Genomic DNA, 70,832 nt, shown 5'->3' on the forward strand with positions numbered 1-70,832 from the left:
GAAAGAAAGAAAAGGAAGGAAGGAAAAGGAAACAACATAATCCAATAATTAATAGCCATTATGGTTACCATTCATCATTGTTATTCTTAATAATAGTTTAATAATTAGAATTGTTTAAAATAAAATAAGAGGATTTGGCCACCAGCTTTGGGAGTTGACACTCGTCAGCCCTGGCCTTACCTCCTCCAGGAAGCCCTCCCTGACTGCTCCTCCCAGATGTTCCTGTAGCTTCTACAGCTTTCCCTTGTGCCCTTTACCTGATGACCGTTATAAATGCATTTGGTGATCTCGTGGCAGGGCTGCCTCCTCGCTGGACTCAAAGCCAAGGTCTTGGCCACTGCGTGTTCTCCAAGGACAGCCGCAGTGACTGAGAGTTAGTCATGATGTAAAAAGGCTCGTTGAGTGACTGCGCGGGGCCACGGGGCCGAGATGCCTCGGCTCCTCCCGCGGGGAGGGAGGGCAGGTTGGGGGTTCCTCCACGCAGGGCGCCGCTGGGGCGGGAGGTGCGGGTGGGGCGTCTGCGGAGAGCGGCGGGACCCGCGCCCTGGAAACTGCCCCTCGAATGCTGGGTTCCCCCGCCCCGGGTGTGCGTGGGGGCGGGCGCAGCCGCCGAGCGCAAGCCCGTGGCGCGCGCAGGTTCCCGCACCTGCCACTCGAGGGCTGCGCGCGGGAAAAGGGCAGCACCAGCGCCAGGCGCCCTGCACCTGCCGCTCCCAGCCGGCCGCGCTGCGGGACCCGCGGCCCGCGCTCAGCCCGCTCAGCCGCCCTCGCCTCCTGTTAAAATGCGTCAGATCAAGGAGCCCCTCCCGGGTGCCCAACTGGGGTCTGCGCTCTGACGAGGCCAGCCTTTTTTTTTGTCTTTATTTTTATTTTTTTAAATGTTACACTCAAAAAATATGAGATCCCCGTATACCCCCCACCCCCTCACCCCTCTGCTCCCATAACAACCTCCTCCATCATCATGGGACAGTCCTTGCACTTGGTGAACACATCTCTGAGCACCGCTGCACCACATGGATTATGGTTTACATTGTAGTTTACACTCTCCCGCAGTCCACCCAGTGGGCCACGGTAGGACATACAGTGTCCAGCAACTGTCCCTGCAGCACCACCCAGGACAACTCCAAGTCCTGAAAATGCCCCCACATCACATCTCTTCTTCCCTCTCCCTGCCCTCAGCAGCTACCATGGACACTTTCTCCACATCAGTGCTACAATTTCTTCCATTACTAATCAAAATTGTTCCACAGCAAAACACCAGTAAGTCCACTCTAATCCATACTCTATTCTGCCCTCCTGTGGACCTTGGAATGGTGATGTTCACTCCACCTCTATTTCAAGAGGGGGCTTAGATTCCACACGGATGCTGGATGCAATCCTCCTGCTTGCAGTTGTAGGCACTCTTGGCTCCCTGGTGTGGTGGTTGACCTTCTTCACCTCCCTGTTAGCTGGTCGGGGTAAGTCCAATAAACCAGAGGGTAGGACTGCAGAAGGATCCAGCCATTCTGGAGGACAGTTTGGCGGTTTCTCAAAAAACTAACCATAGATTTGCCATATGACCCAGCAATACCACTGCTGGGTATATACCCAGTAGAGCTGAACACAAGGACACAAACCAATATATGTACACCAATGTTCATAGCAGCATTGTTCACTATCGCCAAAAGTTGGAATCAACCCAAATGCCCATCAACAGATGAGTGGATCAATAAAATGTGGTATATACACACAATGGACTACTACTCAGCTGTAAGAACAAATACCCTACAAACACACGTGATAACATGGATGAATCTTGAGAACCTTATGTTGCGTGAAGCAAGCCAGGCATTGAAGAACAAATACTACATGACTTCAGTGATATGAACTAAGTAAACCAAGCTGCCTCAGAGAGCTAGAGACTGGAAGATAGGCTTACAGGAATTTGGGGGGTAGAGGAAGGTTGTGAGCTGACACCTACCTGGGTGAAATCTATGATCAGCTGGAGGTAAGTATTTGCAAAGGGAAGGGATAAAGTGGGGGCTTTGGGATACCTCTGGGTGAGGTTTTATGGGCTTGAGGGGGGCTAGGGATGGGAGGATGGGTCAGATGACCCAAGAAATTGGGGGGAGCGTGGGGGAACATATGAACATAGGAGATTGTCAGGTATGTGGTTGAGAGTATAATGTTGAGAAAACCTTTTAAATATAATAAGGAAGGTTACCTGTTTAATATGCTTAAAGAGGTCAGCTTTTATTATTCTTTATCCTTTATTCCCGCAGGGAGGCCATTGGCCATGCCCATTGGCCAGAGCACCAGCGCTGGAAACAACGAGCAGGATCCCGATTTGAACAAACCAGAGAAAAAGAAAAACTCTCCGAGGTAGCGGGAGAGTGTGAGCCCTGCCTGCACGACAGCGGACGGTGTTCAGAAATTATTGCGGATTTTTCAGGTAGGTCGTGGTTTTGTGGTTATGTTTGTAAAAGGAGTCCTTGTCTTTTCCAGGCACACGCTGAAGTGTTTACAGGTGAAATGGGATGATGTTAGGGATTTGCTTCAAAGGAATCCAGTCTGTGATTCTAAAGTTATCCCAAAACAAAAAGTTCATTTACAGCAGCACAACCTGTGCACGTGATTAACACCACCGAACTGTATGCATGACGGTGGTGGAAATGGGGATATTTTTGTTGTGTATATGTCACCCCCGACATTTTTAAAAAATTGAGGACCCCCCCAAAAAGGTTTACTTTCATAATTTAGGGGATGGTTGGACAACACTGCGAATGTAATAAATGCCACTGAATTGTCTGCCTTAAAATGATTAATTTTGTCATGGGAATTTCGCCTCTATAAAGCGGTTTTTTTTTTCATCTGGTGGCCGAGGGGACCATGGGTCACAGGTGACACCCGCTGGTCCACAGGCTGATGGTTCTGAGGCGGGCGATGGGTCCTCGGGGCTGTGACACTACCACGCCACCCTCTGTGCGTTTATAGCTGCTCGTAATCACAAGTTTAACAAAAACGTGGTCCTTCTCCATGGCAAACGCCGCCCCTGCTTGAGGACGGCTGTGAAGGGAAGGCGGAGGGTGGGCCGGCAGCCGGCCTGGTGGTCTGCACTGCGGAACAGGGGAGAGCTTGGTATGGGAGATTCACGCTTAATATATAAAACACACCATTTGCCTTTTGAAAACCATTTCTAAGTGCGCACTTCAGGGGCGTTCAGCGTACTCACGACGTCGTCTTCCCATCACCACCATCCGTTACCAAAACGCTTTCATCACTCCAGACCAGCCTCTGCACCCACTGAGCAGACACCCTGCTCCCAGGTGCCACGCTCACCCCTGGCACCCTCTCACCGAGAGCGTGCCCTTGCCTGCTCTAGGTATTTCGTATGCATGGGAAGACACGATATGTGGACTTGGGTGTTTGGCGGATCTCCCTCGTACGCCGTCTTCAAGGTTTGTCCGCGGTGTAGCTTGTACCCGAATGGCCTTCCTTTGAAAAGCTGTCACACCGTGTGCACGACACACAATCCCCCATTTCCACCCCTTTCGAATATAGATAGTTCAGTGCTGGTCACCACGTTCGCGATGCAGTGCTCCCCTGACCAAGACTGCCCTTCACCGCGAGCAGAAGCTGCACCAGGGAAGCAGCAGCCCCCAGCCCCCGCCCCGCCCCCGGGACCCGCCGCCTGCTTTCTGCTTGTGAATTTGCATAGTCCAGTATTTCATGTAAGTGAAACCGTACACTCTCCGGCCTTTGTGTCTGGCGAGCTTCACTCCACGCGCCGCCTTCAGGCTCACCCGTGCTGAAGCACGGACCAGAACTTTCTTCCTTTTTATGGCTGAAAAATGTTCCACTGCACGGATGTGCTGCGATTTGTTTGTCCCCTCGGCCGTGGATGGACACGCGCTCTTCTTTCCTTCCCCCCCCATCCCCTCGTCTCCCTTTCTTTTCTCTCTCTCTTCCCCCCCCTCCCCCCCCCCCCCCCCCCCCCGCTCTCCTTTCCTTATGTTTCGCCCCTGCTCTCCCTCTCCCTCCTCCCTGCTCTGGTACAGGCGGGGACAGGGCCTGCCACCCGGGGACCAGAGAGAGGGCCGCCGACTCGCCTCCCTCTCCGCCTCCGTGAAGCCGCGGGCAGGGGCCTCCCTGGAAGCAGGAAGGGGAGCCTTTCCAGCTCAGGGGGCCCTGATGGCACAGCCGGCCCTGCGTGGTGCCCGCCCGTCCCCCACCCGGGACAGGGGGCGCCTCGGCCTCCCTGCCCAGCCCCTGCCCAGCCTCGGGGCGCCTCCTGGCAGCCGTGCGGGTCAGGCCCGCGTCCCACACCCCGGCCCCGAGAGCACCCCGTTGGGACCCGCCGCCCCCGTCCTGGTGGGGGGGGGGTGTCCCCCCGCGCCCTCGTGGCCGGCGGTGGCGTCTTCTCGCGCCCAGGCCAGTTCCTGGAGTGGGGGAGGAAGCGCCCGCCCCCCCTTCCTGCCTTGGTCCGGCTTCCTGGCACAAGGCAACGTGTCACAGATGCTTCCCGTCCTGCCGCGGCGGGGGCGGTGGTGACTTCACCGCAGAGGCGGCGCGTCCTTGCCAAGGCCTGGCCCGGCCCTTTCCAAAAACGCTTTGGCAGGGGGTTTCAGATCCTGGAAATGTCCCCGTGTTCTCTCCAGCAGGAACGCTTCTGGGACTTTACACAAAGGAAATCATTCTTTAAAAAAAAAAAAGGTCACACGCAGAGATGTCCCTTGCAGCCACATGTGTGAGGGGACATCGTTGGACGTGACATCTTTCCTAATCGCTTCGAGAATCACGAGGTCACCGTGCAAGGAAGGGAGCTGGGACAGTCCCTGACGGACGTGGGACACGTGGGAGGTGTTATCCCGCAGGCTGGAAGCAAGGCTGCCCCCCCGCCAGGGGCTCAGGGCAGGCGGGGGCGGCTCCCACCGTCATTTGTCCCTGCGCCCGGGAGGGGCCTGCGCGGTGGCTTCATCCGGGCGAGGTGGGCTCCAGCCCCCCAGCTGCCCGCCCCGGCCCCATCTTCCCTACCTCAATGGAAGGCTGCAGCGGGGGGGCCTGCCCCACTGTCAGCAAGGAAAACTGCCCTCTTCAGGGTGTTGTCCTTTCTGGATGACCCCGTGGGTTTCTAGAGGCGACGGGAAGGACATGTAGAAGAAAACCAGGGAGACCCCCGAGCCCCGCAGAGCAGAGCCCCTCTGGGAGCGGATCTGGTCTTTTCATGTCAAAAGCATGTCGACAGCTCAACTAGCACCCCTCCGCCCCGTAGAATGAGGTAGGGACGTATATATATATATATATATTATTTTTTTCCTAAAAAGTTTAAAGGGTCTTTATTTTATTGCAAAAGCAATACATGCTCTTTTTTTTTTTTTTTTTGAAAACCCCAATAAATAATAGAAAACTGTATAATGGAAAGCTCCCGCCGGCCACCCCTCCTCCTTTTTGGAAGGAGCAGCCTCTTCCCTGTCTGACCCTGTCTTGTAGATATTTTCCATTTCGGCATCTTCAAACTTTTTTTTTTTTTTTAACTTTTCGTTGTCACATACAATTCAAAATTTCCCCATCCTAGCCATCCTTCAAACTCCTTTTTTTTTTTTTTTTTTTACTACAACCCACAGGGAGAAGATTTCACATCGCAACCCGGAACACCCAGACCTGCAGCTCACGCGGAACCGAAGCGCGCGTGTTAGGAGGCAGTCACTGCTCCCGGAAGGCAGCCTGGGATTGTCTGCTCTGGTCTGTGCCATTCGACTCCACTTTATTAAAGAAGAAAGGTGGTTGGTCATACCCGGGCCCGAAGGCTCCCTGCCGCCGAGGGGGGTGGCCGGCAGCCAAGCACCTGCCCCGGCAGATGGCACACCTGGCAGCGGCGCACGGCCTGCCCGCCTTGTCCTGCAGCTTGCTTCGTTCGCACTTGGCGGGGACGTCAAAGGCCACTTGCTGAACCTGGACGGAGAGGGCTCCCCCGGCGTGAGCCTGCTCCTTCTTCACGGCCGGTTGTTTTGTCTCCCCTTTGGGGCAGTCACCTGTCCTGCCCAGGTACAGGGACATCTCTGCCGGGAGTTCCCGTGTGGAATCGCAGGGCACAAAGCCCGCACCCGTTAGATGCCTTGATGGTGGCTTCGAATGGCCCAGGTTGGGGCTCGTTGAGGTGCACATCTGGGGACCCATTTGCTCCCGCCAGGGTACTTTCCATCCCATAACCACACAGGGCTTCTCTCTGTTGTTTCACAACCTGCTTGTGAGGCTGGGAAAGACCTGACCTGGGCTTAGAAATGACGCGCGCCCCTGAGCACTTCACTTTTTCTCCTGTCGCTTCCTCTTTGGTCAGGGCCGGTGGAGGAGGGGACCCCGCCAGCCCTGGGTCCAAGGGCTTCCTGGCAGCCTGCCTTCTCTCCCGCTCTCTGGCTTGGCTGTGAGGGCTCTGCCTGTCTCCACACACGTGCACACAGGAGACCACGAGTGCAGTGAATTCTAGGTGCCGTCTTGGGTTCAAATTCGCTTCTGCCCCTTATGAGTAGGGCAAGCCGGGGGTGCCTGGGCTGCTTCTCCATTCATAAAACGGGGGTTACAGTTCCTACTAGGGAAGAAGGAGCCAAGAACAGGTAAGCACGCAGGCTTCAGAGCAGGGCAGTCTGCGTTCGAATGTGGGCGTCACGCTAGCTGTGTGACCTTAGGCCAGCTCCTTGCCCTCTCTGTCTCGAGTTCCTCATCTGTAAAATGGGGATAATAATAGTGCCTCCTTCATAGGGCTCTCGTAAGGATTAAGTGAATGAATATATACGTGTGATCACTATGATCGTTGAGAATGACGGATGAGTTATCTATTTTTGTGATCACCTGTTGTCCGTCATTTATTTTTTTGAAAACAGTTTTATTGAGATATAGCTCCACACCACATGGTCCATCCAAAGGGTACAATCGACGGCTTTTTGTGTGATCACCCGTCATTTATTTTAATTCACGTTTCTTACTAATTATGGTAATAGGAAGAGAGACACCTAGATGATAAGCTTATTTATACTATTTCAGCCATCTTTGAATGTAAGATCTACACCATTGCCTTGATGTAATCTAACCCACACAGTGTGGAACAAACATCTGTCCTGAAACCCATCCTAGCAGGTGAAGCCAGAGTAAGCTCCTTCTGGGTTTTCATTTAACTCTTAGCCATGACATGGCGCTGTGGCACTGGCCCAAGGAGGTGAGGCAGTGAGGGGCCAGGATACTAGTCTTCCCACTAGTTCTGATCTGTCAGCCTTTTACTTACCTGTGTACTCCGTTTACAGAATGAAGGTGGATATATAATTTTTCAAAGGTTGGTTTAATACAGTTAACCACCTCCCCCCCCCCCCACAAATGAAAAAGGAATGATGGGTTGTCACAAAGATTGAACAGGACGATGCATCTAAAGACGACTCCCGCTGTGCCTGGCAGTAATAAGCACAATCTTGTTGGAGAAAGTATGGTTTTCAGAAGAGAATATTCTTGGCTGAGAGCGCCATCAGTCTGGTAACTAGCATTTGGGCCTGGCTCGGTCAGGCAGGCCTGGTCTGGGAGAAGAAAATCTGGGGGTGGGCAGGATGGCTCTCAGGGGCCCCTGCCCCATTTCAGTGGCCCCAAGAAGGTATGTGGGGTGGAGGGGGACAGTGGGGGACGGATGGGGGTGCAACCTGATCTCAGGGGTGGGTAGAAGGAGAAGCAACCTTACGTACCCCTCGTTGTAGGTACCCTGCAGGTAACGGGGCCCATGACCCCCAGGGGTTGGGGGGCGGCCGGGGCTCCTTCCCTCCCCAGGACATTCTGTCCAGACCAGCTTCTCGCTGTTTACTTACTGACGCACGCGGGGGCCCAGGACACATCGGTGGTAACGCACAGCGAGCCCCGCCTCCCCGGAGCTGGCATCTAGCTGGGAGCCACGGAACACTAAACACCTGTGAGTCGTGAAAAGGTGGCCGGTGCCACGGAAAAGAACCAAGTGCAGGGAGCAGAGCAGGGGCTGGGGGATGGAGGGAGCAGAGTGTGAGTCAGAGAGGTGGTCGGGGTGGGCCTGGCTGAGAAGCACACGTGTCAGCAGAGGTTTGAAGGAGGGAGCGGGCCACGTGGATACCCGCCGGGGACCACAGCCGGCCCCCCGGGGCTCGGCCCGATGTCTCCCAAGACCTCGGGGCCCTGGGGACGCCCAGCGGCCAAGGCCCTCGATTTCCCAGATGCCAGAACAACGGGTATTTTTCGCCGCCTTCAGGACACAGCCTGGGGCGCCTGCTGGCCTGACATGAGTTTGGTTTTCAAGGCCTTGGGGCGTGACCGAGACGTCTCCCAAGTCCTGCTGCCTCGGCAGCTTTGGTCTCCGGCTCCCCATAGGGGACGGGTCCTTGTCCCTAGGAAGACGGGTGCTTGGTCCGACCTCCCCGGAGACTCTCCCCTGAGATGCCGTCATCGGACCTAGGGCAATCTGCCCACCAATGCTCTTTTTGTCGTCTCCTGCAATACCATGTGGCCTCAGTATACACCAGAGGATGGCCAGGAAAGGCCATTAAATGGGACTCTCGATGACAAGCGCGCACCTCAGCTGGGGCTGTTATGTAAGAGAGAGGGGACGTGGATGGGATCCCAAATGTCCAACTTTTCATGGCTCTATCGCAAAGTAAAGGCTGCAGGGCTCTTGCCGCACAAGCAGCTCTGCCACCTTCAGAAAAGGAAGACATCCTCCGTGACGCCCTTCTCAGCTGTCCACCTTCACACGACCCTGTCCCCGACCCCGAGGCACCCAGAGGCCCCCGCCCCTTACATCCGGGCTCCGGTCCCACGGGTCACACACAAAGCAGAGAGTCTCTCTCCGTCCAGCGAAAAACGCCGCGGGACTGTGCCCCTTGCGAGAGGCAGCTAACGGGGTGCAGCCCCCCGAGCAGCCCCGATCCGGCTCATCAGCCGCCCAGGCTTCCCCGGGTCCCCCAGCTCCGTGCCCAGCAGCTGCCCGGGGACTTCCCTGGGAAACTGAGGCTGGAGGTTCCAGGCCAGGTTCCTGCCGTGGGCGGACACTGAGCGCTTTGTGTGAAGGTGGCTCTGAAGCCAGGTAAGGGTGTGACGTTCTGTCTTCTAATCTGCGCTGACCTTCACTTGGTCAGTCTGCTGGTGCCGAGCAGCTGGTAAATCGGTTTGGGTCGGCCTGTTGAGTTTGTGTTTGGAGCTGGGGAGCCTGCTGGCCTTGAGGAGCTCCTGAGCTGGGCGCCGCATCTTCAGGACTTCTTCTGGCCTCTCCAGCCATGGGAACCTCTCGGAATGGGCCGCTGTTTCTCCTCCAGGCTGTGTATTAGAAAATTGGTCTAAATTCCGAAGGGACCTCTTGAGAGCTAGAACATGCTTTCCCATGGCAACGTGGCCTGGCCACAGTATAAATTGGATGACGGTGAAAAGTCACTTAAAAATGAGTCTTTAAATGTCAATACTCTCTTGCATTTGGATTTGTTTTGTCAAAGAAATCACAAATGGAATTAGTTTAACTGCTGGAAGAGTGGGAGGACTTGCCAACGTCAATGTTCCCTGGTTTGTTTCTGTGAATTCTAATTGGATCTGGAGAGCCACAGTAATAAAATTGGCGCTGGGAGCAGGTGTAGCTCAGTGGTTGAGCACCTGCTTCCCATGTACAAGATTCTGGACTCAATCCCTGGTACCTTCTAAAAAAAAAAAATTGGTGATGTTAAAGTTTAGTAACCTTTGAACTGAACAACTCGGTAAAGGGAAAAGAGGAAAAAACCAGAAAAATGCTGGCAGCTTTGGTAGGCCTGCCATTAAATCATAGCTTAGCCCCGATAGCAGCCAGTCTCTTCTGCCAACTTGCCTCCCAAAAACTGTTTCAGAAATGTGTCCTTGTCAGTGTTTCAGAATATATCTCTCTAAAATACTGACAAAATAGTTTTAGTTGCATAGTTGGCAAACAGAAATGCCCAGTTTCTTTTGAAGTGAAAATGGAGCTTGAACTTGCAACCGAGAGTTAAGAATTAACAAAGAATCGAGTACTCTTGAAAGAGGCCATATTTTAGTCAGCTCTATGTTGGCGTCTCTGGTACCTCTGTACTGGCACGTGGATTTAAAAGCTATTTAATCGTGACAGAATGGTGATTGTACTGCCCCCAATTTGGGTGGTGGAGGATGAAAATTCTGGCTCTCTTTACCTCTAAGCTGAGGTTTCTCAATGCTTCATTTCTAGAAGTGCTACACTTCTGAAGGTCCAGGATGCGCTAAATTTAGCAACTTTTTTTTTTTTTTAAGATTTATTTATTTAATTTCCCCCCTCCCCTGGTTGTCTGTTCTTGGTGTCTGTTTGCTGCATCTTGTTTCTTTGTCCGCTTCTGTTGTCCTCAGGGAGCGGCATGGGAAGTGTGGGCGGCGCCATTCCTGGGCAGGCTGCTCTTTCTTTTCACGCTGGGCGGCTCTCCTCACGGGCGCACTCCTTGCGCGTGGGGCTCCCCCACGCGGGGGACACCCTTGCATGGCACGGCACTCCTTGCGCGCATCAGCGCTGCGCATGGCCAGCTCCACACGGGTCAAGGAGGCCCGGGGTTTGAACCGCGGACCTCCCATGTGGTAGACGGATGCCCTAACCACTGGGCCAAAGTCCGTTTCCCAAATTTAGCAACTTTTTAATCAAGCTGAACATCAAGTATGATTGTTTTCAAATACCTGAATTTTTAAAGTCTAAGCAGCGGACATTAAAATAAAATTTCTTGCTAAATGTAACCATACAGTTTATTCCACAAAATGTTACTTAACAAGACTGAGGTGTTTTAAAGAAAGTTATTTCCATGTATCATTTAAAGATTTGAATTTTCTTTAAACTGGAAAGTGACTTTGCCTTAACTTCTGTGGTAGACAGGTTAGGGTTGACGGAGACCGGCCCCTGGGTTGGCATGAGCGGTTACGCAGTGACCGTGCCTCGGTCATGGCTAGTTTTACCGAGGAAGCATACGGTAGGACAAGAACTAGCAGCGGTGTTTGTAATACACCTTCAAGATCTTAAACAGTTGATCTTTTTTTCCGATTGTTGAGAAGTCCCGTCATTGCAAATAGTCCCCGCTATATTAAATACGTGCGCTTGGAAGTGCCGCTTTGCCTGCACCATTGTAAAGGATCAGAACGAGTTGAAAAGGTAATCTTGATGAGAAAAATCTGATGAAAATTACTGATATATTACAAACGTTGCTGTTGAACTGGAGGTAGATAAACTACGTGGCATGGTTTGAATTTTATTTTAATTTGTTGACCTTTTTTCTTTTTCTCATTCCCTTGTGTTGAACTGATTCTGCCTCTTCATTGCAAAAGGAAATTGGAAAGTCTTATTGAAAACCTTCAAAGATTTTCATACTTTCTTATCTAATGTGAAAAGATTTTGAAGTTAAATATGGAAAGCAGAACCTGGCAGTAGCTTCAAGTGAAAGTGCAAAACGATCTAGTAAGTAAAATCATGTATAACTAGGCACTATTTATCCTGCCGGAATACATACCTGCTGCATTTGGCTATTTCCTTCAGAGCGGTTGTCGTTATTCAAGTACACAGCAATGCATACAATGCTAATATTTTTCAAATACCTATAAAAGGAATATGGGGGTTTATTTCTCTGTTGTCAAATCGTTAAAAAAAAAATCAGAATTATTTGACATTTTCAACCCAAATTAATGAACACTGTAAAAAGAGTTGGCGCGGCAAGCTCTAAGATGCAGTGATTCTTTAATGTTGTATTCTTTGGTAGAGGAGGAAATGAGGTGATGTCACGCATCTTCATGACCAAAATAACAAACCCTGTGAGGCCAAGTCATTGGGTTGTTTTGTTTTTTAAGATTTATTTATTCATTTCCCCCATTCCCCTCCTCCCGCCCTGCTGTTTTTGCTGTCTGTGTTGTCTTCTCCTTTTCTCTCCTCTAGGATTCACTGGGATTTGATTCTGGAGACCTCTGATGGGGAGAGAGGTTCCCTGTCATTGCACCCCCTCAGTTCCTGGTTTCTGCTGCGCTTCACCTTCACTCTCCCTTGTCTCTCTTTTGTTGTGTCATTATCTTGCCGCGTGACTCACTTGCGTGGGCACCGGCTCACCACACGGGCCCTTGCGCTCACCACGTGGGCACTCACCCGGGCACTGGCTCGCCACGTGGGCACTTGCGCGGGCACTGGCTTGCTGCGCGGGGACGCTTTCTCTTCTTCTTTTTCCACTGGGAGGCCCCAGGGATTGAACCCAGGTCCTCCCATATGGTAGGTGGAAACTCTATCAGTTGAGCCAAATCCACTTCCCAGTCACTGGTTTTTTGTTTGTTTGTTTGTTTGTTTTTCCACGATTTATTTTTATTTATTTCTCTCCACCCTCCACCCCCCATTGTCTGCTTTCTGTGTCCATTCGTTGTGTGTTCTGTGTCCATTTGCAGTCTTGTCAGTGGCACCGGGAATCTGTGTCTCTTTTTGTCACGTCAGCATGCCGTGTGTGAGGCACCACTCCCGGGCAGGCTGTGCTTTTTTTTGCGCAGGGCGGCTCTCCTTGCGCGTGGGCACGCTCCCCTACGCAGGGGACACCCCTGCGTGGCAGGACACTCCTTGCGCGCATCAGCACTGCGCGTGGGCCAGCTGCACACGGGTCAGGAGGCCCTGAGTTTGAACCCTGGGCCTCCCATGTGGTAGACAGATGCTTTCTCAGTTGAGCCAAATCCACTTCCCTCATTGTTTTTGTTTTTTTAAAGATTTATTTATTTATTTATTCCCCCCCCCCCGCCATTGTCTGCTCTCTGTGTCCATTCGCTGTGTGTCCTTCTGTGACCGCTTCTATCCTTATTAGCAGCACTGGGAATCTGCATCTCTTTTTGTTGCGTCATCTTGTTGTGTCAGCTCTCCCTGTGTGCGGCACCATTCCTGGGCAGGCTGCACTTTCTTTTGCGCTGGACGGCTCTCCTTACGGGGCGCACTCCTTGCACGTGGGCCTCCCCTGCACAGGGGACACCCTGCGTGGCAGGGCACTCCTTGCGCGCATCAGCACTGCACGTGGGCCAGCTCCACACGGGTCAAGGAGGACCGGGGTTTGAACCGCGGACCTCCCATGTGGTAGGCAGATGCCCTATCCACTGGGCCAAGTCCACGTCCCCCTCATTGGTTTTTAATAACGATAAATCCTTTTTCCCTGAAGGCAGTGCATATTGGAGCTTGATTTGTATATGGTTAAAGCCAGATGTAGTTATTTGCTTTATTTGTCACCTGAAAGTACGAAGCTCAGCAGCTGCAAACAGGAAAATAAAAGGTGGTCACTTCTTAATAGCAACGGTGCACAGCTAATCATTATAAATGGACTGGTACATTCTAAGGTAGTAAATCGAGACCAGCAGGGTGTGTTGTGCTGCTTCCATCTGTACTAGGTCAATACACTGGAATTATTGCTTACCCTGCAACAGTCTGTTGCATCAAGTTGAAACCTTGCTCTGATGTGATTTTTATAGCATTCTTTTTTTGATTAAGTAAAGGTGATATGACAAATAGTAGCTATATAATGGCCAAAAGAAAAAAAAATTCCTGATATTACTTTGAGATTTTTCCTTTCAGACAAAAACGGGAGTAATTACAATAGAAAATTGTGATTATGTGTATAGACCGCTGCTATGTTATGCCCAGTTAATATGTGGCTTTCATCAATTTAAAAAAAATTTCTTTGCTTTCCCCCAGCAGTATCTCAAGTTGTAGAATCAGAGATACAGCCATCACAAATAATATTTTAACTTGTAAAATTGTGTGATGATGCTTATTTGGAAATGTGGGAAGGAATCTGGCCCTGTTTCACCAGAAATGAATTTAAAGTAGGTTTGTTTGTTTGTTTGTTTTTTAAAGACTTAATGCCATCGCGTTTCTGATCAGTCCCTCCCATAATTGCATCACTGTCACTAGCAGGTAGCAAAAATCTTTTTATGTTGCTGTATTACCTTTCAAGATTTCTGCAGTTTTCACTTAAAATTGATTTCACTTTATCACAAGGGCAACAGGTGACTAATTGTGCCTGCATATGTTAGTTGTGAATTTTATGTGCTTTGTAACCTATTACACAGAAAGCAGCAGACAATTGAACATTTAAGGGGAGTGCTATCACCTGCCAATTCACAAAATGGGAGTTGCTTAAGGGTTTTTGTTTTCTTCTTTTCATTAAGACTGGAATCAAGCTTACATGTAAACTATTGGTAATTTAAGTTTCCTTTTGTGTCACTCAGTGTAACACTGTCTAATTTGAAAACAAATGTATGCTATGAAAAATGAAGATTTAGGCACTGTTCAATTTTTCTTTTGATTTTGTTTAACATTTTCTGTAATAATGCAAAAAAATAATGATTACAAAATCATTATATAGATGCCTTTATATTATAAAATAGCAAAAGGATAATATCTGAAATTGCTGAAACTGGCTGGATTTAGCGTAGACTTGCTGTTGTGGTGGTAATTCTAAATGGAATTTACCTTTGTTTATCGTTATTTCAAGACTAGCCTCACCCTTGCGTACACTTACTGTTGTGATGGTAATTCTAGACTGAATTTACCCTCCTTTCTTTCAGAACTGGGCTCTCCCTTCTGTGTACTTGCCATTGTGATGGTAACCGCTTTACTCAAGTCACAACAACTTCTGCTCCCCTTGGTTGGAGGAAGGCAGATTGAAGACAATCTCTTTTCCCGGCCTTGGGAACACAGCTGGGTCTTCTAGGTTCTTGGCTACAACTCCTAAAAGAATTTAAAAACTTGCCAGTTTAATTAGTTTACTGGGTTTACTGAGAAACGAGAGAAAGGGAAAATTATACACCCGAGAGGTAGATGCAGGCCTGGGGTGGGTGGGGGCTGCCTTTATCACAGCCGTTCTCCCCCATCCCCTTTCCTAGCGTTGGGGAGGGGTCCCAGCTGTTTGATGTTCTGATTGGTTGCCTTTCAGTCCTCAGGGGACAAATGGTTTGGAGTTATCCAGGACTTCCTCTTGAGCCGGGAAGTTCCAAATGGGACCTTGTGGCCAGGTCTCCGCAGGCTCTTCCCAGCTTTGTTCTCAGCTGCCTCCTCTCAGGGGGTTTACGGGTGGGGTCTCACGGCCTCGTCCTCTGCCAGGTCCCAGCTGTGCTGGGATGTCTTCCCTCATCTTCCCTCATTCCCTGTACTAACCTGCCTCACGTACGATAAACCTGCTTTCTCACGACCATCCCAGCCTGGACTCCAGTCCATCTGCCTGGGGTAAGAACCCAGAGGGAGCCCCGCAGGCACCCCAAGTGGCACCCCACGACCTCGGAGGAGCTCACTGCTGGGTGGAATCTCGACCCTCAGGGCAGGACGTCCGCTCTTCCAGTCCAGCGGCTGCCGGAGTCCTGTTATCTCCAAGAACTGAGGAGGGGGGCATCTCCCACCCCACGGGTTGAGGATCCTGAAAGCAGCAGGTCCGAAGGGAAAACAGTTTTCCCTGAGACTTCGGTGATCTTGGGTAGCGATTGGTAGTGCTCATCTGAGATCTATCAAAGTTGAAATGAGAACTAAGCAGAGCTCTGAAGTAAAGGAAAAGGTTGTTGATGGTATATTAAAGCTTTGGGAACAATTTAGTGATAAGTCAATGGTTAAAAAGGATGAAATTTTTGTGCAAAACTGTGTGGTTACAGGGCAGATAAAAATAAACAAATAGCCTTCAAAGATCTGTTGAATATAATGTTATTTTACCGTTAAACTTATTTTGTAAGAATGAAAATTGTAAGTAAATCAGTGAGCTGTGTGTTTTTGCTTGTGTGTCTAACTCTCTATTTGTGTCTATTTGTTCAGTGTATATTTTCATACTTCCATATGTTAATATCAAATTAATAAATAAAAATTCTTAAAAGAGCTCTCTTCAAATTGTTAAAAATTAAATAAGCACTTAATATGTAAATGAATATTCTTGGAGCCCAAATTAGAAAAGCCAAGCCAGATAGAAAGGTCATATAAAAATCAAAATAGAAAAACTGTTAGAAGTTTTTCCTAAGCCTCTAAAACTACCCTGCAACCCAAGGCCTTCTCTTTGAGAGAGCTATGGGAGAAGGGCTAAGTGTGATAAGATAGAGAAATATAAGTTTAGCTTAAAAGTCTCTACTAAGCCAGGAAATGAAGAATAATTAGGAGAGAAGAAATGTTACAGAATAAACCTTGGTTTGCATCATTTGTCCTGTAGTTCCCCAATTTAAACCTTTTGACAGCCTTGGGATGAAAGTAATTAAGAATCCAATTGCCAAATTTCGGTAAGTAAAGAAGAAGTCCTTGAAAAATTTTTCTGAATTATGATGAAAACAAATTAAACAATTTTAAGTGTAGCCCAGAACCTGGCAGTCAGTATGCTTTTGAGGTTGTTCACAATTTTAGAATATTATATAAAAAATGAGGTTTTAACTTCCTGTGGAGGAAAGAAAAAAGAACATTTATTGTATAAACTATAATTGTAACAATTTTATTTGACTTGGGTGTAATCTCCCTAGGTTTATAGGATATTAATAAAAGAAATTAGCATTATATCTATTAGATCTTTAAGATGATCAAAATTGTTTGTGCTTAATAAAATTAAATTAAAGAAGAAAATATAGATTTGTTCTAAAGTAAAATGGCTAGTTTCCACAGGACAGAATGAGAGATGTAAAACAAGACTTAAAGAGATAAAGTAAATTTCATTGGTTGTTAACTGTAATTTAGTAAGCTTATTTAAAGGTGAAGTAACTACTCTTTGTGGTTATGGTTGGTTATGGGAAGTTTGTAAAAGGATTTTCTAAACTTAAGTATTTCAATGGCTAATTCCAGAAAGCCATTATTAAATAGAAACTGTGAATTCATATTGATAACAAAAAAGTAACTTCACAACAGAAAAACCTGTCAGAAGCCACCTTAATCTGCATATTAAGGTGGTGATAGTGTGGAATGAATGGAGCTTAGTGGTAGAGCATGTGCTTTGTATGTATGAGGTCCAAGGTTCAATTCCCCATACCTAATAATAGTAATAATATGGTGGTAGGGGGTATTGCACTGGGAATCTTAGGTTTTCATAAAATAATTAAGAAAGCAGTTTTTCCTGTACTGCTGAAGTAAAATACCTGTTAATTAACATAATAATGGTAAAGGTATAAAATTAAAAAGTGAAGTACTAAAATAGTTACTCTTATTTAATATGCTATAAATGGCATTGGAAATGTTTAGAAAGTGTATGAAAATTCAAAGGGATAGACTTCAGTGTCATTGGAACTCTCTTGTGTGTTTAAACCAGGTCCCCAGTACCTTGCATGGTGCCTCTGCATTTGAGTTATTGGTTAGCTGGTCACTATGACCCCTAAAATAATAAGAGTATATACCACATCTCCTGGTCATGCTCCTGAAGTAGATGGAAATATTTGCTTCAGACTCCTGCAGCTCTCCCAACCATCAGTGGCTCAATATCACTAGATTTATGGTGGACCTTGCCAGAGGACACTCTGGACCAGGCGCAACACTGGAGCCTACTTTCCTGTTCCCTCCAGCACCAATGGTGCTGCAGCATGACCGTGCGAAAGATACACCAAGTGGAGCAATAATTACCAGAGTAATGGAAGTAAAACCTAAACAGACACAATGACATAATGGCCCTCTCCCATGGAGAGATAACATATATGGTATTACAACATGGAACTTAAATATATTAACTGCAGTTCAAAGAGAAACTTCTGCATTGATTAGTATTAAGCAAGTACCTATGTACATGCTGGATATGATAATATCTCCTCTATACTAGATCATATGCAGAGGGATATTAAACATGTTAAAATTCTTGACAAACTTGATTGTTTTTCTTAGTTAATGAACTTGCCTATAAAATTTTAAAAATGCTCTCTTAAGTATTTATTTTGCTTGCCATACGCCTGTCTTGTTGCCTTTGTGAGTTTATGTCTAGAGCATCCTCTAAAGTAATATGAAAATTTTCCTTGCCCCTAATCTGCAGGAAGTACTGTAGAAGATGAAACCTTCACCCATTTTCACACTTGCTGCTCCTGTATTTTATTTTAAAGATTTATTTTATTTATTATCCCCCACCATTGTGTGCAGTCACTGGTCTCTTCGTCCATTTGCTGTGTGCTCTCTGTGTCTGCTCATCTTCTCTTTAGGAGGCATCGGGAACCATCTTGGGACCTCTCCTGTGGAAGAGAGGTGCTCCATCACCTAGGCCACCTCAGCTCCCTGGTGTTCTGTGTCTCTCATTGTCTTTCCTCTTTGTGTCTCTTTTGTTGCATCCTCTTGTTGCATCCGCTCGGCGTGCTTGCCCGCCGTGCCAGCTCGTCTTCTCTAGGAGGCACTGGGACCCGCACCTGGGGCCTTCCATGTGGTAGGCGGAAGCCCCGAGAGCTTGAGCCACACCTGCTTCCCATTGTTGCTACTTCAAACTGTCAAAATGAAATTTTCCTTCTTTGTGGGAGCAAGGCTTACCTCTCGATACCTACTGTCTAGACAGGCTTAGGCTCACTAATATACATCATGCCTTCCATATCTTTTGGACCCACCAGCCTAGCCCTACTGTTCCTGTGTTCTCTTGTCACAACATAATGTAGAGGGCAGACCCTCCCTTAATTCCCTCATTTACTGCTCTAGGAATCACCACCACCCGGGGAACCTGAATAGGCAGCTTACTCAAAACTCGGGAGGTTTGTTACAGCCTGTCCTTAGAACTTGCTAGTAGCATAGAAGTCCTGCTCTAGAAGGTCTTAGAAACAAGCAGATTCTCTCGCAGCTGTAGATTTGCAAAATCACAGAGCCCTAGACAGGATCAGAGCAGCCCAAGGCAGGGATGGCTTGTTCCTTAAAGGAGAATGTTGCTGTTATGTTAACTACGCTGGACTGGTATTCGATCGTTTCCGCATCCTACAAGACCAGACTCATAACATCCGCAAAAACTCACCACCCAGTGACTCCTGGCCAGTCCCTTTGCCTTGGCCTAACCTTTCCTGGCTCCTACCGCTTTTAGGTCCACCCTCAACCTTTCTTTATTCTCCGAATAGGCCCTTGTGTTTTTAAAACCCTAACATGTTTATCTCTTTCAGGTTAGATGCTTTACAAAGCAAATTAACGATCACGAGGATTCTAGCCAGTTCCACCCTCTGTCCCAAGCGCCTCTCCCCTCAAAGTCAGTAGAATAGCTAGAGAGTTTTACACCCTGTCAGGCAGGACAACGGCCCCTAACCAGCAGGAAGCAGCTACAGGAAAATGACCATTCCCCCCCCCCCCCCCCCCCCGCCGTTCCCCTTAAGAATAAGCGTGGAGCGGGTGAAGCGCAGTGGTTTGAGTACCTGCTTCCCATGTACCGGGTCCCGGGTTCATTCCCTGGTACCTCCTAAAAAAAAAAAAAGAATAAGGGTAAAAACTGTCTGAGGGGGAATCTGCGGCGGACTAGAACGGGGACCTGAGGGGGAGGAAATGGCACAGTAGGCGAGCACTAGGGCCATGGGACAAGGCAGTCGGTGCTGTGTGGGCATCCTGCGTGTGGCGCCCACTGGTGCCTGTCCCTATCTGTGAACAAACAGAGATGCCCACGGAGTCAGAAATGCCCTCCAGACAGCAGCTAACGGCCCGCTCACGTCCTGCCCATGGCGAGTGGGCAGCCGCCCTCCCCGACCCCCCGGCAGGCCAGGAGACCCTCAGAACCAGCGAGAACGTGGCACCTCACAAGGCCTCATTTACATGCAGGAAGGAAGGGGGCGTCCGGCCGTCATAAGGCCGTGTCCCCGCACGAGGGCCCGTCTGCCCCCGAGCGTGCCCGCGCTGCCACCTTGAGTGTGTACGGTCGTTTACGCTACACTCTCTACTCGCTTAAACTGGGGTGCTCCTTTGAATTCTTTCTCACAACGTGACCGTGGCCTGGAAACCCACCCGGCAACAGGAGGTCCCTGACAAACCTCTCGGGCACTGTGGAAACTGAGTCAGGAGCACAAGCGGGTTTGGTGGCTGGCGTCCTGAGTACATTTGATTGCCTGGGACCATTTTCTTATCACTGAGGCGTGGCTGCTGTCGGGAGCTCAACGCTGATTCCAGAAACAAGTGGGTTCTAGCCTGGGGCTGGCACAAAGGCCTTGCCATTTATTTTGCTGATGGTGGAAGAGAGGCTTAAAAACAACAGCACATAATAATAAAATAATAATAACAGCAGCCACGGGGCGCGGCGGGAGTCTTGCTCTGTGCAGGGAGGCACAGGCCACCTCCCGGGGCAGCTGAGAAGGGGCGTCTGGGAAGCAGGGGCCCAGGCCAGGGCCTGCTGCCGCGCAGGCCCACGAGGGGTTCGAGGCCCGGGCGGGGCCCCGGGCTGGAAGCCCACAGCACCCCCACTTCCCGGAGCACTTCCTCAAAGCCGACCCGAGGCTGGGCCATCGGGGCTCCCGCGGGCCCACGCCCGGCCCGCCCGCGTCTCCTTCCAGGGAAGGAAGAGCAACCCGCAGCAACGCCCGTGCCCCGCGGCCCTCAGGTTCAAGTGCCAGGAGAGCCGCAGGGCCCGGCAGCGGCGTGCGGGGGGAAAAGCCCCGGCGAGGACCCCGAGAGGCCAGCGGGAGGCCGGCGCCCGCCCTGGGTGGGTGGGTGGCTGGGGCCCGGGGGGCACGGCCCCCGAAGGCGCGCGTGGGCGCCCGAGCGAGGGGAGGCGCGGGGGCTGCCCCGCGACGCAGGCCCTGGCCGTGGGGCCTGGCAGCTCCCAGCCCCTCTCAAGGCCTCGGCTGTAAATCGAGGGGGCCGGGAGGGGGAGGAGTGGGCGGCCTGCTCCCTTTCCTGCCGGGAGGCAGGGGCTGCGCCAGTCACACAGCGCCGTTTATTTCCCTTCTGTGGGTTGGGGCTCCGTGGGAGACTGTTGGGGGAAGAGCTTCTGAGGTTCCACAGCCTGAAAGCCGCCCATCTGGGCAATCCAGAGGGCTGGACGTGCTGAGTAGCTCTCCCCAGCATGGTGGCTAAGCACAGACTCCGAGCCAGGCAACCTGGATTCAAATCCTGCTGCTGTCACGTTCACGCTGTGTGACCTCAGGCAAGTTGCTCAACCTCTCTGAGCCTCAGTTGCTGCCCTTGTAAAGAGGGGATGATAATACTTTCCTCGTAGGGTTGCTGTGAGAGCAGGGCCTGGCATACAATGCCAGTGTTTGTTAAATAAATATGAATCTGGGATTCGTGGGGGTTCATGCCGCCTCCCCAATTAGAGTGGGGAAATGGATCTCAGAAAACGAGCGCCTCAGTTTCCCAGAGTAGCTGTGCAAAGAGGCCGCAGTAATGACCGCCAAGGACAGGGTCTGTCGGCACTATTATTGATTGATTAACCATCTCCCTGCCCGCGAGCAGAACATAAAATCCCGAGGAGCCGGAACCTTGCCTCTGATCTCGTGCCGGCCCCTGGAAGCGTGCCTGGCACCCAGGACTCGTCAGCTGAGGGAGTGAGAAGCTAAGTGGCAGCGGGGGCCGGTGTGGCTGAGTGGTTGAGAGCCGCTTCCCACATACGGGGTCCCGGGTTCGATCCCCGGCCCCAGTACCTCAAAACAAAAACAAAAACAAACAAGTGGCCGCCTGGGGAGGCGGCAGGACCCTGCGGGCTGCGGCGTCCCCGAAGCCGGCGGGCGGGTCTCCCTGTGGACAGGCCGGGGAAGGCCCCGCCCACGGTTCCAGCAGGACCTGGAAAGGACGGAGGCCTGGTGGTGGAGGGGCGGCCTACGTGGCATCGCGGGGCGTGGCAGGGCCCCGGGCCTCCACGTGGGCCGCTGGCTGAAGGTGCCATCACCCTGGGTGACCAGGGACCGCCCAGGGACTCAGGCCTCCTGCTCTGGCCAGAGCAGGCCTGGCAGGGAGGCTGCCATCTGGAACACAGACCTCCCAGGTAAAGGTGAGCGTTACCCAAATGAGCCGTTTTCTAGTTTGTGTCCTGAGCAAGATTTGGGACATATGGCAAGCCTGCAATATTTGGGTCGTCCTCCTATAAAAAATGATTTATCTGAAATTAATTGAAGTGGGTGTTCTGTATTTTTATTGGCTGAATCTGGCCACCCTGCTTGCAGGCCTCCCTCCGCCCCCAGCGCACCCCGTTTCAGCTCCACCTCGGCAGCAGTGTAAATGAAGGGCCGGTCCAGGCCAGGACCGGGTGCTGGGGCCAGGGTGGCGATGCAACCTCCTGGGCCTCAGTTTCCCCATCTGCCTAACTCAGCAGTGAGAATCTCTGCCACCCAGAGAGGGTGCACTGTGGGAGGCGTGTGCATGAAACGTTTCGCAAGGGGGAAGGTGTTACAGAAACATTAGTTACCCCAATTCGTTGTCATGGGCAACCGACCTGTCGGTGGAGGTTGGTTCTGGTGACTTTCTTTTTTGAAAATTAATTTTTTTTAAGCACAAGCAATTTGTGTTTCTTCTTGAAACGGTAGGAAAGGGAGAGTATCAAAAAGAGAAAGGAAAAAGAAACACACCTAATTCCCATGATCGAGAGACAACTATTATTGTATTCTTTCTGCTTGAAAAAGTTTGAAAACTTTTTTCCAGGTGCGTGTGAGTACTTTTTCTTCCTTTCCCTTCCATTGCCTGAACGGGCCCATATTCTGCATTCTTTTTTTTTTTTTTAAGGCGTTACCAGGGAATGAACACAAGTCTGCATACATGAGAAGCAGGTGCTCAACCACTGGGCTATGCCCACTTCCCTTCTGCATTCTTTTACTTATTTGGTTTTTTTTAAAGGTATATTTATTTATTCCCCCCCACCCTGTTGTTTTTGGTCTTGCTATCTGCTTTCTGTGTCCATTCACTGTGCATTCTGGTGTCTGCTTAATTTCTCTTTAGGAGGCACCAGGAACCGATCCCGGGAACTTCTGTAGTGGGAGAGAGGTGCTTGGTCTCTTGCGCCACCTCAGCTCCCTGGTCTGCTGCATCTCGTATTATCTCCCCTCTCTGTCTCTTTTTGTTGGGTCATCTTGCTGCACCAGCTCTCCGTGAGGGCCAGCGCTCCATGTGCTCCAGCACTTTGCACAGGCCAGCTCTCTACTTGGGCCAGCTTGCCTTCACCAGGAGGCCCTGGGAATCGAACCCTGGAGCTCCCACATGGTAGACGGGAGCCCAATCACCTGAACCACATCCGCTTCTGTTCTGCATTCTTTTAGGCAACCTGTTCCTCTCCCCTGACTGCTGCCATTTCTGAAGTTTCAGAATATACCCAGTGGAAGCGTCTCTCCCTTTCTATCTGGGCATTGTGATTCCAGGGGTGTCATGTGTGGTGAGTTCACATCCCAGGTCCCATTCTGGTCCCCTCCCTGGTTGGAACCCAGCTGCAAAGTCTTCAGTGAGAAGAAAGATGGGCATGTATTGTGTAGCCTTGAGTGGCCTGCGTGGCCCCCTCCCCGAGTCCTACAAGGTCATGTAGTAGCCTCTTGGTTCACTTTTTTTTTTTGGATAAAATTCATATAACACAGAATTAGCCATTTTGAAAAAAGATTTATTTATTCCCCCCACCACCACCATTGTTTGTGCTTGCTGTGTCTCTTTGTCATGTGCTTATCTTCTTTTTGGAGGAGCTGGAATCGAACCCAGGACCTCCCATGTGAGAGGCATACACCTAATTGCTTGGGCCACCTCTGCTCCCTGCTTTGTTGTGTCTCTCCTTGTGTCTTTGTTGTGCCATCTTGTTGCATCAGCTCATCGCACCAGCTCATCGTGTCAGCTCACTGTCTTGTTCATCTTCTTTAGGAGGCATTGGGAACCAAACCCAGGACCTCCCATGCGGTAGGTGGGAGCGCAATTGTTTGAGCCACATGCACTTCCCAAATTGGCCATTTTAGATATACAATTCAGTTGTTTTTTTTTAGTATATTCACAATGTTGTGCAACTATCACCACTAATTCCAGAACATTTTCCTCATTCCCCACCTCTCCCCCTAAGCCATACCCATTAGCAGTCATTCCCATTCTCTTGCAATTTCATATGAATCTTAGGATTCGCTTTTCCATTTCTGTAAAAAGGTATTTATGTATTAGTTCATCAGTTATAACAAATGCATCATGCTAGTGCAAAATGATAATGCTAGGGAAAGGTGTGTGTGTGTGGGGAGTTATTTGGAACTCTACTTTCTGTATGACTTCTCTGTAAACCTACAACTGTTCTAAAAAAAAAAAGGCAGTTGGAATTTTCATAATAGGAGTGCACTGAATGTGTGGCTCAATATGGGAAGTATTGTCTTCTAAACAAGACTAAGTTTCCCAACCCATGAACGCAGGGTGTCTTTCCATTTATTGTCTTTAACTTCTTTCACCATTTTGTAGTTTTCAGAGTCCTGGTTTTGCACTCTGGTTAAATTTATGCCTCAGTATTTTATTCTTTTTGGTGCTATAGGAAATGGCATGGTTTCCTTAATTTTATTTTCAGATTGTTCAGTGCTAGTGTATATAATAGAAACACAGATTGATTTTGGTATATCATATCTCGCATCCTACAACTCGCTTATCATCTCTAACAATTGTGTGTGCGTCTGTAAATTCTTTAGGGTTTTCTCTATATAAGATTGTGTCATTGGCAAAGAGACAACTTTTACTTCTTCCTTTACCATTTGGATGCTTTGTATTTGCTTTCCTTGCCTAAGTGCTCTGGCTAGATCTTTCAGTACAGTGTTGAATAGAGGTGGCAGCAGTGGGCAGCCTTGCTTTGTTCCTGATCTTAGAAGGAAAGCTTGTTAGACTTTAACCATTAAGTATGAAGTTAGCCGTGGGTTTTCAGAGATGTTGCCTTTTATCAGGCTGAGGAAGTTCCCTTCTTTTCCTAGGTTGTGGAGTGTTTTTATCATGAGAGGGGTGTGGATTTTGCCAAATGCTTTTTCTGCAACTATTGACAAGATCTCGTGGCTTTTATACCCTACTTGGAATCCTTGGATTGGAAACTCAATCTCTGTGGTTTTGGGGTGATTTAAAAAAAAAAGTCACAGTTTTACAGCTCTCACCATAAATAACGGCGAGCTCCCAGGTGTGGTAAGTGTTCAGGACAGATGAAAAGACACAGCCAGCTCCTGCTGTGGCTCCGCAGTTGGGGGGAGAAAAATGAATGAAGATGTGGTAGCAATCAATAAGCAACAAAAGAAAATTCAAGTTTGTCGTGGCTTTTTCCTCTGCAGAATTTTAAAAAAGAAATTAGGTGCCTCCAAGCATTCCTAGAAGGCTATTTTTGGACATTTTGTTTGGCATATCCAGCAGGGCTTGTAATACTGTGGTTTAATTTCTGGATAATCCTTCCTTTGGCCTGCTGTGGTTGCACCCCGAGAATGGAGAATTGCAGAGGTTGAGCATCATCTGGCTTTTTCTGTTGCTTTAAAACAACAAAGGGGTACCCTCTCCAGTAACATCCACCTGACAGCTCTCCAGGTTTGGGAGGTCTTTGAACCCCCCTTCCTCTAATGTAGTAATATTTTTAAGGCTGGTTGCAGCTGGGTGGATATGGTGAAATAGGGAGAGCGTTGGGCTGGGACAGAGGGGACAGCTGTAGACCCAGCTGGGCCACCAGTTTGCTGTGGGATCTTGGGCAAGGGGCTTTCCCTGCGTCTCAGTTTCTTTCGTGTCTCTAAGGAAGGGCAGGGGCTCTCCCCTCCAGCTCTGTGCATCCACCCAGGGGCATTTCTCTCCGTGGACACGTAGGGTGCTGATCATCTCCTGGACTCTGTATTCTCACAGCCAGCACGTTCCTTACTGCCCCATAACCGCTACCCAGACGCCCAGTGGGGCACAGGGCTGCCGTCAGGACCGGAACAGGCAATGGGGCAGGCGGCAGGGGGATGTTGAAAGAGGAGTTCCTGATTTCCAGAGCTCTCTGTGATGGTTTCAGAAGTTCTTCGGAAGGGCCACGGGACACCCTCAGAGGAAGCCAAGGAGTAAGCCGTTTTCCTTAACCCTGACTCTGCGCTAAGCCTGCAGCAGGTAGGTTTCACTCTCACTAAGTAGTTCTTAAGAGCTGTACTGTTATCATGCCCATTTTACAGACAGGAGACTGAGGCCCGGAGTGGGTGGGTGACTTGCCCTAGGTCCCAGGGACCGTCGGGAGCTGTCTGGATGCTTCTGAATTTACACAACTGCGTTCCGTGGAGGGAAAGGCCGACCCTCAGAGGGCAGGGAGCGCTTGAGCGCGGGGCGTGGGCTCTGAAGGTGGGGCAGGAGGGTGGCCTGGGGGTGGAAATCAGAAGAGGAGGGTCGGGGTGTCCCGAGGTGGGGCTGGAAGGCCAGGGGCAGCATCTGAAAGGGGAGGCGCGAGGCCGGGGCGCCTGGGAGGGCTCCGAGGCCGGGGCGAGGAGTCTGGGCCGCGGCCCGAGCGCGGCGGGCGACCGGGGAGAAGCCGAAGGCTCGGCGGTCCCGAGCGCGCGGGGAGCACGCCGGGGTGGGCCGCGGCCAGGGGCGGGCGGCCCCGAGGGTGCGCGCGGGGGCGGGGAGAGGCGGCCCGCAGCGCCCCGCCCCGCCCCGGCCGCCGAGCGCCGCCCCCGCGCGGGGCGCTCCTCCCCGCCGCGGCCCCGCCGCCTGCGCGCCAGCTCAGACCTCGCGACTCCAGTGCGGCGCGGGCGGCGGTGAGTGAGCGCGCGGGGCGGCGCGGGCGGGCGCCCGGGAGCGGGGGGCCCTGCGGCGCGCGCACCTGCCCGGGGCTCGGGCCGGGGAGCCCCGGGGCCCCGCGTCTTTTCGGGGGTCCGCGATCCGCGAGGGGTGGAAAGCGCTGCGGGGGCCCGCCCGGGCCGGGTTTCCGTCCTCCCGGCGCTCGTCCGGGCAGTGCTACAGGTTTGGGGTCCGCGTGCTCCTCCCCGGGGTCGCCGATCGCCCGCTGCTCGCGCGGGGTGGGGTCGCGGGGTCCGAGCCCGAGGGCGCACCCTTCCCGGCCCGGGGCGCTCTTCCGCCGTCCCCCTTACGGGGCAGCTTTTCAGGAAAGTCGCCATTCGCGGTGTTGGCCGCGGAACGCACAGTGGCGATTCTCCAGAAGCATCTCCCGGGGATTCAAAAACAAACGCACCCGAATTTCTGGACTTGGAGGGGTCCGAGCATTTTCGTTTTCACCACCGCCCCCGGGGTTCCGCGCGGGATCCGGGACCGCCCTCCGCGGTTGCCTCTGTGGGCACCCCAAGTTCTGGGGAGCCCCAGGGAGGTGGAAACCCGGGGGCACAGCGCAAAGCGGGCCTCGGCCCGGGGGTAGATCCCCGTCCCCCCTCCCCGGGGGGGAAGGTGGGCGCCCCTTGAGTTCGGGGGTCGGCTTATCCCGGATGGCTTCCAGCTCCGGGCCCAGGCGGGTCCTCGGCTGGTGCCAGCTAGATGCTGGTGGAGTCGGGGCTGGTGGACATCGCCCCTCCCCACGCTGGCAAGTGCCCTCCCCTCTCTGGCTTTCAGATCACCGTGGATCTGGGCGGGGGGACGGTGTTTGGACCATAGCCCCAGTTAAGCGTTGGGGAGAGGGGGTGGGGAAATGGGTGTGCCTGGAAAGGCCCGTGCGTTCCCCGAGTCACCTCACCGGAACTTCCCTGGTACTCTGCGCTTCAGGATGGTGGGCTGACGTTGGCTCTTGGGCCCGGCTTTGGTCGTTGGGAAATCCCCAGTTTCTGGAAGGCACAGGGCCTCCCTGGGGGTAGAGTCTCTCCCACCAATCTTCCCAAAGGCGGTGAGCCTCTGAGCCTCAGAGAGCTTGGTTCAAGAGCTGCCTGGAAGCCAGGTTTGGTTGCAGCATTTCCCCTGGGGTCCTTTTCGGGGGAAAAAACATGATGGACATCAGTGTTCTCATGTCAGCCCTAACTGTTGCCTGTCGTCCCTGCCATGTCCGTCCCCCCGCCCCCATCTCCAACGCGGCCTGCTCGGAGTGGCTGTTTTAAAATCGGATTAATCCAGATGGCGTGGAAAGAAGTGTGAGCTGGTACCTGGGACTCCAGCACGATGTTTGGTTTTATTGTGGTTTGATCAAAATGCAGAGGGTGTGTGTCCTGCTCTGCCGGGCACAGAAGAAATCTTGTGCAGCCCTGCTCTCCTCTCAGCGGGTCCTTTCTCTGGGATCTGAATGTGCATCAGACTCTTCTTGAAACATTTATTGTAGAGCAGCCATGGGAGAGGTCCATCTTTTCTCTCTTCTTTTCCTCTCCGTGTTAATAATAGATGCCTTTATTCACATTTGAAAAGGTGTCCTTGTTATAATAATGTTTTTGTGGATTAAGTGACTGGTCTAGAATGTTGGATCAATTTCTTCTCTAAAATACTAGACTGGAGTAAATTTCCCTTTGTTCCTTCTGACCCTCGTGTGGGCTGGCAGTGGGGATATCCAGCACTACCCTTGCCCTGGAAATGATGCAGAAGAAATGGCTCCTGGTCCTGAGGGGCTTACGTTATGGGTGGAAAGTGGATACTCTCAAGTGAAAACGCCAGGGCTTATGCTCACGAAGGGCTTTGTAGCTCTGGAAGGGACTTGAGAGGCGTGGGAAGGAGGGGAGCTCTGCACACGGGGCCAGGTCAAGTAGGGGAGGTTTCATGGGAAAGTTGATGCTGAAGCAGGACGTGTGGGCCTGGTGGGCAGCATTCCAACAAGCAGAAGGGTCTCGGGGCCCCGGCACTGCTGCAGAGGAGCCACTGACAAGCCCCGGGTAGGGAGCCGTACAAGGGGAACCCTCTGAGGGAGAAGAAACCAGGAAGCGTTTCCAGCCTGAGTTACTCTTCTAGAAGATGAACGACGCCCGCTTGGCCGCAGGCAGCAGCCCAGCTGCTTGGACGCGCGTGGATTCAGGTGCCCATCTGGGACTTAGAATTCTCCCATTGAAGATGAATCTCCCCGACGCTGCCTGTGAGGCTGGAAGAAAGGGGATCCTCTGCCCACATGAGGGAGTTCTAGAGCCCTGGCACTGTGACTTGTCCTCTGTGCTTTTGCTTTTCCTGTAATGGAAACAGCTCAGTGGACGAGCTGGCCTGACCTCTTGGCTGCCCGTGGCCTGTCCTGGACGCCGTTGGTGCTGACTTTCCCAGGAATTGTTCCTTGAGGTCAGGCGGTACTTTCCCGAGTCCTCAGAATTCCATCTCATTGTCTGAGCCTGTGTCGCTCTCTGGGCAGATGGGATAACGCCTTCGTAGCCAGCGGAGTTGTCCCTCAGCCGCCGGTGTTATTTCAGTAGAAAGAAACTGTAATTTCAAAGAGTTTAAGTATGGACAGAAAAAGGGAAGTGTCACTAGAGGGTGTCAGTGCTGTGGTGGTGTCACACTCAGCTCCTATCAGGCAGGGAGTTAATTCACCAGCATCCTCAGCCCAAGCGCTTTATTGTTTTTCGGTCTTAATTTAGCAAAAATAACGGTGGAGAATTTAAGCTGCTGAGCTCACGGAGCTTTAGCACTGACAATATTCCTCGGAGACGCTCTAAAATTAAAAGTAAGTTTAAGAGCTGAGCATTGACTTGTCTTGACCTTGAGGCCCGTGAGGTTATTCACGGACAATGTACTGTAATTTTAGAAGTTATAAAAAATACAACACTATTACAGAACGTGTGGGCGGTAAAGACGAAAATCAGGCATAATCTCACCATGTGAATGAAATGCGAAGCATCCGTTCTCCTCCCTCCCTCGGCGGCTTCGGTCTTTTGTCACTCTGCCTGGTTTTATGAAGCTGCAATCAGGGCTCGTAGCGTTTTGTATCCCGATGCTGTCCTGTTAGTATCCCCATCGCGCCGATTCATCAAATCCATCATTCATATGGAAACTGGGATGTGGTTTCCCCAGGAATCCGGAGGGAAATTGCCCACTGTGATTCTGGGGGAGCAGCCCAACTCCCGGGTGGAAGGGTTTTCCATCCCACAAATCACTGTAATTTGTAGCTGCGCCATATTCGAACCTGGCCTTCAGATTGTGGTAACTTTATCTTTGACTTGTGGAACATGTCGACCCGTCTGGAAACCGACTGAATTCAAATGTGGAATTTGAAAACACTTGTATGAGGTCTTCCACTCCGAGCCTCCATGTTTTTAACTGAGTTCTGAGTTTGTTGGGGATCAAATAGTTTACAAAATGAACAGTTTCTCACTTCCTTTCCCAAAGAGGGCTGCAGACCCAGATTCCTCTTTTGTCTCAATCCTTCCTCCTTAATTTAGGGCTTAAAAGTCACCCTTCCCTAACAGGAAAAAAAAAAAAAAAGTCACCCTTCACTTTGGACGTTTATCTAGAATATTTAGGTTAAATTCCCTTATAACAAAAACACTGCTGTAAAATCTTCATATTTTCCCCCCAAGATTGCAGCCATTGACCCATTGTAAAAATTTTGGACAATATTTGATTTAATGCCTATACAATATGGACAGTTCCTTGTGGTTTATTGTAACCAGTTGTCACCATGCCATAGATTTAGTGTGAAGAACACTTTTCTCCAGAGACCCCAAGAGAGGAGAGAGACCTTTTTGGTCCCCCCCAGCTGTTTCTCCACCTTGTTTACAAAGTGGGCTATTTTTGGAGACCTGACAGTTACGTGTGAGTGCCCTTTTGCCTCAGGAATTCCTTTTTTTCTGGGGTCATTTCTGTGATGTGCATATTCATGGAGACCCTGCGCAGTGTTTCTTTTCTGGGGCCAGGGGCCCAGGATGTGGAATTGAATATTTTCTTTTTTCTTTCTGGAAGAATTGATCCTAGGGAATTAAGTTCGTGGTTAAAAAGCTGCTTTATCTTCTATCGGAAGGCCACATCCTTTTGTGTGTTCATCTGATACCTAAATCTAGAAAACAGTTCTACACTCAGCTCGAGGATGTATTTTTAGAAGTTTACCACCCACATGTTATTAAAAGGGCTTTGTGGGAGTTTTGAAATCTACATCTTAAGAGAGGGGGTGCAATTTGCCCACAGGCGGAAGTGTTGTTCAGCTTGAAGGAGTTTTAGTGTTCCTTGAAAGGACTGGCCTTTGGCTGAAATTCTGGAGCTCTTTCTCTTTTTGCCTCCCCAATCAGAAGTATTAGAAACCCCGGTTTTCTTACCTTTTCCAGGCTCTGTCATCCTACGTAATCTAATTTTTTTTTTAAATTTGAATTTGAATACTTTTGGGTGAGACCTGCCTGGCCCAGTTAACCTTAAAGTTTCCCCTTTTTACACGTGGTCCATTTGACTCATTTGTAAGAGTGATCTCTGGAGGCGTTTAAATAGGCTTTTTCTTTTGGAATCATTTTAGATTTGCAGAAAAGTTGCAAAATTAGCCCAGGGAGTTTCCATTTACTGCTGACATGTCACGGGGGTACGTTTGTCAAGACTAAGAAACCCACACTGGTACATTGTGATGAATGCAACTCTGGACTTTATTTGGATTTCACCAGTTTTTCCTCTGATGTCCTCTTTCTGTCTCAGGACCCAGTCCACGGCACCGCATCACGTTTGATTGTTAGGTTTCCCTGGCCGCCTCTTGGCTGTGGCCGCTCTTTCCTTGTCTTTCATGACTTCGACAGTTTTGGGGGAGGACTGGACAGGTATTTTGTAGAAGGTCCCTCCAGTTGCATCTGTCTTCTGTTTTCTCGTGATGAGCCTGGGGTTCTGGGTTTTGGGGGAGAATGCTACCCAGGTCACAAGTCCTCCTTCTCCCCTCCTCTGGGGTGCCTGAGGCCCACTGACATCAGCTTGGAGAAGGTGGAGTCACTGGCTATCTCCACTGTCAAGTTCTTCTAGACTCTTCTTTGAAAACAAGTTGAGTCCAGCCCACGTGCCCGAGGGCAGGAGGGGTGATTGAGTTCCACCCCTGGAGCTCGGCATGTCTGCATATATGATTTGTCCTTTCTCCCTGCTTAAAAAATGCACGCGTCTACAGAGCTCACTCTGCAGATTGCCCGGTCCTAGACATAGATGGGCACACAAAGCCTCAGCTCCCCAAGGATCCCGAATAGGCCTCGCTTTCCCAGGGTCCAAAGAAATGCAGAATCCAGCAGCGCTTCTCCTGGACGAAGCTAACGGCCCGGTTAGGGAAATAGAATCTCCGTGGTGGCTGGAGGAAGGCATCTGTCAAGGCGGCTGGATTGTGGGGGACAGGCCTTAAAAGGCCCAGGAGGTAGGATTTACCACCCCATTCTTATCATGGCCTCTTTAAAGGCAAGACTGTACTTTTCCACCACTTTCAAAGACATGGCAGTTTTAATACCTGCAGTCATTTGGAGCGTGGCCAGACTGGAAAAATAAGCAAACAGAAGACGCACAAGTAACGTAGATGTTTATCATCAAGGCACATGTCCCAGGCTTGCCTGCCTTATGCACAGGAGGCACCCGAGGAGTTAAACTGTTAACTCTTACTTTAAATGGAGTTCTTACAGCCTTGGAGCTGGTTTCCAAGTCCTCAGTTTGAAGCAGCAGAGAGAGAGGGGTGGTTTGGGGTCTGTCACTGGCCGCAGGTTAGACCGCTGGCAGCCTTGGATAGCTCCGAGAACCACAGAACGTAGACACGCCTTCTGTTCAGTTCTTTGCAAACTTGAAGAAGCCAGAGAAATGCGGGATCGATTTTAGAACATGGTTTTAAGATCCTTTTTATTTTGGGGCTTAAAAGAGGCTGTCATTGAGAACGCAGCAACCCCAGAAGTTTCGGAGGCTGGAGACTTTGCTGTTCGGGGGTGGTTTTCCTTGATCCGGGGTGAGGACACCCCTGGGCTGCAGGCGCTGTGCCTTTGGCGTGTGTTCATGCGGGCTGCAAGTTGTCGCGTGGCGTCTGCTGTGGGGACTTTCTCTGTGTCTTCTAGATTTGGAGGCTTATTTTTAGAATCCTGACTCTCATTCTTGGCAGGTGTTGGAATGCTTTTGGGGGATTTTCAAGTGTTCGGACTGCTGCTTGTTTAGACAGGGACCCCAGGGGTCCAGCCTGGCACCCACCCCGCTGGCCAGGCTCATGTGTGCGTCCTTCCAGGTCACTGCTGCACTCTTGCCGCCTCCTGCCCTGCCGCGGCTCCTGTCCACCCAGAGCTCCACCTGCCCTGGAATCTGTTCTGTTTCCCCAGGTATCTGCTCCTGATCACCCCAAGTTCGCTGACTTTGCCTCCACAGTGGATTCCTGAAGGCCCTTGAGGTGAGGACAGGGAGAGCCCTGCTTCTTCCATGTCACCCCACGCCCTTGCTACCATCGGACCCCAGGACCTGCCGGGCGGCAAATGGCTCGTGATTTAAGATGAGAACATCTGTTGATGACTAGGGTGTCATTAATACAGATTTCGGGCCCGCAGAACAGGAGTGCTAGTGTGCTCGTCTTCTCACCAAACAGGAGTGATTACTCTGCCAGCACCCACAGAGGAACCCAGGACCAGGTGCCAGGCAGGGTCAGGAGACACTGTGGGACAAAGGGCTATGGCGATGTCACTTTCACCCAGAGGCGGGGGGGACATGTGGGTTTGCAGAGGAGGCTTTTTTAAGTTATTATTATTTTTTTAAATGAGATTTAAATTTCCTTTTTGAATATGCAGTCCTCCTGTGGCTCAATATACAAGAGATCAACAAAGGCACAGAAGTGAAAAGTGTCCTCCCACGGCCACTCCTGGTCATTCCACTTCCTCTTCCCATAGGCGGCTGCTGCCATCAGTTTCTAGTGAACCTTCTCAGAGAAATTTCCTAAGAAATATCCCCCCACCACCCAGATGCTGGCATACCATAAACACCGCCCTGCCTTTTACAGGCAGTGATCCTTTACATATATACAGCCCGGAGGTAGTTGTGCTCCTGCACTTCCGACTCCCTGGGTTGGTGCTCTTCATTGCGGGTTGGGCCGCTGCTGAGTCACCTACCCCCTGCCTCTGTTACTGGCCGTGTTGATATGACAAGCCCTGTATGTTTATTTCATTCCTTGTCCATGCATGAGGACTCCTCATAGAAACCCCTAGAGGTAGAATTGCTGGGCCAAGGGAATCATGCATGTTAGATTTTGGTGGATGCTTCCAAAGGGCACCCATCGCAGTGTCCTTTCATCCACACCCAGGCCAGCTCTGTGTTACCAAATGCTTTGCTTCTTGCTAGGCGGTTGGGTGAAAAATGCTATCTTTTTTTTAAAAATAAACCCCTCCTTCCAGGTGGCGCCCTCATCTGTCTGCTCGTTGTCTCTGCTCATTGTCTGCTTGTCTTCTTTAGGAGGCATGGACACGGAACCCAAGACCTCCTGTGTGAGAGGCGGGTGCCCAAGTGCTTAAGCCACATCTATTCCCCTTAATAAACTTTTTAGAATTGTTGGCAGTTTTCCCAATGCTAACCTCTTTATCAACAGGGAGCATCTCTCACAGCTCAGAAACTGTCATTGGTGTGTTCTTATTACGTAAACTCCAGAGACTTTTCTTTTTGGATTTCACCTGTTTTTCCACTGATGGCTTCCGGTGCCCGGATCCCATCCAGGCTCCCACATTGCATGTAGTTGTCACGTCTCCCAGGCCTCCTCTAGGCTGTGACGGTTTCTTGGTCTTCCCTTGCTTCCCATGCCTTGACAGTTTTGAGGACTGGCCAGGTCTCCTGTAGAAATTCTCCCGGTCTGGGTTTTTCTGATGTTTTCTCGTGGGTTTGGTGAGGAAAACCCCAGAGGGGGTGTCCTCTCTTTGCCCCATCATAGCAGGGCAATGACTGATGGTGACGCCCTGATGCCCCACCACCGGTCCCGGTCCCGGTTGAGCTGCGGCTCCCCGATTTTGAAAGCGACCGAGCATCTTCTCGCCTGTGAAGGCCCTGGCTTGGCTGGACGGGTTTGAGGCTGAGGAGTGGAGCAGGGGACCCTGGGAACTGCATGCAGACCCGGGCCCTAGGGAGGTGGACTCAGAGGGGCGGGAGGGGCGAAACCACGAGGCTGCCCCAGAGGTGGGTGGGGGTCCGTGTCTGGGGAGAAGGGCCTGAAAACAGGAAGTGGTCTTGGGTGTCGTAGCTGAGGAGGAAGGAGGCTGGTGGTGAGGTTGAGAAGCATCTGGGAGGCGAACTGGGGGAAGCTTGAGAGGAAGGAAGCCAGAGGAGCTGAGGCGCTAGGGGGAGGGAGGAGGGGCGGTTTGCTTCTCCAGTTCAGTAGGGAGAGATTTGAACCGTGTTTAGGCCTCAGGAGGGGAGGCGGCTGAGAGGGCAGGTGTGCCGGCCAGTGAGAGGGGCCGTTGTCAGAGCAGAGTCCTCTGGGAGGCCCCAGGGGATGCTGAGAAGGCCACACTTGGGGGGGGGGGGATTACATTCAAGTCAGAAAAGGGCTTCTGAGCTGAGGGGGGGGTGGGCAGAGATGCCCGAGGATTAGGTTGGGGGAGGGGTCAGGTCTCTTCTGGAGGGAGGCACAGGGTGCCTTTTGAGGGGGCGGGTAACACCCCCCTTGAGAAGCCTCAGGGCCAGCGGGGGGTTGGGGACAGCTTGGCCGGGAGGCTGCAGGTATGAGTCTCCCACTGCTGCTGTAACGCATTTCCCGACCTCAGTGGCTTCCGGCACATCAGTTGATCATCTGGGAGTAAGAAGCCTGAAAGCAGGTCCCCGTGGGGTAAAGTCGAGCTGTCCTCAGGGCTGTGTGCCTTCTGGCCGCCTGGGGGAGAATCTGTTTCCTGGCTGTGGTAGTCGAGGTTCTCCAGGGCAACAAACGACAGGCGGAATCTGTAAACGTTACGAGGCTTTATAACATGGCCTCACACAACTGTGGGGACGGGCAAGTCCGAGTTCTGTGGCGCCGGCTGCAGGCGGGAATGCTGACGGAGGTCCTCCATGAAGGCCCGCGAGAAGCCGGTGGCTGAAGTGGCGGCGGAAATTCCCTCTTCTGCCTGCTGCGCTCCTGCTCTCTCCTTGTAAGGGCTTCAGCCGACCGGCCCAGGCGTCTCCTTGCGGAAGGCGCCTCCTCAGTTGATTGCAGATGTCCTCAGCCATAGACGCAGCCAACTCACTGGTGACTCAAGTCCACGACATGTCCTCACAGTAACAATCTGACCCGGGCTTTCTTGACCGGACAGCCATTACCTGGCCAAATAGACACATGGGCCTAACCATCACACTGGCCTTTTCCAGCTTCTGGAAGCTTTTCCCTGCCCCCAGCTTCAAGGCCAGCAGCTGGCATCTTCTCTCCTTTCTGACCCTCCTGCCCCTTTCTTACGAAGACCCCAGGGTGACATTGGCCCCACCCAGATAATTCAGGATAATGCCCCTTATCCAAGATGCCTAACAGGATCACATGCGCCAAGTCCCTTTTGCCTTGTAAGATAACATTCATGGGCTCGGGGGATTGGGCTGTGGATGTCTTTGGGCAGGCCATTCTTCTGCCCATTACCCTGGTGGGGAGGGTCAGACTGTAGGAGTTTTAGACAAACATGTGAATGTCTATCTGTGAAGCCTAGACATGGTGGCTGCAGAATAGAAGCCCAGGTGTCACAGGGTCTGTGCCCGGCTTGGAACTTCTGTGAGGCGAGAGGGAGCAAGCCACCCCTTCCCTGGGCTGTTCTGCTTCTCTAAGTCATCAGAACTAACTTTCTCGTAGTAACCCACATACCCAGTGTTCTCAGCATAGTCACACCTCTAATTTTTTTTTAATACTTTTTAAATTAATGTAATAGGTCACAAAGAATGTTACATTAAAAAACATAAAAAAGCATAAAAAACATAAGAGTTTCCCGGATACCCCACTCCCCACCCCATCATTTTTGTAAATTGTATTTTTTTGAAGATATATACATCTCAAAAAAAAAGTTACATTAAAAAACATAAGAGGTTCCCATATACCCGCTACCCTTTAATTCTCACTGCAACTCTCTGAGGTAGGTTCTATTATTGGCCCCATTTTCTAGATAAGGAGACAAAAGCACAGAGAGATTAGGCAACTAATGCAAGGTCACACAGCCCAGAAGTCAGAGAGTTAGGATTTGAGCTGAGAAAGCCTTGCTCCTGAGTTTGTGCTCTTAAACATTTGACCTACCTTGAAATTCCATCCTCTTAAATCCTTTGGCCCTTTGTCATCCCCCTTTCCACACCCTGCCTGCTCACATTCTTCTCTTTTCTCCAAATAGTTGTGGAGTATTTAGCAGGCAGCAGGCGGTGGCCGGTGCCGTCCTTTCTGCTGCCCCCAAGTGATGGGTGATACACCCCCAAGTCTCATAAATAACAGGGAAACACTCAGGTGTTTGTGAAAATGCCGTTTGTTCCGGTACCTCGGACACCAGCAGGAGACGTCCCACCTGGATCATCTCTGAGCTCAGTGGCCTCAGTTTCCCCACCAGGTTAATTCCTGATCAGATTCTGCTCAAAGGGAGTCTTTACAGTTGGACATTGTTTCTCTGCTTTGCTTCCCCTTCTCTTTTGTGCTCTGCCTGCCTGATGGTCATTTCACCAGAAAGGAATGGCGGTGGGAAGGAAAAAAACAACCAGCAACTCCTTAATCTCTCATTTGCTGACAGTGTCTCTTCAGTCCCTGTAAACAAGCAACTTGGACACTGTGGTTGGAGATGCTTGGAAACGTGGGAGCTCTGGTCCCTCTTTTCTTTCTGTGGCTTCCTGGGGTCATAGGAAGGAACCTCATAATTTATTTGGCATCCATGAAAAAAAGCTTCTGGGGAGTGGGTGACACATTGTCACCCTTGAGCTTTTGGGCCACGTCAAGGGCCAGGTAACCAGTGGCGGCGGCAGGGAGCCTGCTCCGGGTTCCAGACCTTAAGTGGGTAACACTGATAAGGAAGAGGCATCCCGTCTCCTTAGCCTCTTTCCTAGCCTAGCCTGAAACCAGAGCTGAAGATGGATGATGGCAAAAGCCAGGGGTACGTTGCGCAGTGTGTGATGAGCGCAGCGGCATGTAAACGCACGTCGGAGAGTCCAGTCGAACACATTCTGAGGTTGGAAGATTGTGGCTTTTCTTTGTCTTTGTGTGATTTTTATCTTGTGTGTGCACGCCTCCACACTTCCCTTCTCAAGTTCTTTCTTTTCCACCCACATCTTGACTTCATCTCCTGCCACGGCACCCCAGGATGCCCTTCGAGAAGCCTGACATTCCCCACCCCCTGAGAATCCCGGAGGAAACCAAAGATTCCAGACCCCATTAAGTGATTCCAATTCTGGGGCATATTTGAGCTGTAAATCCTCATGTTACCTTGAGTTGAACTTGTATTGAAGTTCTTAAGTTCCGTAAACATCTTCCTTAAAAAACTTGGTTTCCTCAGATTTTAAGTCAGGGCTACTGGGATAAACCCTCTGTCCTTTATTCTCGTTTTCAAATCTTGGTACCACTGGGGAACTGGCAGAAACTTGGTGTTCTTTTGTGCTGTGTTGATTTCTAGAAACACTTCATTGAAGCCTTAGGGTGCCCGCCTCTGTCGTGGTTTGCCCAGGACTTTACTGGGTTTAGCACCAAAAGTCCCACGGATGGTGGGTTCCCCTGTGAGGCACCCACGATGTTTTGGGCCTAATTCTAGATGCTGGGGATGTAGATTGTAATAAATTACAGTCTCTGCTCCTGGGGGCACATGGACCAGTCAGGAAGACAGACAAGTTGACAAGAGCCCTGTGAATATACTGCGAAGGAATGTGTGAGTGATAGAAAGCCACACGACCCGGGTGCTGCAGGTCCCATTGCGCTGGGTACTGAGACAAAGGGATTCGCTTGTTCTCCCCAGGACCCTAACCTGGTGGTTAGGAAAACTTACTCGGCCCAAATACCTTATTGGGCACCAGGCACTCTCAGCGGGACCCCGAGGGGGTGAAGCTTGGATCTTGGGGAGAGGGTGGAGGGTGTGTGGCCCTCCAGTGCCCAGCCCCACTCAGCGAAATCTTATTTCTTAGTATTTAGTTTCTCTCGTTAGGGAGAAATTAGATTATGTTTAATTAATTAAATTTAAATATAATTCAATTTTTCTCCTTGGGATGGGGCAGTAATGGAAAAAAGGTTGAGAAAATCCGGTTCTACACCAGGGTTGGAAGAATGGACGTCCTGCAGACGTTCCTGTGGGCCCCGGGAGTAACATCAGCTTGGCCCTCGCTGCCCGGTTAGCAGACTGTTTTGCATGGAGTGAACCATCGAGAGTTGGCGTGAGGGAAATGTCCAGCGAGGAGGGGCTCCAGAATTCCAAGTGCCTCGCAAGTGCCTTTTCTGGAACTGATAATCACATTCGGCTGCGTAACTGTGGCGCGGGGCGGTGTGGTCATGCCGCGCCCCTCCTCGGGAGGTGATGGAGGCTTCCAAGATGGCGGCAGCAGAGCCGTCGGCTAGCCTGGTGCTCTTTGCGACTGCGCAGGCCGCGCGCCCCCGGCAGGCCCCGCGCGCCCCCGGCAGGCCCCGCGCGCCCCCGGCAGGCCCCGCGCGCCCCCGGCAGGCCCCGCTCATGTTTTCGGTATTTGAAGAATGGGTTTGGAATTCCTCCCTCTGGACTTGGAAATAGCTAGTGAAAGAGTTTTCTGGGATGGTGAGAACAGAAATCACCGACTCTTAGCGTTTTCTTTCCGGCCTTTGTGAGGGGGCGGGGATGGAAGGTGGGTGGAGAGTCTCCTTGAACAGATTCTTTTCTATGGAATGTTGGGAAACCTCCCCCAGTCGCCTAATGACGAAGTCGGACAACTGGAGAGGGAGGGAAGGGACCCCTTGTCTGCCCCTTCATTTCCCCCCACAGAGGTCCTTGCACTGTGGCGACTCAGCCGCCCAGCGATTCTCTCCGCTCTGCTCCTACGTGGTGAGACGGGGCCTCGCTGCCGTGTTAAACCCGAAACGCTTCCCTCCGGCTCCCAGTTTGTCCTGGAGAAAGGGACCAGTTGCAGATCTCATCTCACCAGCGCCTGGCGTAGGTGGCAGCTTTGCCTGCTGCGCCTGGCGGGGCAGCCTGGGGTGGGGGACAGAGACCACAAACAGGTGGCTTGAAGCAACAGGAATTCTCTGCTTCGGCGCCCGGAGTGCCCGGGGCAGGGCGCGGGCAGGCGGCGCCCCGGAACCCCGTGGGAGAGGCCCCTCTTGGCCTGTTCCGGCGTTTGCCGGCGGTCCCGGGCTCGGCCGCCTCCGTCGCTGTGATGCCGTCTGAATGTGCCCTTTTTACAAGGACTTAAGTCCTGTTGGCTTGGGGCCTCCTCTGATCATAACCGGTCACAGCTTCAAAGACCCTCTTCCTCAGTAGGACACTGATGGGACCTGGGGTTAGGGCTTGGTCGTCTTTGGAGGAGACCCAGTTCGGTTCCTGACAGGGACTAATTGCTCTTTCTGAGAGTTTCGGGTGTCAGGAGGGGGAGGAGAGCTGAGCAGATCCCTTCTGGAAGGGTGGGGAAGGGGTGGTCAGGTGGGCTTCCTGGCCCCAGGGAAAGCCAAATTAAAAAGAAATGGGACTGACTTAAGTGGCATTTCCTGGCCCGGGGCCTGGGGGAAAGGAAAGCTGTGGAATGTATTTGGAAAACTTTCAAGCCGGCCGGTTATGGGGTTTTTATTATTCTGGTCTGTTGATCTTGTTCTTTTCAGAATTTTTAAGCATGTTTATGGGACTCTTGGATCCACAAGCCGTGCTGTAGAGAGGCAGTGAAGTGAAGTTCCAGCAGATGGGACGTGGTTCATTAAAAAATGGTACCCAGTCAATAAAATACGCAGGGGAGAGCACTCACGCCTTCACTTCTAGAACAAGAAGCTCAGGCCCTTGTCAGAAGTGACAAGAAGTCCGCTACTGAGTCAAATCGCTGCCTCTCAGCAGTTTGACCTAAACGTTTTGTACAACTTTGGGCACCCCAGTCTTAATTTTCCCCTCCCACGGCGAACGGTACTCTCAGAATTGCTGTGAGCCTCCGTGCCTTTGCATTCCCTTCCCAAACAGAAAGGGACAGCAAGTCCTTGACATTCCAGTCGGGTCTGATTCCTCCAGAGCACCGAGGCATTTGCTTTCTGGGTGTCTGCAGGCCCAGTCGCTGCCCTACGCAGGGAGAGAGCGGAAGGTGCCTCAGCGACGAGGTTTAGCCTGGTAACGAGAGGGACCTGGGGCTGAGGGCTGTGCTCTTTTCTCCTCTCTGCACATCAGAGGCCACTGGCAGTCCTGCCTTAAATGAACTGCTCGTCACGATTGGTATCGTTATTAAACCCTGAATCTGTTTTGGCAAAAGCCTTCTCTGACCGGAAGCCGGAAGCCCTCTTCTAGCCCTCCTGCTCAACCATCAGCTGTAGACTTGGACTTGACTTGCTCCCTTCCCTCCTCCACTTTCACAGACCAACTGTATCCACCCTTTCTGGGCTTGGCCTTTCCTTCCCCTTTATAACCTTCTGTGGCTCCCCATTTCTCTCGGTGCTATAAGCCAGCATAGGTCATTTTAAAGTTTTTAGTAGCCACGTTAAAAAAAAGTAAAAAGAAACAGATGACATTAACTTTAACGTATTTTACTTAACTCAATACATCTATACTATTTCAACGTGAAATCAATATATAAAAATTACTTCAGATACTTTACACTATTTTTTCTGTACTATGTCTTTGAAATCCAGTGTGTTTTACATTGACTTCATATCCCAAATTGGATGCTGAATTTTTACCAGAAATAGTTGATCTAGATTTAGATTTCATCGAAGTTATTCAAATTGTTGACAAAGTAAATTCAGATGCCCGAGTTGTTCCAAACCTACTTCAAAGTTTTCCAATAACTGAATCAAGTGGCAGTTTTTACGTTTAAATTACTTTAATTTAAAGAAAATAAATTCAGTACTTCATTTGTGCAAGTCACATTTTAAGGCCTCTGTAGCCGCCTGTAGCTAGCAGCTCCTGTATCGGCATCTCTGATACAGACCATCTCCATCGTCACAGAAAATTCTAGTATACAGTTCTGGCTTACAATAAAGTCCAACCTCCCCGAAAGGGCAGGCTTTCAGGATTTTCTAAAACCCGGCCCCAACCTGCCTAGCTTGATTTATTGACTTGACTTTTACACATGTTTACTTGCCAGAGCTTCTGTTTCCACTCTGAAATGCTCTGTCGTCTGTTCCCTCTGAGAACTTTCTTTGGGGCTTGCTACAAAAACGGCTTCCTTGCAGGATTCTTCCCTCTGTCCCGCACAGAATTAATTGCCTTCTCTGCCTCCCACGGGTTCTGGAAAAGGAGACCACACGTGTGGGAGGAGGCGCAGGTCTGTCCGAGCCCTGGACGGTGGCAGCCTGCCCTCGGCGCTCCCTTCCCGATTCTCCCAGAACAGGTTTGAATGAACCTTCAGACACGGCGTCCGCCCTGCCCGGGTGGACACAGAGCCCAGAGCCACACACAAAGGACGGCACTGTGTCCTCCAGAGCTGCCCTGGGGCTGGCGGACAGGAATTGCAACAGGAACACACCATGGGTCCAGGCAGGGGAATTCTAGGCGCGCGCCGGTGCTGGGGCTGTGGTGGGGTACGGGAACCTTCCTTTGTCCTCTCAAAATGAAATATGGGCCTGGCTGCTCTTAGACTCACTTTTTTATTTCTTAAACTAATTTTCTTTTTAAATGTCCAACATTTTCAAGCATGAGAATGACCAAGCAACACCGTTCCACTCCCTCCACCACCCCTTCCCCCCAGGCCCTAGGTACCTCTCACCTGTATTCTGTCTCTACGAATGTGCCTATTCTAGATAGTTCTTGTAAGTGCAATCATCCAAGGTGGATGTGCCTTGCTTATTTCACTGAGTATGATGTATTCCAGGTTCATCCATGTCACAGCATGTCTCAGAACTTCCTTTTTACGGTTGAATAATATTCCGTTGTGTGGATATAGCATATCTGGTGTGTCCATTCATCTCTCGATGGGCGCTTGGGTTGTTTCCACTTTTGGCAATTGCAAATAATGCCGCTATGAACGTCGGGGTGCACGTTTTTGTTTGAACACCTGTTTTCACTTTCTCTGGGTATTTACCTACAAGTCCAACCGTCGGGTCCTATGGGAATTCTGTGTTTAACCATTTTCCACAGTGGTTGTGCCTTTTCACATGTTAATCTTGTACTGGCTTTTCAAGGTGGGAACTGGTGTGTGTGTTTACTTTTCTTAAACTGTAACAGAGTTATACATCTTGATTGTGCAACTCAAGTGTTTACCAAGGGAGCAAGCATGCCACGTAACCATTTCCCAGATGAACAAACAGCGTGAGCAGCGCCCCCCCCCCCGAGTGCTCCCCACCCCATATCCCCTTCCAGACTGCTCCCACCACCTGACCTCGAGCTCTGGGTGTTCCTTTTGCCTATTTCTGAACTTTATGTAAATACCATCATCCAGGTTGGGTGTTTTTTGGCACCTGGCTTCTTTGGCTCAGCATTTTATTTGCCCTAGTCAGAAATATGCCATTTCCATCACATGAAACACTTCCTGAACCCTCAGTGATTGCAAAAAAAGGGAAGGAACGACGGGAAAGACAAGTCATCGCTGGGGTGATGGTTTGAGGTGTGAAGAAACTTGTGTTCAGATGTGGGTATTGTTTCCTCTGGAGTTTTTAGCTTTCGATGGCTCTGTCATAATTTACACTTTACCCTCACACAGGAAATCTCGTTAAGGTGATGATTCTTAGGTCTGGAAGGGTCCTTGAAAGGCCGTCGCACTTCTCTTGTGGCTTTTGGACCGGACCGGGGTGCAAATCATTTCCGCAGATTTCCTGTTTGGTAGAAAACTAAAGATGAGGGTGAAAAGAGAGAGATGTCTGTTGACTTTCATCACTGTACCTTCTGTTTTTGCTGCAGGTGCAATGTCGGCTCCGGGACCCTACCAGGCGGCCGCCGGGCCTTCCTCCGTGCCAACCGCGCCGCCGTCCTACGAAGAGACGGTGGCGGTGAACAGCTACTTTCCCACGCCGCCCGCGCCCGCGCCCGCGCCGGGCCCGACCACGGGGCTGGTGTCAGGCCCCGATGGGAAAGGCGTGCACCCCCCCGCGTACTACACCCAGCCGGTGCCCGTCCCCAACGCCAACGCCAGTACGTGTGCCCGCGCGCTCTCCCCTGGCTCTTCCTTGGTCCTCCAGCCCAGCGTGGGGCCTCCCTTGAGCACGAGCAGAGGGGCTGGAGGGCCAGTCAGTCCAGCCTCACCCCCTTCTGAAATTCCACGTCCAGTCTTCTGGGGTCCACCGTGGCGAGGCTCGTGGTTGGGCCACGGTGACGTCGGGTTCCTTATCTCCCCCGTGTCCGCCATCACTAAGTCCAGAGGCACAACCAACTGTTTATTCAGAGACATTTGGGAGTGGGGGTTTTTATTTTAAACCCCCACCCACATGGAGAGCCCCTACCCCGGAGGCCAGGGCTGGACTGGGAGAGTGGGAGAGGGAGAAGCAGTAGCCACCAGCCAGAAGGGGTAAACGGGACCGCTCCCCACCATTAGTGCAGGTTGTTCCTTTGCCCTTGAACAGCTTCTTCATGGTCCCCACCCTTTGGTACTTTATGCTGTCCAGGTGTGTCCAGGTGTGCCCAGGTATGCAGCTGATTCAGTGTTACCAGCAGTTTAGGAAGAAATCGCCAGCTCAGAGTGGGCCCAGCAATCAGACCAGGTTCACTTAACCTCCCCGTGCCTCAGTGTGCTCATCCGTAAAACAGGGCTCGTCGAGTTCCTACATCCGTGAAGCGTTAAGCCTTTTTTCCATTTGGAAAAAAGAAGTCATTATTACTGCCTTTGAGTTTTGACCCCTTGAGATGAAAGAAGTGATATTAACTTTAGACGATTTTAGATCACACTGGTATTAATTACTTTTTCTTGTAAGGAGAGGCTTTATTTGAAAGGATTATTGCGAGGGAGAGAGGGGAAATTGCAATAGGGAGAATGCGCTCTGGCCGTTAAGATCGGCAAGCAGCTCAAGGGTTAGACCAAAAGGTTGTTTTTAGAAAGGAGTCATAAAGAGCATTCTTGAACAACAACAGCAAAAAGCACTTTAAATTTACACATAACTGGTAAAATATGCTTCAGCTTCGTTTCTTTTCCAGAGGGAGGGTCTCTGAGTATTAAGTTCCGTTAGCTCTGGGCACCGGTTAATTCGCCCTAGTACGTAGAGATAGAAATGGCAGCCTAACAACCTAGGAAGAAAAAGAGGGAAGTCACTTTGACAGAAATATGAGCACCTTTGCCAACAAACAGAATCCGCAGCACTTGAAGTGCTAAACTGGTTCCCTCATTTCCCTTGCTCGAGATGTTCTGATTACCGGGAGTGTCCAGACATGCTCTCAAATAGTTTTCTTAGCTTCATTTCACATTCTCGTTTTCATGCATCAACAAGGCTCACCTTGAAGAGCTGGGGGCGGCGTTCCCCGGCTTGGAAAGCTCCGCCCCCATCGCGGGACTCCGGGGTTCGTGGAGGGGCCCCAGTGAAAAGACATCGGGGGAGGCTGCTCTGTGCCAGGCGCAGCGCGAGGCCCTTAGCGGTGGTTACGCCTTAGCCGCGGCTCTGCGAGGGAGGCCCTGCTGGTTCCATTTTTTCAGAGAAGTTTATTGAGCTGTAATTCACATAAAGTTAAAACCCAGTGCATTTTATTATAGTCATAGAGTTGTGCAACCATCACCACAATCTACTTCCAGAACATTTCCATCAACCCAAAAAGAAACCTTGTCACTCCCCGTCGCCCCCTTTGCCCAGCCCTTGGCAACCATTAGCAGATGGATGGAGAAACTGAGGCTAACCCTCATCCCGTCACTGTTTCTCCGATTACTACTTGCAGACCACCTTAGAATCACTGGGGGGCTCATAAAGCAGCTTGTGGGGACCCCGCACCAGGTCTGCTGAGTCAGGTTTTGGGGGGTAGGACCCACGACGCTGCAGTCTCCGTCCTCATTTGAACCCTGGTCTGGCCGTGCCAAAGCCCTCCTGGCCAGCAGTCTATAGTTCTCTTTGCCCTCTTGCCCACAGGGTCTGGTGAGACCCTCGGAGTCCAATCCTACAAACCTGTCGTGCTTCCCCTTCTGCCCTCCGTGTGGTTTCCGCGCCCCTTGTGGGCCGAGCGGCCCGTCCATCTGTCTCGTGGGCTGAACGGCCTGTCCGTCTTTCCTGCCCCCAGTTGCCGTGCAGACCGTGTATGTCCAGCAGCCCGTCTCCTTCTTCGACCGCCCGGTCCAGATGTGCTGTCCCTCCTGCAGCAAGATGATCGTGACCCGGCTCTCCTACACCGCCGGCGCCCTCACCTGGCTGTCCTGCGGGAGCCTGTGCCTCCTGGGGTGAGTGCTGCACGCGGGGTCCTGGGCCCCCAGCAGGGCTTCTCGCCCTCGGCGCCCCTGGCATCTGGACCCAGGCCGTTCTTTGCTGTCCTGGGCGTGGCCAGGTATTGGGCAGCATCCCTGGCTCCCACCCACTGGGTGCCAGCAGTGCCCCTCCCCCAGCAGTGACCGCCAAAGTGACTCCAGACCTTGCCCGCTGTCCCCTGAGGGGACTCCGCTGACCCCAGCCCCTGCTTTTGAGCTTATCAGCACCTGGAAGTTGTGCTTTCGTCATTTCTTCTGCTTTTCTCCTCGAACCCCTGGGACCACATTACAGGGCAAGCACTGCCGCCAGGAGATACCCTTTTGGATTTCTTTTCACCCTTAGGGATTTCTTTTCTTTCTAGGATTTCATGACCCAAATAGCAAAGTGTTCGTTTGACGCTGAAAAAAAGCTTTAAACAATTGGTGCATTAAAATACTTTATAGTAATCTCTTCAGAACGTCTTATCCTTTTATGACTTTTCCAATTGCCTCTACAGGGAAATTGTATAAATATTTATGTCTGCAGCCAAGGGTATTATATTTAAAGAGATAATAGTTTCTGTTCTGGGAGAGAAACTCAGGAAACAATTGATTTTTAACCCCCAGCAGGCAAAGTAGCCCCCTTTTTAATTTTAATTTTTATTGTTTGGCGCTATATATATTTGTCACATCAGCTGTGCCGTCTTAACCATTTCTACGTGCACACTTCAGCGGCATTGATTGCGTTCACATTGTTGTGCTGCCGTCACCACCATCTATTACCAAAGCTTTTTCTTCACCCCAAACAGAAACTCTGTTTCCCTGAAGTGGTAGCTCGCCATTTCCCCTTCCACGGCCCCTGGGCACCTCAAATCCGCTCCCAGTCTCTAAATTTGCATTTCCTAGGTATTTTGTGGAAGTGAGATCATCTGACATTTGTGCTTTGGGGTCTGGCCTGTGTCACTGCACAGGATGGCTTCGAGGTTCACATGCCAGAACTGCATTCCTTTTTTCAACAAGTAGCTTCTTTTTCCTGGCCTCGTGAACCTCTCATTTTCTTCCTTGAAAGAAACAACTGTCCGTCAGTTTCCTTCCAAGAACCCTCAGTTTTTGTATAACTGGCTCATTCCTCCCCGTCGTCTGCCCGAGGCTTAGGTCAGGAAGGAACAGAATTTCTCCTCCTAATTTCGAGAGGCTCAAAGCCCCAGAGAGCTTAGCGAATTTCCTCCAGGTCACGTCACGGTCAGTGAGGAAGAAAGGAGACCAAGGCCCCTGATTCCATGTCCCACCCACGGCCCTGCGTTGCCAGTCGTGGATTTTATTCTTTGGACAGAAAAATCAATTATCTTTGAGCGTGGCTAGTAAGACTGATTTTTCTCTAGAAATCAGGGAAAGGAAGACTGGAGGCTTTACTGAGTGCTGACCTCTGCGGATCCGACTTATTGAAATTGAGGCAGCTCTTCTGTCCCTTCCTTTCCTTCCTTAAATGGAGTCGAGTGAGTTCCAGGCCCGCTGCTTCTGAGCTGTGTGACTGTGGCCTGGTGACTTTCCCTCTCTGTGCTGCCATCTTGACTCCTCTGTAAACGGGATGATCATTTCTGCTTTGGGTTTTTTTTTAATTGTTTCTTATTTTTTTAAATTAACCTTTATTGTAACCGGTCTACAACTCAAAATTTGCCATTTTAACTGATTTTAAGTGTGCCGTTCATTTGGTATGAATTAGGTACACAGCGTTGTGCTACCATCACCACCATCCATTACTCAAGCTTTTCCAGCACCCAGACAGAAGCTCTGCACCCCTTCCCCCTCCCCCCAGCCCCTGGTCTCCTCTAAATCCACTTTCTGTTTCAGTGAATTTGCCTCTTGTAGGTATTTCAAGGCATTTCTAGGTATAAGTGGACTCAGATGCTTGTGTCCTTTTGTCTGACTTCTTCCACTCAGCGCCCTGTGTTCAGGGCTCCTCCAGAGCCGGGGCGGCTCGTTCAGCTTAGCGCCGTGCTGGTCTCCAGACGGATCGACTGCCCCTTATTTGAGCTTCTGGTACGCTTTTAGGCAACCGGAGGATGTTTCTTTCACAAGGTAGTTTCTTCATCGGCCTATTTCCAGGTTCTGCTTATTGTAAATCAGTGTCTTCCTCTAAAATGTTGACTCCCACCCTGCGTTTGGCAAGCATCACTGTTTGCTGGTGTTGGATTGTGTAGGTCGAGAGAGGCATTACTTGGAAAACTTTATTTGGCTGTTGCTTCACTCTCCAAGTGAAAAAGAGAGCGGTAAGAATCCAAGAGATGGACAGCCCCAGACAGGGCAGCGCAGGCACCACAGGAGCCCACTGCCTGTTTTGAGTTTCCTTGGATACACAGACACGCCCATTTGTTTACTGTCGTCTATAGCTGCTTCATACCAGTAAGGGCAGAGTTGGATAGTTGTGGCATAGAGCGTATGGGCCACGAAGCTTAAAATCTGCCCTATCTGGCTCTTGACAAAAATATCGACCCACCCCGTCTAAGACTTTGAAAGATACTGAAGTGACTTGACATTTGTCAAGACATCCAGATGGCACCCCTGGTGCTGGGAGACTTACTCGTTTCCTGAGGTTTCAGTAACAAATTCCCACTCACTGGGTGCCTAGAAAGAACAGATTTACTCTGTCACAGTTTAGAGGCTGACGTCCGACGTCACGGTCTCGGCAGGGTCCTGCTCTCCCCGAAGGCTCTTGGGGAGGAGCCTTCCTGGCCTCTGCAGCTTCCGTGGGCTCCAGGTGCTCCTTGGCTCGGGCCCCACCCCTCCAGTGCCTGCCTGCCTTCACCTGGCCGCCGCCTCTTCTCCCCGGGTCTCTCCGCTGGGTGACTCTTAGAAGGACACTTGTCGTTGGATTTAGGGGCTGTCCTAAATCCAGGATCATTTCATCTTGAGGTCCCCAAGTCAGTCACATCTGCAAAGACCCTTTCTCCAGGAAGGTCCCATTCCTGGGTACTGGGAGTTAGGACTTAGACCTGTGTTTTGGGGTCACCGTTGAACGCAGTGCGGTCTCTAATGTGTCCTGTTGTGTGGCTCTTGTGTCCTCTAGGTGCGCAGCGGGCTGCTGCTTCATCCCCTTCTGCGTGGACGCCCTGCAGGACGTGGACCACTACTGTCCCAACTGCCAGGCTCTCCTGGGCACCTATAAGCGTTTGTAGGACTCGGCGGTCCAGCTGTCACCCAGCTCCGCCCCAGTGGAGGTGCTGCCTTGGTGGTCTCATCAAGGGTTCCAGCATCATGTTTTCTTGGGGAAGTATCTGGCAAAAGTATCCAACCTCCAAACGCCAGAAATTGCTGCTTGGAGAATGCACGGGACATGCAGAGGCATTCACTTTGAGTGTTGGTTCAAGGGTTTCCCACCCATCATCTAAGAACCCAAGTCAAGCCATCTAACTGTGATTGTTGCCCTGTCTGGTGATTTGCCATTGGCTGGCTCCTTTTCCCGCCTCAGTGGGCCTTTCTGGTGGTGGTCTCAAACTGAGAAGCCACAGGTTGCCTTATTTTTGAGACTGTTCTGACCTGAATTAGGCTGGACCAGCCTGTAGTGCCTACCATTTATCCGCCCTGCCCCACCCTGATGACAGAAATCTTGCCTTATAGACATTAAGGGCTTGGCTCTCAGATTCTATCATTTGCAGACTTTTTCACTTTTTCATTAGCACACAAATACACTTTAATTTTTATATTCTTTTTTAAGTACAAGGAGGAACTTTTATTACCCACCAGACAACATATCTTTGGGGTCTTGAATATATGTTAGAAAAAGAGGGCTGAGGCTTATCTATGGCCTGCCTTTCTTTGGTTCTACGTATCAGAGCCTCAGTGCCACTGTATGTGAAGAGCTTTTTTTTTTTCTTGTACAGGAATTGTGTGTATTAACAGTTTTTATGACCTCCTTTAGTCTTAAACATTCTTTGAACATAATTTTGAAAGGAGGGAATTTCTAGAACTATTTTCCATAACCATGTGACTGATACCATTTTCACCTTTGCCAATGTGCTCTCACTTCTTATATTTGAACAACAACTACAATGAAAAGAAACAAATACTTTTATCTACTGGCTTTAATTGGATTGAGCATGGTTCTTAAAAATCTCTGTAATGGAATTCCCAGAGTGGAGCCCCTTTTGGGTTTCTGGGGTGGTGTTTGGAAAGATAAAGGAAAAGTGTGTTTGAGCTTGGTCTGGGTACCAGGATGCTGGGAAGCTTGGGGACCTACCCTGTTTCAAAGGAATCTAAAGCCTGATTGTATTTTCCAGAAAGGCAATTTGTTTTGTAAAGCGGACGACTTGGTTTCTAAGACTCAAGCAGCAAGCCAGGGTTCTGGGTTAACTGCTGGGTCATCGTTGAAATCAAGACCCCCACCAGGCTCAACTTTCTGGAGTCCCCGTTTTGATAGCCCATTGGCACAGGGACCACATGTGAATAATATTATGTAGAAATCAAGCCTAGACCTTGGCTGAAATCTGTATATTGGCTAAAAAATTGTAATCCTAATAATCGATTCAGCTTATTCATTTGATGTTTTGAAAATTCCAGTAATTATTTTTTTGCAATGAATATGGATACCACATAGTACATTGGTTTTATCTGCTTTAAAAAAAATAAAGTCTTTGGTTCAGTTGGTGAACAGTTTAACAGTTCCTAGGGTGTGAAGAAAGGTCTCCTGTCGTGTTTCCAGCCGTTGCTACAAAGAACCTTTATTTGCTCCCTAACGGTAGAAAATCCTGCGCGATAAAGACCTCAGGCTTGCTGAGCGTCCTATGGTGTCAGGATGACCGATGTGGAGTTGGGTGGCTTGCTCACGAGTCCGCTTTGAACGGTAGGTTATTGGAACCCGATAGGCGTCATCGGTGGCAGCAAGCCACAGCTTTCAAGTTCTAATAAAATGCACAGAAGCAAGCCGTCCTCATTCATTCCCTGAACAAAACCGGCCTTTGTTAATTGATCGGGTGGTTGTGAGATCCCGGAGGAGGTGCTGAGCTTGTCAGGAATATGAATGCCGCCCCTCCCCCCGCTTCCTACCTGACACTAGGCCTTCATTTTGGAAGGTGCAGGAAAAATACTGTCATCTTGGTGAGGCTTACATGGTCATTTAAACCCTAATTTATGGTCTTGAAAAATTGCTGCTTGCCCAGCCCTGGTCGTGTGCTTCCCTTTCATTTGGCAATATCCAAGGCCATGCATATTTAGCAGTTCGCTCACACGGTAGTACGAAAATGGTTGCAAGCTGTTATTAGTGACACATGCAAAGTCTTCAAAACATGAATCCCACTGCAAGAGCCGCAAAATATAGACTATCTGGAACTTAAAAAAAAACAAACTATTAGGTGCCTGGAGTACGCAGCATTGACTGGACATTTATTCATTTTATTGTTCATAGTACAGACTTAACTCTTCTACGAATGGAAAAGTCTCTGTCCCTGCTTGTTGGGGACTTTGGCATAAATTTTGCAAACACTGACTCACATTCAATTGATGAAAGAAAGGGCTTTATACCTACTTGTACCTCAAAGAATTTCACCAATTTCAAACCAAAAGTAGCTGTCTATCTACTGTTCTGGCTGTCTAGACGTGATGGCCTTATGTGTAAATCGTGGTTTGGCTCTTGGTAACAAGGGTTCAGTTATCAGGTTTATTTAGGCCACTTTAAGCATGTGGTTGATTCCTGGCCGACTACATCATTTGTTGCCTGTGGAGATGTTTTCTCTGGGACAGCTGATTTCCCAGTTGCTACCAGGACCAGTTCTGTTATATCCTGAACTTTTTTTTTTTTTTAAGATTTATTTATTTCTCCCTCCAACCCTTGTTTGAACTCACTGCTCTGTGTCTGCTTGTCTTCTTTTTTAGGAGGCACTGGGAATCGAACCCAGGACCTCCCATGTGGGAGAGAGGCGCCCAATTGCTTGAGCCACATCTGCTCCCAGCTTGTTGTGTCTCTTGTGACTCTTCATGGTGTCATCTTGTTGCGTCAGCTCGCCAGACCAGCCAGTTGTGTCAGCTCTCTGTCTTGCTTGTCTTTAGGAGCTACTGGGCACTGATCCTGGGACCTCCTGTGTGGTAGGCAGGCGCCTAACTGCTCGAGCCACATCCATTTCCCCTGAACTTTTTATAAATGTGGCTTCATACACGTCACACACACACACTGGTGTTGGTTTTGTCTTCAAGGAGAATCTTAGGGAGGTTAAAATACTTCTCAGACCTTGTGGGCTCAAGACCTTTTATGGGAGTAAATCTAGACATTGGAATTCTACTTACAAAGTTCTGATTTGCATTTGGGATCCTATTAAAGTTATCTCCTGCTTTTATTACTCAAATGTTTACAGTGAGTCGTCTGTTTTTCATAGAACATGAATGAATTCAAAGTAGATCCAGAAAGGACAACGACAAAGAGAAACCAAGAGGGTTTCTTCTTGTTTTGTCATCTAAGTGTTTTAAAGAAACAAGATTCTGAAGCTCAGGAAGGTGTAAACTAAGCAAACCTGTTTGCAGACCAGTGTAGTGCATGTAGCTAACAGTCTTGTGAGTGTTCTCTGCTGTATTAGGAAAATGCTCGTGTTTAAATACTCTGAAAGCGCTTAGTCCTGCAGCATCTTTTAAGCAATTTTACATGTAGTTTTTCCAAGGTGAGCTCAATTGGGTTAGTGAGCATTTCTAGTATCACGGTGTGTTGTCGCAGGTAATAGAGCTAAGTACTGTTTGGAAATGAATCCCTTGTATATGTAATTGTGTATGTGTGTGCTGGTTGTGGTGCAAAGTGAGTGTCCAGGGGAAAGTCTGGAAGCCCCAGGCCTGGCACGGGTGTGGCTTTCACTTTCTTTACCTTTGCTTGCCCCCTGCTGTTTGTGAGGCCTCGTACAGATGCGGCACAAAGCAGCCCTGCCTGTGAAGTGGGAGCAGTGGGCTTGGTACTGCCTGCAATAATGCTAACGCCTTTTTTTGTTAATCGGGGTACAGTTCACATAAGGTAAATCAATCATTTTAAAGCGTGTGACTCAGTGGCGTTTAGTACGTCCATTACTTTGTGCAATTATCACCTTCATCAGGGCCAAAACATTCTCATCACACCCAAAGGAAACACCCCACTGAGCAGCCACTCCCGTGGCCTCCTCCCACCAGCACCCTCTGGTCTGCTTTCTGTTTCTGATGATTTGCCTGTTGTGAATACGTCATATTGAAGGAGTCACGCAGTCTGCGGGTTTGTACAGCTAGCTTCTCTCCGCACAATGATTTCAAGGTTCGCCTGCATCGTAGCGTGTGGTAGAACTTCATCCCTCTTTATGGCTGAATGATATTCCCTCGTGCAGATGGACTGCGTTTGTTTATCCGTGCTGCTGTTGATGGACACGTGGGCTGTTCCCACCTTTCTGCTCTTGTGATAATGCTATGAACGTGGGTGTCGAGATTTTGAGCCTTGGTTCCTTGGGGTGTGCACCAAGGAGTGGGTTTGCCGAGCACATGGTAACAGTCTTTTGGGGGAGCTGCCTGTGGCTCCCAAGTCTGGCAGGGGCTACCCATCTGGAATCCCCTGACATGGAGGACTTGGCCACCTTGTGCCATCTAAGAACCATTTCTGACAGCCTGGTGGCCCCAGGGCTCTGGATCTGGAGGAGAAGACGTGCTCCGGGCAGGCCTGCTTTGATTGCTTGACCTGTTTGTACACATCCCCATCCCTCTGGGCCCCCCGCAGTGCCTGAGAGATGAGGGGAGGATGCCACTGTCCTGAGCCCCCCAACCCGGCCCCTCTAAGAAGGGGCCGCGAACGTTAGAGTCCTCAGGTTTTCCACTGCCACTCAGCTGGTGTTTACTGAGCACCTACTATGTGCCCACCTTGGGATACAGCTGCAAAAGAGGCAGGCCCTGATCTGCCTTGTGGAGTTGATTGTGGAGAGGAAGAGATGGGACTTCAAGACGTGTCATTCTCGCATGTTCTTTCGCCCAGTTAGAAGGCAGTCCCTTGGATTCAGTGCACAAAGAGTCCTAAAGCTGCATCTGGAAAATTTGTGGCTGCTCTGCTTTTGTGTGATTTAATTTGCTGTTCTCTCTCAAAGGAATCAATGGCGTTCTTCGGTTTTCTTTTGAGTAGTGGCAGCCCTTGAAATTTAATCTCCTGCCGGCTGCCTCTTAATTTCCTGTTGATAAGCAGGAAGGGCGAGGCTCACTGGCTACCAGTAAGAGCAGGGTGTGGGCCTGTGGGTCTGTTCCTGGTCAGTGAAAAATGTCCTCAGCTCTGCCGAGAGGGCCACAAGTTGAGCTCGTGGGAGGAGCGGGCATAGCCTCTCTCTCCTGGGGATTTGCTCCTGAGAGTGGAGACCCCCTGCTTGGACCTGAGTCATCTGGCTGGACTTTGCCATCTGCAAGGACCTTTTGGAAAAAGAGAAAGCAACAGACACTTGGACAATCATATATAAATATAGATATGATTTCTATTTATATAAAGAAACACATTTACATTAAAACACTTAATATTAAGTATAAATATACTCATTATAAAGTAAATATAAAAGGCCAGAGGAAGCAAGCCTGCCCTCTGAAATTCCCACTGTTCAAGCACCCCATTGTGTGGTATTTGTCATGGCATCCAAGAAACTGAATGACACCTAGAATCTCAATTTTCTTTCTTTTTCAGTTTTTTTTATGCAGCATTAAACTTTGAAAAATGTTTTTATTGTGGTTTTATGTACATGCATACATAGAATTAGCCATTTTTAGGTGTATAATTGGGTGGCATTAGTTACATTTACTGCGTTCTGCAACCATCACCATCCGTTACCAAGACTCGGATCATGGCGTCGGAAGCCCCACATCGAGAAGCGCTGCCTCCCGGTGCCCCCTCCCGTCAGCCCCTGGTGACCTCCCGTCTACGCTCTGGCTCTCTGAGTTTGCCCCTCGAGATGTATCTGAACTTCATTGCTCTTTATGGTTCAATTATATCCCACTGTGTGTGCATACACCCCGTTTTGTTTCTCCATCTGCTGGTGGACGCTTTGGGTGTTTCTACCCTTTGGCTCTTGTGAATATGCTGCCAGGAGCATCGGGGTATACGTTTTTGTTTGAGTTCCAGCTTCCAGTTCCTTTGGGTATATAGAATCAGGATTGCTGGATCATATGGTAATTCTATGTTTAACTTTCTGAGGGGCCCCAAACTCTTTTCCATGGCGACCGACTGTCAATCACTTCTAACCTCAAGTGGGGGTGTTTGTGCTGCTTTGTCCTCAGGGCGTTCTGAGGCCCGGAAAGTGGAGAAGGGGGTGCAGGGGAGCACACAGACAGCTGTTCTCGGGAGCTTCCTAAGCTCTAATCTGCATTTCTTATTCATGTCCACAATTAAAGTAGTAGGAAAAATGCTCAGGAGATGCCTGGTGGGGGCCGCGGGTCAGGATTGGGTCCTTCTGCACATGCACAGAATGCTCAGACCTGCACGGGGACAGCGCCCAGAAAATGGCGGGTGCCCATCATCCGGGGACGGTTGTCTGCTTCCATCCGATGGCCCCGGCCGGAAGCCGAGGGCAGCTGCAGTTACGACGTCCTCGCATTAAGAGCCCTCCTTTGGGGTGGTGTTGGTTTAACGGTGCCTGCTTGGTGGCTTTTTTGGGTGTGTCTGGGTGCCTGTGGCGGGGGGGGGGGGGGGGGGGGGGGAGTCTAGGTGTGTCTCTCCGTGTCTGTGGGTGGTTCCGGTGTCTGGATGCCTCTAAGGTGCGTGTGTTGAGGAAGAGTGGGGAGGGGGTCTGGGGTGGGCGTGGGGGCCTGGGGAGGGGGTGGGGGAGGAGTCTGGCTGTCTGTGTCTCTGTGTCCCTGTGGGTGTCTGTGAGTGTGTAGGGGAGAAGGGGGCTCACAGCTCCCGGCAGCCTCCCCTGCGCGTTGCCTCAGGGCCCCCCTTCCCTCTACAGCAGAGGGAGCCCTGGGGGGGCTTCCAGGTCAGGCTGGGGGCAGGGAGCCTGACTTCAGGACTCGTTCTCCTCCTCCCGCTTTTTAAAAAAATTTTTATTTCATTTTATTTTTTAAATTTCTCCCCCTCCCCCCCAAGCTGTTTGCTCTCCGTGTCCATTCGCTGTGTGTTCTTCTGTGACTGCTTCTATCCTTACCAGCGGCACGGGAATCTGTTTCTTTTTGTTGCGTCATCTTGCTGTGTCAGCTCTCCATGTGGGCGGCGCCATTCCTGGGCAGGCTGCTCCCTCCTTCGCGCTGGGCTGCTCTCCTTACGGGGCGCACTCCTTGCGCGTGGGGCTCCCTTATGCGGGGACACCCCGGCGTGGCAGGGCACTCCCTGTGCGCGTCAGCACTGTGCATGGGCCAGCTCCACACCCCTCCTCCCGCTTTTAGGGCCCTTTATGGAGTGAACATCCCCCCCCCCCCCAAAACAAGTTCAAGTCCTAAGCCTGGGCCCGTGGGCGTGGCCCCTTCGTAAACAGGACCTTCGAAGATGTTAGTCATTCAGGGGAGGCCCCGACCCCAGGTGACTGGAGGAGTCCCTCGAGACAGGACATCGGACATGGAAGAAGACAGGAGACTGGTGGCCGTGTGGCCGAGGCGGGGATGGAGCTCCGGGTGGCTGGCAAGGGCCGGCCGGAACCCTACGGGCTTCAGAGGAAGCATGGTCGTGCCAGCCCCTTGCTGGTGGGCTTGTAGCCTCCAGATCTCAGGCAGTAGATGCCCGTGGCTTGCGTTGGTCATGCAGCTCCAGCACTCTAAGCTGCGGAGCCTTGGGTCTTGCTGACCTTGTTAGGCTTCAGCAGGTGCTTCCAGAATCTTTGGGGCTCCTCCTGAGCCTTGGCTGCTCGTGAGAGTCCCCTGGAGGACCCTTAAGAACCTTGATGCCCAGGGCACATCCTGGGGCCAGTTGAGGTGCAAGCAGGTTTCATGGGGTGTCTTTCCCGTTGGGCATGGCTGGCACATACCTGCGTCATGCAGCTGTTTTGTTTTTTAATCAGAAGGAAAAGCTTTAGTAGTCATGAATCCAGCCTGGGTGACGGTCCTCTTTATGCCAGTACAGTCATAAATCACACTCGTGATCTATGTTTATGGAGGAAGTGACCATGGACGTCCTATCACGGCCATGGTCAGCACGTGACCTGCAGTCTGGTGGTTGACTTTGGCATGTGAGGCTCAGTTGCTGAGGGGATAGAATCGAAACTGCCCCTGTTCGTTCATCAAATGCAAATGATAGGTGCCGGGGACACAGCAGCAAACAGGAGAGACAAGCTCCCTCCTCTTGGTGGATTTAAAGAATGATGTCATTTTAAAAAACATTTGTTTTTAACTTTTAATTCTGCAACGATTATAGATGCACGGAGCCCTTCACTCAGTTTTTCCAGTGGCGACATCTGATAATACCAAGGCCAGGAGATTGGCATTGCCAGAGGATCTTCATCATTTTCAGATTGCTTTGCATGTTATGATAAGATTGTCTTGCATATTACTGCTTCCTCACATGTTGGAGTAATTGATCCTATCAAGAACTCTTGCAGTTAGGAAGGAAAAAAAACGTCATCACCATTTTATAGATGAAGCAAAAGAGGCATCAAATGTGATTTGCCCAGGAGTGCCAGGCAATTTATAGTAGAGCTCCCCCTTCTCATCTTAACCATCACCTTGGATTTGTTAAAATGCAGGTCCTCTGGGCCTCTCACCTGGAGATTCAGATTCAGAAGTTTTGGGGTAAGCCCCGGCAATACGCATTAAAAAAAAAAAAGGTTCTGGATGGTTTCTAAGGGCAGGCGTGTTTGAGAAATTCTGTTCCACACTGCCTGGAGCAAGAAGAAGAAACCGAGGCTGATCCAAGTCAGGTTCTTGACTTTGGCAGTGTTGACATCTTGGGCCGGGTAATTCTGTTTTGGGGGTTTTCCTGTACGTTGTGGGGTATTTCACAGCATCTCTGGCCTCTACCCACCAAATGCCAGTAGTGCCTGCCCCAATCGTGGCCATCAAAAATGTCTCTGAACGTTGGCCAGTGTTCCCTGGGGGCAAAATTGTCCCCATTGAGAGCCACTGGCTCAGAGCATGGGTTAAAATGAACATTTTCCTGTTTGAGTTGGGCGTGCCTCATTGACACAAGCTCCTGGTTAAAAAGATACCAATTTGTGTGATTTACCATGACAGTTGCTGAAGTGGGGGTCCAGTCAATTGTGAATACAGTGTCAGTAGGAATAGATATTCAAATAAAGTAGTAAACCATTAACAAACATAGTAAGACTATAACATACAATTATTCAAATAATAGTAAAAAGGCAAAGGATAGAATTCAAGGGCATGACCGGAATTTTACCAGCTTTGCAACTAGCAATGCATATTTCCACACTTGTTTAATTTGGAGAAAGAAAAGAAAAAAAAAAAACAACTGAAAGAAATCGATCCATCAAGAACTGTGAATGAGCCACCTGTACAGTTGGGGCAAGTGATTTAAATCTTCCTGGCCTGCGTTCCTCTCCTTTAAAAGTAAGCAGGCTGATCCTTCCAGCTCAAATTCTGTTTTGGGAAATGGGCAGGTCTAGGGGAAGGCTACAGAACATGCTGGAACATGCTGGACCATGCCATAGGGTTTGGTTCTCTTGGACTGTTGGGGAGGGTTCATGGGCCCCTTGGAGCTCAGGCCTGGCCCCCTGTGAGCAAGTCTCAGGAACAGGTAGAGTTCGGCTTTGACAAGCTCAATCAGAAAAACTGAAGTTGGGTGAGCCAGCCTCAAGGGCCAGCCACCTGTGTCCCCTTCCCATTTCCTGCTGCCGGCTGGAATCACACCTGGCTCAGCTCAAGGGCAGTCAGAGGCCGCTTCTGTGGGTCTTTTGCAAGCCATGGCCAGTCCTCAGCAGCCCTGTTTCCCTCTCCAGGTGGGTTGTAGGCTGCCTCCCTCCTTGGCTGAGCTGGTGAAGGCCACCGCCCACGTGGCTTTGGCATTTACTGATCTAGGGCGTGATGTCCCTTCCTCGGGTTATGGTGAATGGGGCCCAGCCCCTGGGAGCAGGAACAAATAAATGACTGCACGATGGCATGGGTGAAACCTCAAGTGAGCGTGTTCGTAACCTTGGAGGACCCCAGCGTCCGGTGTTGATGGAATGCAGGAGCGGGGAGGGGTGGGGGGCTGGGTTGGAAGAGGCTGTGGAGTTGGTGGGTCTCTAAGGAGCTAGGAAATGGGGGCGAAGGGCTGGGAGGGGCTCTGAGGGGCCTCCATAGAATCTCCTCTGTAAGCAGCTGCTGGCAAAAGATTTCGAGGTTGAGACATTTTTTGTTGTTGTCGGTAACAGCGTTATTGAGAAGTAACCCACATACCATACAAATGGCCCGTTTAAAGTGCTCAGTTCAATGGGTTTTAGGATATTCATAAAGTTGTGCAACCATCACCACAATCAATTTTAGAATATTTTCACCATCCCCAAAAGAAACGCTGTGCCCTTTGACTTTCATCCTCCAATTCCCCCAACCCACCAGCCCTAAGCAACTACTAATCTGCTTTCTGTCTCTACAGCTTGACCAATTTGGGGCATTTCATAGAAACGGAATCATAAATGTGTGGCCTCTGTGGCTGGCTTCGTTCTCTTAGCATGATCTTTTCAAGGTTCCGCTCTTGTAGCATCAGTCAGAACTTCATTTCTTTTTATGGCTGATAGTGAGCCATTATATGCTTCTATCACATTTTATTTATCCGTTTATGTATTACTGATTATCCTTTTTCTCCCCAGAAGTTCATGGTTCTATAATTGCTACTTGTACCATCTGTTCAAAAAAGTAGCTGTGTGCCATTTGTCGGTAAAATGATTATATTTGTTAGATAGTTTTCATTGATATTCTTTTAATTATGGGTAGATTTCATCAGTCTGGGATAAAAGGGGCTATTAATGATTATAAAGGGGCAACAGGCATGAACTGGGGGTGCCCTGGCAAACCCATTGGGTGGGCACCCTCGGGTCAGGCAGGGGCAAGGGTGAGACCGCCAGCACGGGCTGGTTTACTCTAAAGCAATGCCGGGAAAGATGCTTTGTCTTGGATTTTGAAACCGTGTCAACCAATAAATAACAAAGCTAAATTAGTTAGTAGGCTGATGGTACTGTGTGCACAAAAACCAGTCATTTTAGGTCATGCTCATCTGGCAAAGGAACAGTGAGTGCCATGGGCGGGGCTTGTCCTGTCACCTGCCTTCACGGTGATTCATTCTGGAAGGGAAGTGTCTTCTTATTTGACAGATCAGGAGTCCCAAGTAATTGGGACTCCGTGGCTAAAAGTCAACCTTCCCAGACTCAATATTTCTTATCCTTTTTTCCCTGCTTTAATTTTTTCCTCTTAGCGCTCAACAAACTATGTATTTTACTTGTTTTCCAGAGGCTGCCCCCATAGTCCACCTGTGAAAGGCAAGTGGGGGCTGCTGAGACCTGGCACCCATTCTCCAAAGAGGTGGTGGCCGCTTCCTGTTGTTGAGCGGAGCCAGGTGTGCTGAGGCAAACATTCCCACCCGGATCCGACAGGAGGAATGGGGACCCACAGAGCTCAGGAAACTATCACGCCCCTGGTCACAGGTCATTACAGTGAAAGGCTCCAGGTGGAGATCAACGAGGGGAAAGGCTGGTAGGGCAGGCGCCAGGAGAGACCAGTTGTCCCCTCCCAGCGCTGTCGTACTTTGACGTCTGGCTACATGCACAGAGTACGGCCAACCAGCGAAGCAGCCCCGAGCCTTGGTGTCCAGGGGTGCCCTGGTGCCTGGCCTCGGTCCTCAGCCTCTCCAGAGGTTAAGCTAACACCACGAGGCCCAAGGACCCCACCGCAAATCACGTTGTTGGCATAGACTCTCTGGCGTGGCTCAAGGTCCCCAAGCAAACAGAGACTCTCACCAGGCAAACACTAAAGGGCTTAGGGGTGACTTCCCAGGAGCTGGGGGCAAGGGTCAACCCTTTCTTGGGGCAAGGCTGACCCTTTACTGCTCAGAAGACACTGGCCCGAAGCCTTCCACGGGGGGTAAGGTGGGGGGGGGTGGAGTCATTTAAGAGAAAGTGGAGCAAAACTAGCAGGTGACTCTCCTTCCACCTGCCAACTGAGACAGCCCCAGAGGCGGGGGCCCAGGTAGGCTGCCTGCTGCTCCCGGCATTCCTCTGATGGAAGGCTGCTGGGCGAGGCGAGGACCCGGGCCTGGGCAGGCGCTCTGCCACCTGACCGCTGACTGGAAGAGCCGGGGGTGGGGAGTGGGTGGGCAACGTGTGGCTTCCCTCTGGCCCCGCAATCCCAGCTCCTCTGACTCTCGGTCCCTCTGGGCTCTGCTTGCTCCCTGGGGCCCAGGCTAGTGCCTGAAGCTGGACTGTGAGAGGGGGTCTCTTTACTGAGCTAACTTGGTGGGTGACTTCGAAGGGCTGGCAGCCTCCCCCGGTTTTGCCTTAAGAAAAATGAGCTATTCTAGGAGAATACAGTTCATCAGAGAATTCCCAATGCCTTCCAGAGCCATGAGAATTTTAACTCTGTCCCTGACATATTTTGCTCCAACGTAATACAAAGATGAGTGTTCAATCTCTGATCATGAAATTAAGTTTGGGTTTCTTCTGTTTCCACCTCGCCCCGCTGATGCCTTCATTCCCAGCCCTGATTGTACTTGTTTACCATATCCCACATATGCTTTGGGCACCTGCCTGTGTGGGAAGACGTGTGGGATTAAATTCTAGAAGTGGAACGCGCCCTTCCTCCAGCCCAGCAAGCATTTACCACGGCTACGGCAGAAAGGTGTTTGCAGGGATACGAGAGGGAAGTGGGCACTGGCCCTGCTGAGGCTTTTTCTGCCTGTTTTCAAGTTTCACACACAGGCCTTTATCTGCCTGCTGCCTTCCTCCGGCAAAGCCTCAGCATGCCTTTCCACCTTCCTTTCTTTTCCCCGATAACCCTGCGTCCTCCTCCTGCACCAGCTGCCAATATTATATCTGGGCTTTTCACCCCCTCGTATAAAAACAAGACAGTTTTTAGAGCAAGTGATACATACACCAGAACAAAATTCGAACGGTTCAGTGAAAATGGACTCACACCCCTGGCCCACACCCCAACCCGGATCTCCTCCCTAGACAAAACCTCCGCTATGTTCCAGAAAGCTCTGCGCAGTCACAGATACAGCATTCTCTCCCTGCCTTCTGCCCTGGAGCCCACTTCTGCCTCGCCGTCCTGGGACCAGTGGCCCCAGAGCTGTGAGACATTAAGTGGGCATTGTTTAAGCTACTACATGTACAGCGCTGTGGCAGCGACAGAAATGAAGAGAGTCAGATCTCAGAAGGGGCAGCTCTGGGCGAAAGTGAGTAAATGTTAGCATTACATTTCATTCCCTCCTTGAAATGGTGGTACCCATTCTGCCCCCCCCCCCCCCACCCCGTGGATGGGAATGCTTGCTTCCTCATGACGTAGCCAGAATACAGTTTTGTCACAATTTTTTATCTTTGTCCATCTGGAAGATGAACAGGGTATCTCATGGTGGTTTAAAAAGAACAGTTTTATTGGGGTATAATTCACATCCAACAAACTGCGCATATTTATACAACAAACTGCGCATATTTAAAGTGTGCAATCTGATAAGCCTTGAAATTCGTTTACAGTAACCATCACCACAGTCATGATGACACATCCATCTGTCACCTCAAGAGCTTCCTCGTGCCCCTTTGTCAGACTTCCTTTCCTCCCCTCCCTTTATCTCCCTCCCCAGGCAGCCACAGATCTGCTTTCTGTATCTACAAGATTAGTTTTCTAGAATTTTACATAAATGGAGACATGCAGTGTGTACTTTGTGTTTTCCTTCTGACTTCTTTCACTCTGGATAATTATTTTGAGGTTCATACATGTTGTTGTAGATGTCAGTAATTTTTTCCTTTTTACTGCTGAGTAGTATTCCACCTTAAGGAAGTGCCATAGTTTGTGTAGCTTGCCACCTGTTTGTTTGTTTTTTTAAAGATTTATTTATTTATTTCTCTCCCCTTCCTCCCCACCCCGCTTGTCTGTTCTCTGTGTATGTTTGCTGCATCTTCTTTGTCCGCTTCTGTTTGGCGTCAGCGGCATGGGAATCTGTGTTTCTTTTGGTTGCCTCATCTTGTTGTGTCAGCTCTCCATGTGTGCGGCACCATTCCTGGGCAAGCTCACTTTCTTTCGCGCTGGGTGGCTCTCCTTATGGGGTACACTCCTTGCGCGTGGGCTCCCCACGCAGGGACACCCCTCCATGGCACGGCACTCCTTGCGCACATCGGCACTGCGCATGGGCCAGCTCCACACGGGTCAAGGAGGCGCGGGGTTTGAACCGTGGACCTCCCATGTGGTAGACGGACGCCCTAACCACTGGGCCAAGTCCGCCACCGCTTGCCACCTGTTGATGGCCTTTTGGGTTGTTTCCAGTTTTGGGCTACTCCTATCAAAGCTGCTATGAACACTCACATACAAGTCTTCCTGTGGACATACATTTCTATTCCTCTTGGGTAAATATCTCAACGTGCAGTGGCTGGGTTTATGGTAGGTGTATGCTTAACTTTTGAAGAAATGCACATGCCAGCTTTAGTCTGCATTTCTTTTCTTTTTCCATTTAAAAAATTTATTGAAATATATCACTTATACATAAACAGCAAGTGTATAGTAAAAGTTGTGAACTTACTAAACAAACGGGCATAACATCACAAAGTACTACCATACCTCACCCTACCACCAGCACCTTGCATTGTTGTGAAACATTTTTAACAAATGGTGAAAGAGCAACCTCAAAATATTATTAGTGTTGGAGCAACGGACTTGGCCCAGTGGTTAGGGCGTCCACCTACCACATGGGAGGTCCGCGGTTCAAACCCTGGGCCTCCTTGACCCGTGTGGAGCTGGCCCATGCGCAGTGCTGATGTGCACAAGGAGTGCCCTGCCATGCAGGGGTGTCCCCCATGTAGGGGAGCCCCACCCACAAGGAGTGCACCCCGTAAGGAGACCTGCCCAGCGCGAAAGAAAGCGCAGCCTGCCCAGGAATGGCGCCGCCCACACGGAGAGCTGACACAACAAGAAAACACAAGAAAAAGAAACAGAGATCCCCATGCCGCTGATGACAACAGAAGTGGACAAAGAAGACACAGCAAATAGACACAGAGAACAGACAACCAGGGTGGGGGGAAAAGGGGAGAGAAAAATATACATATTATTAGCGGGAAGCGGCTGTAGCTCAATCAGTTGGGCTCCCTCTACCATATGGGAGGCCCTTGGTTCGCGTCCCGGGGCCTCCTTGTGAAGGCAGGCTCACCCACAAGTGCCACGGAGCGCCGCCCGGCCCATGAGCACCACAGAGATCGGACTCAGCAAGGTGACACAACAAGAAAAGGGAGACAAGCAAAAAAACACACAAAAGAGCGTGCAGCAAATGGACACAGAGAGCAGATAACAAGCAAGCCGCAAGGGGAAGGGGTGATAAATAAATAATAAAGAAAAAACTCAAAAAAATACTAGGTGATAAATAAATAATAAAGAAAAAACTCATTAAAAAATACTACTACCAACAAAAGTATCTAGCATTTGGTGTATTTTCTCCCCAACCCACCCTATTATTATGATTATTTTTATATCATTCATATATAAACAAGAAGTGTATAATAAAAATGAATTTACAAAGCAAACATGCATAACATCATATAAGGGTCCCCCACATCAACCCACCACCAACCCCTTGCTTGTATGGGCCATGATGTGAACCAATGTATATGAGGTGCAGAGGTGCCCAAAGATGTACTTACCAAATCCAATGGATGTGTCATGATGATGGGAACGAGTGTTGTTGGGGGGGGGAGAGGGGGGGTGGGGGGGTGGGGTTGAATGGGACCTCACATATATATTTTTAATGTAATATTACAAAGTCAATAAAAAATAAAAAAATTAAAAAAAAAAAAATAAATTGGAAAAAAAAAAAAAAAAAATCTTACTACTAACTATAGTCCATATCTTATATTTGGAGTATTTTCCCCCAACCCTCTGTACTATTATTTTTTTAAAATATATTTTTATTACAGAGTTGTGAACTTATGAAGCAATCATGCTCATGTGCTGAATTCCCATACAACACCCCTGCACCAACACACCACAGCATGGTGGAACATTTGTTACAGGTTGTGAGATATCATCGTCAGACTGTTAACACCAACCATGGTCCATAGTGTACATTTTACACACTTTTTTCTCCACACTCCCCCATTGTCAACACAGTACATCTTTGGCATAAATGCACGAATATTACAGTATTGCTGTTAACCACAGTCCAAAGGTCACTCCAGTTTTATTTTCCCCATGCTTCTCCACATTCCCACCACCCTGCAATAGGGACATACATCTGATCAAGTTCACTCTTGCATCTGTACCATCAACTCAACCACAATTCTCATCCACTTCTGGGTTCGCTGTGTTATTCAGTCCCTAGGTTATTCTCTAGATCTCTCTCAATTGACATCTACATCCCTACGCTACCCTTTCCAGCCACATTCCCATTTATAAACCAGCTGTTACTCACCATAATGTGTTACCATCAACTCTATACATTTCTACACTTCTACAGTCCAGTTAATTAAAACTTCTACATACATTAAGCATCAGTACTCCATTTCAGCCCTCCTCTTATCCTTTTAAGAATCCACCACCTAACACCAGGTCTTGAATATGTTTTCCTACATTTTCTTCTAGAAGCTTTATAATTCTTGCTTTTATATTTAGTTCTTTGGTCCATTTTGGGTTAATTTTTGTATAAGCTATGAGATAGGGGTCCTCCTTTCTTTTGGCTATAGATATCCAGTTCTCCCAGCACCATTTGTTGAATGGACTGTTCTGCCCGAGCTGGGTGGGTTTGACAGGCTTGTCAAAAATCACTTGGCCATAGATACGAGAGTCTGTTTTTGAACCATCAGTTCAATTCCATTGGTCTATATGTCTGCCAGTACCATTCTGTTTTTACCTCTGTAGCTAGGTAATATGATTTAAAATCCAGAAATGAGAGTCCTCCAACTTTGCTTTTCCTTTTTAAGAAGTTTCTGCGAGCCCAGCCGAGCCTAGCCGCGCTGCGGCGGGCGGCGGGCGGGAGAGCCGAGCCGCGCTGCGGCGGGCGGCGGGCAGGAAAGCCGAGCCCGGCCGAGCCCAGCCGAGCCGCGGCGGGAGGGGAAGCTGAGCCCAGCCAAGCCGCGGTGGGCGGCAGGCGGGGGACCAGAGCCCAGCTGAGCCCAGCCGAGCCTGGTGGCGGGGTGTCTGTTCTTTGGGTTTTTATTTTTTTTATTTTTTTTTATTTTTATTTATTTTTGTTGTTGTTCTTCTTGTTCTTTTTTTTTTTTTTTCAGTCCTCTCTTTCTTGTCCCCAATATTCTTCTTATACTATTTTACGTTAACAATACAATAGGTCCTACAGGAAATACCTCACATTTGCTGGGTTTCCTCACCCTCCACTGCCTCATTTCTCTGTGAATAGATTTAGCCTGTCTACACTATCCCCTTTCCCCTACAACTTGATATCCTCCACCATCTGCTATCTCTCCTATATTCCATCTCCCTCTCTTTGATCCACAAAGTGTCTAACTCTTAATTTCTAATACCTTTGTTTAGTTTTCCATCTGGTATTCGTCCCTGAAACTATTACCTTTCTTTTCTCTTTCCCTCTCTCACAAAAACAATAGCCTCTTAGTACGTACCACATTCCTCCCATATTCAGCCGTCTACCTCATTATAGGTACTTTCCTACTACTATAACTCTACACAATTTACATGATCTAACCTCCATCCTCCCAGAACTCATATTGTTGCTTTGTAAACATATATCACCAATACTACTTCACACTTTTTCCTTCCTTACACAATTGACTTTCCCCAGCACTAATACTTTCCTTTAAAGTGAGCTTAACTAGCAATAAGAAATTGGAATAAGAAGAACAAAGTGACAAAGAGAAGATACAACACTTACGCAAAAACAACAGCTAATTAATCTCCAAGACTAGACAAAGAAGCTAAGGAACTGATTAAACCCGTCAAGAAAAAATGTTGACAAGACAGCAACAAAAATCTACAAACCAAACCAGTAATCAGGAAAACATGGCTGAATCCAATCAACAAACTGAAAATCAGGAAGTGGGGCAGGACTTCGCACAAGCAATGAAAGATCTCAGAACATTTATCACCGACAAATTTGATGAAGTAATGAAAGAGGTTAACAGCGTGAAGACAACACTTGGAGGGGAAATTGCAGACATGCGCAAAAAAATAACAGATATGATGGAAATGAACACCACAATTCAAGAAATCAAAAATACACTTGCAGCAAATATCAGCAGACTAGAAGAGGCAGAGCAGAGAATTAGTGATGTGGAAGACAGTGCATTGGAAATCAAACAGATAGTAGAAGTGGTCAATAAAAAGGTAGAAAAAATCCAGATAGGACTTAGGGACCTGAATGATAACGCAAAACGCTCAAACATACGTATTATAGGCATTCCAGAAGGAGAAGAGAAGGGAAAGGGGTCAGAAGGAGTGTTGCAGGAAATAATGAATGAAAACTTCCCAAATCTACTGAAAGAGACAGATGTACATATCCAAGAAGCACAGCGCACTCCACTGGTCATAAACCCCAACAGGCCCACCCCAAGACATATACTTGTCAAATTATCCAATGCTCAAGACAAAGAAAAAATTCTAAAAGCAGCAAGAGAAAAGAAAACCATCACATACAAGGGAAACTCCATAAGATTAAGTGCTGATTTCTCATCTGAAACGATGGAGGCAAGAAGGCAGTGGTATGATATAGTAAAGGTACTAAAGGAAAAAAATTTCCAACCAAGAATACTCTATCCAGCTAAACTAGCATTCAAAAATGATGGAGAGTTCAAAATATTCACAGATAAACAGAAACTCAAAGAGTATATCAACAAGAAACCTCCCCTTCAAGAAATTCTTAAGGGAATTCTGCAGGAAGAAAGGAAAAAACAGGACAGTCAGAGATGGAGGAGAGTGTAAAAGCAACAAGAAAGACAAAAATAGAAGGGGAAAACAAAATAATACAAACAAAATATAACAAACACAAATCCAACCAAAATATGGCTACCATAAATAACTCTCTAAACGTAATAACACTGAATGTCAACGGATTAAACTCACCTATCAAAAGATTCAGACTGGGACACTGGATAAGGAAATACGACCCATCTATATGCTGCCTACAAGAGACACATCTTAGACCCAGAGACTCATGGAGGTTGAAAGTGAATGGCTGGAAAACAATCATACAAGCAAACAACAACCAAAAAAAGGCAGGAGTAGCTATATTAATATCAGACAAAATAGACTTTAAATGCGAAACAATTGTGAGAGACAAAGAAGGATACTATATTTTAGTGAAAGGGACAATTTGTCAAGAAGATCGAACAATCATAAATATTTATGCTCCTAACAAGGGCGCCTCTAAATATGTGAGGCAAACGCTGGAAAAACTAAGTGAAAGAATAGATGCATCTACAATTATAGTGGGGGATTTTAATACACCACTATCAACTCTGGACAGAACATCTCAAAAGAGAATCACTAAAGAAACAAAACATTTCAACAGTATATTAGAAGAGCTGGATCTAATAGACATATATAGATCATTACACCCAAACACAGCAGGATATACATTTTTCTCAAGCGCACATGGAACATTCTCCAAGATTGACCATATGCTAGGCCACAAAGAAAGGCTTAATGAATTCAGAAAGATCGAAATCATACAAAACAATATCTCTGACCACAGTGGAGTCAAGCTGGAAATTTGCAAGGGACAGAGACCCAGACTTCACACGGCAATTTGGAAATTAAACAGCACACTCTTAGAAAAACAGTGGGTCGAAGAGGAAATCTCAAAAGAAATCAATGACTACCTTGAAACAAATGATAATGATAACACAACATACCAAAATTTATGGGATGCAGCAAAAGCGGTACTGAGAGGGAAATTTATAGCCATAAATTCATATATCAAAAAAGAAGAAAGAGCAGAAATTGAAGAATTAACTGCACATTTGAAGGAATTAGAAAAACAACAACAAAGTAACCCAACAGGAAGAAGAAGGAAGGAAATAACAAAGATAAGAGCAGAACTAAATGAAATAGAAAATAAGAAAGCACTTGAAAAAATAAACAAGACCAAGAGCTGGTTTTTTGAGAAGATCAACAAAATTGACAAACCTTTAGCGAGACTAACAAAGAAAAAAAGAGAAAAGATGCAAATACACAAAATAAGAAATGAGAAAGGTGATATCACCACTGACCCCACAGAAATAAAGACTATCATAAGAGGATACTTTGAAAAACTATATTCCAACAAAAATGACAATTTAGAGGAAATGGACAAATTCCTAGAAATACATAAGCAGCCCATACTGACGAAAGAAGAAATTGATGATCTTAACAAACCAATCACAAGCAAAGAGATAGAATCAGTCATTAAAAATCTCCCAACTAAGAAGAGCCCAGGGCCAGACGGCTTCACAGGGGAATTCTACAAAACATTCCGGAAAGAACTAACACCAATCCTGTTGAAACTATTCCAAAAAATCGAAACAGAAGGAACACTGCCTAATTCCTTCTATGATGCCAACATTACCCTAGTACCAAAGCCAAACAAAGACACCACAAGAAAGGAAAATTACAGACCAATTTCTCTAATGAACCTAGACGCAAAAATACTTAACAAAATACTTGCTAATCGTATTCAACAACACATTAAACGAATTATACACCACGACCAAGTGGGATTTATTCCAGGTATGCAAGGATGGTTCAACATAAGAAAATCAATCAATGTAATACACCATATAAACAGATTGATAGAAAAAACCCACATGATTATATCTATAGATGCAGAAAAGGCATTTGACAAAATACAGCACCCCTTCCTGATAAAAACACTCCAAAAGATCGGAATACAAGGAAACTTTTTGAACATGATAAAGAGTATATATGAAAAACCTAAAGCCAACATTGTTTACAATGGCGAAATCCTGAAATCCTTCCCTCTAAACTCAGGAACAAGACAAGGATGCCCATTGTCTCCGCTCCTATTTAACATTGTCTTGGAAGTACTTGCTCGAGCACTGAGGCAAGAACCAGATATAAAAGGCATTCAAATTGGAAGGGAAGAAGTCAAAATTTCATTATTTTCAGATGACATGATCCTATATATAGAAAACCCTGAGAGATCTACAACAAAGCTCCTAGAACTCATAAATGAGTTTAGCAAAGTTGCAGGTTATAAGATCAATGCGCAAAAATCAGTAGCATTTCTATACACCAATAATGAGCAAGATCAGGAGGAAATCAAGAAACAAATACCATTCACAATAGTAAATAAAAAAATCAAATACTTAGGAATAAACTTAACTAAAGAGGTAAAAAACTTATACATCGAGAACTATACAAGATTGTTCAAGGAAATCAAAGAAGACCTAAATAAATGGAAGAATATTCCCTGTTCATGGATAGGAAGACTGAATATTATTAAGATGTCTATCCTACCAAAACTGATCTACACATTCAATGCAATCCCAATAAAAATCAACACAGCCTTCTTTAAGGAACTAGAAAAACTAACTATGAAATTTATTTGGAATAAAAAGAGGCCCTGAATAGCCAAAGACATATTGAAAAAGAAAAACGAAATAGGAGGAATCACACTTCCTGACTTCAAAACATACTACAAAGCTACAGTAGTGAAAACAGCATGGTACTGGCATAAGGAGAGACACACAGACCAATGGAATCGAATTGAAAGTTCAGATATAGAACCTCATGTATATAGCCGTATAATATTCGATAAAGCCACCAAACCCTCTCAACTGGGAGAGAATGGCCTATTCAA

At 49.3% G+C, this 70,832-nt stretch overlaps 1 protein-coding gene across 5 annotated transcripts; it reads left to right on the top strand.

Annotated features, from left to right (window-relative positions):
• The first annotated feature begins 21,744 nt into the window (after window positions 1-21,744).
• Window positions 21,745-50,642, top strand: LITAF (lipopolysaccharide induced TNF factor). 5 transcript variants are annotated; one of them, XM_012526030.4, is made up of 5 exons: window positions 21,839-21,854; window positions 25,815-25,906; window positions 43,543-43,773; window positions 45,835-45,991; window positions 49,062-50,642. In XM_012526030.4, the coding sequence occupies exons 3-5, from the start codon at window positions 43,548-43,550 to the stop codon at window positions 49,168-49,170; spliced, it is 492 nt and encodes a 163-aa protein (XP_012381484.1). In that variant the 5' UTR covers window positions 21,839-21,854; window positions 25,815-25,906; window positions 43,543-43,547; the 3' UTR covers window positions 49,171-50,642. The 5 variants fall into 5 exon arrangements, with proteins under 5 accessions (XP_071067462.1, XP_071067463.1, XP_012381484.1 ...); XM_058286465.1 differs by lacking the exons at window positions 21,839-21,854; window positions 25,815-25,906 and adding exons at window positions 26,485-26,544; window positions 32,932-32,999; XM_071211361.1 differs by lacking the exon at window positions 25,815-25,906 and having other exon boundaries at window positions 21,745-21,854.
• Window positions 50,643-70,832: the final 20,190 nt, after the last annotated feature.

Source organism: Dasypus novemcinctus, chromosome 23, assembly GCF_030445035.2.
Source record: "Dasypus novemcinctus isolate mDasNov1 chromosome 23, mDasNov1.1.hap2, whole genome shotgun sequence".
Taxonomy (NCBI): Eukaryota; Metazoa; Chordata; class Mammalia; order Cingulata; family Dasypodidae; genus Dasypus; species Dasypus novemcinctus.

Excerpts from the sequence above, each read along its gene's own strand:
- LITAF (XM_071211361.1), top strand. The coding sequence starts at position 43,548 with ATGTCGGCTCCGGGACCCTACCAGGCGGCCGCCGGGCCTTCCTCCGTG. Across the intron at positions 43,774-45,834 it reads CGTCCCCAACGCCAACGCCA|TTGCCGTGCAGACCGTGTAT; the intron begins GTACGTGTGCCC and ends TCCTGCCCCCAG. Across the intron at positions 45,992-49,061 it reads GGGAGCCTGTGCCTCCTGGG|GTGCGCAGCGGGCTGCTGCT; the intron begins GTGAGTGCTGCA and ends TGTGTCCTCTAG.